Below are 60632 nucleotides of genomic sequence, written 5' to 3' on the forward strand. Positions count from 1 at the left end.
GTTCAGGTGTCCCTTAAAAAATAAAGAATTTTGATAGGTTGGGACACTTTGTACATTAAATTTATATTTTTATATATACATGATAAATTAACGATAATTATTTCAATCAAAATAATTTGATTGAAATTCATAAATAAATAAATAAATAAATAAATAAAAAAGAACTTAGAATGAATTCGCACTAAAAACATTAATCAAATATATGTTAATATCATTTATTATTTCAATCTGACAAATTCAACTATATTCCATTCAAATAATCCATGAAACTTGGTAAGGAAAGAAAAAAAAAAAAAATCCACGATCCACTATTATATTTAACATTTAACGATAAGTAAAAAAAAAAAAATCCACATTTCACCATCAAATATAATAAGAAGTCTTTCCTCATTTATTTTTTTTTTTTATTTACATATTTACATTTTGATCCTTTATTTATTGGAAATTTTTAAAATTGACTCCGTACTTATTGGAATCATATGTCGGAATTTCAAATTCACAGGTCGAAACATGTTGGGAGAGTTGATCATGTGTCCGAAAAATCCAACGCATGTTGATCAAGCGTCGGACACATGTTGAAGTGTTCGAGATGGCATAAAAGCTTTCGAAGAGTGTTGGTGCTTTTTAGGATGGACTTGACAATATTAATCACTATAGTGGTTGCCATGGGGGGTTGGTTTTTCCACTTTTAAATCCAATTTTTAGTTGATTCTTTTTTATTTTAATAAGATTCTATTCATGTGCACCGACAATGATTTGTACGGAATATGTTCATATGCAATATTCCGTAGGTGCTTAACTTATCCGAGGCCTCTTTTAGTCTAATAGTATTGCTTAGCATTGAAACTCCATTCTAAGCATACTTAGGTGATAAGGCTATTGTGATGGGTGAACTTCTAAAAATATGCTTCATTGCACGATAAAATCACAAGATTTAGTTTTATATGGATTAACTCTGAATGAGTTAAGCTAGGGTGTCAGAATAACGAGAAATGTGTGAAGAGTCCCAAAACTTATTGCATTGATATTAATTTAGTCATTAATTTTTCAACCTAATGCCTATTCAATCCTTTTGCCTAAGTTTAGCCCGATATTGCTGACGTAAATACCAGCCGACTTACGTGACACCACCGAATCGACATGGATAATTTTTAATAGTATTTTAATAAGTTTTTTTTTTTTTTCGATTTTTTTATTTTCTATTTATTTTCTTATTTTCCTTTTTCTTTCTTTTTGTTGGCCATCAGCCACAAGTGATAGCCTGGCTAGCCTCACCCAGGATAGATTTGGTGAGGTCACCTTGGCCTAGTGAGGTGAGGCGGACTCTATCCTATGCTAAGGCGACCTTGTCGGGCTTGCCCTTGCCTTGGTGAGGCTCAACAAGTCCAGGCTAGATTTGGCGAGGGCGATCTTTGCTCAGGCTTGGGCAAACTCGCCGATTGTCACCTTCACCCGGGTGATGCCCCGTGAGGGTTGGCCTTGCCCAGGCCAAAAATAGTGAGGCTAATCGTCACCCATAGGAAGGGGACCTCGCCTATGGTAGGAAGCACCGACACTCTTCAAGAGTTTCCGTGTCATGTTGGACATTTCGACACTTATTTGATACTCTCAAACACTCTCGAACACTCAAGTTAACACGTTTAAGAAAACCTGACATTTGATCAATTTTCTCGACACTCCCCGACATTTGAATTGGAATTCCAATACGTGCGAAGTTTCCGATATGCGACTAAAATACGTAAGGTCAATTTTAAAATTTTTCAATAAATGATGGATCAAAATGTATACATGTGAATATAAAAATAGTAAAAATAATAAATTAGGAAAGAAGAAAAACCTCGTCTTCTTTTCTTTTCTGACTTTACTTCCCATGATATACAACTTCAAGTTTTTTTTTTTTCTCTTTTCTTCGATATGTCTAACACACGAGTCCATAATGTAAATTGCTTGTCTTTTCTCCAAGTTTATGGGTAATTGGAATGAAGTTAAATTTGTCAAATTGAAACAATGAATAATTTTAATAAATAGTGAATTAATTTTTTAGTGTAAATTCATTCTAAGGGCTTTATTATTATTTATTTATTTGAGGATTTGAATCAAATTAATTTGATTGAAATAATCATAAAAATGATAATTTATTATATATAAAAATAGATATTTAATATATAACGTGTTTCAACGTGTCGAAATTTTCTATTTTTTGATAAATGACGTGTCAACATATTGTATCGCGTGTCGGTATTGATACTACTTAGATGGCGAGCCTAGCCTGGCCATGGCTAGTGGTTAGCAATCTTCAGTGGCCAGTGGCCAGTCACTGGCAAAAGGAAGAAGAAGAAAAGAAGAAAGTTAAAAATGGAAAAAAAATAAAAAATAAAAAATTATTAATAAAAGCTGTCAATGTCAATGCCAGCAATACAATGTAGGTTAACTGGCATTTATCTCAGCAATATTTGGCCAAAATTAACTGGAATGGCTAAAATGGTACTAGGTTAAAAGGTGTAGGATTAAATTGATATCATTAAAATGTTTATGATTATTTTGGCACAAATATAATAAGTCTAAGACTTTGTTGACACTTTTTCCTCATCGTGGCCACCCTGATTTTCATAAACACAATCATATCTATCTGCGCTAAACAATTATTTCGCATGGTATATATTAATCTATAATGTTGAAATCGGTGGTTATCAAACAAAAGGATCCGATAAATAAATTCTCATTATGTCTCATCTTTATCTTATCCTATCCTATTTGACCTAATAATTCAGGCCGCCAAGTATCACGCAAGAGTATATAACTAAAAAGTAGATGAAATACTACAAGCGTGCAAATGAAGAAAGGAAAAAAAAAAAAAAAAAAAGGAAGAAAAAAACCCACTTCGACACCTTTCTCAATAAGGAACATGGCCACATTGGCATTTCTCGTTAATTATATTTGACAAAATTAACTAACGGATTTGATTGCACTCATTTGACTAATTCTAGACTTTAATTTAAGTTTTTAAAATTTTAGAATTCAAATGTGCCTCCACAATAAGTTCTTGAAACTTCTAGTACAATTTCTCCCTTAAAAGAGAATTACTGAAAAAAATCCAAAACTAATGACAATTGTGCCAATTCAATCATCACTTCTTTTTTTTTTTTTTTGCTAATTAAATCCTCAACCACCAACTTTAATAATAAAAAAATAATTTGAAAAAATATTAAAGTATTAATAAAAATTGTCTATATCAATGTTGGTTGATGGTTGGTATCCACGTCAACGTTAATCCGTAAAAATTGATCAGATGAATTAAATTGATACAAATATAAAAGATTTATGATTCAAGTGACCAAAAAAAAAAGATTTATGACAGAATTAATATAATTACAATAAGTTTAGGATTTTTTTATAATTTTTCCTCTTAAAATATCAACAAAAGTCTGCTGCTTTACTGGATAAAAGGACTTTTAGCGGAAATTACATTTTTAATCCCTTGGAAATATTTCCCTTTTGGTCCTTGTCTTATTGGCCTGCGGACAATCAAAGTCATTCGGTCAAAAGTTGGGTTTGAATATTCCCGCAAATTATTGAATCCCAGACGTAGGAAACATTATCCTATAGTTTCATCCATTGTGCGTTCAGAAATATCTAGTATTAGTTTCCGTTTCAAATCAGTTCTCTTCCAGATTGCAGAACGCAGCCACACGAGCAATTTTCCTGCTTTGGAGTATCCAGTCGAGGAAGCGTTTTGACTTGTTGCATCAGAAGGGAGAGAATTCCGGAGGACAGCCGGAAGAAGTACGCAGATCAGATGTCGAGGTGATCTCTGTTTCTCTCTGTCTCTGTCTCTGTCTCTCTGCCTCTCCGCGATGAATTGGATATGACCACATCGATCAAAAGCTGCTACTTCTTGAGTTCTGAATCTATTTGTATAGGAAGCTCAAACAAGACCTGTTCAGCATCGACCGAAAGACTGGCCTTTGCGCCAAAAATAGGGAAGCTATTTTCCTATTTCCTTCAGAAGCTCCCTCATCGTCTGTTGGAAGAACAATTAATAGCCCTGTTACAGTCATGTAGGACCAAGAAACAACTTCATCAAATCCATGCCCAGGTTGTCTGTCATGGCCTTGAACGAAACCATTATGTCGCTCCCAAAATCATCACAACTTGTGCTCAGCTCAAGGAAATGGGACACGCCCATAAAGCCTTCGACCACATTCTCGACCCGAATGTTTCACTCTGGAACGCCATGTTCAGGGGTACTCTCAAAATGAATTGAACAGGGAGGTCGTTCGTTTGTTTAGTCAAATGAGAAGCATGGGCGTGATGCCTAATTGCTTCACTTTCCCTGTTGTGCTTAAATCCTGTGGCAAGATCAACGCTTTGACGGAAGGCCAGGAAGTGCATTGTTTTGTGATGAAGTCCGGTTTTAAAGACGACCCTTTTGTAGGTACCACCTTGATTGAAATGTACTCAACGGGGGGAAAAGCTGGTACTGCTTACAAGGCCTTTGGCGAGATGCTCAAGAGGAATGTCGTTGCATGGACCTCGATGATCCATGGGTACATCTCGTGTGGAAATGTAGGTTCAGCGAGGCATCTGTTCGACTTGGCTCCTGAACGTGACATAGTGTTGTGGAACACCATGATCTCCGGTTATATAAAAGCTGGGGACATGGCGGCCGCACAGGAGCTCTTCGATGCCATGCCCAATCGGGATGTGATGTCGTGGAACACTATGTTAAATGGTTATGCTAATAATGGTGATCTAGATGCTTGTGAAATGATGTTTGAAGAGATGCCTGAACGGTACATTTTCTCATGGAATGGCTTGATTGGAGGATATGCCCTCAATGGCAATTTCTTGCAAGTCTTGGCTACTTTCAAGAGAATGTTAATTGAAGGCACTGTGAGCCCAAACGATGCCACTCTAATGACTGTTTTGTCTGCGTGCGGTAGACTAGGAGCTCTTGATTTGGGTAAGTGGGTACATGTATATGCCAAGAGCCATGGATATGGCAGGAATACATATGTTGTCAATGCTTTGATTGACATGTATGCGAAATGCGGGACTGTAGAGAATGCCCTTTATGTGTTCGTCAATATGAGCACGAAGGACTTGATTTCTTGGAATACCGTAATAAATGGTTTGGCAATCCATGGCCGTGAGGCTGACGCCTTGAGTTTGTTCGAGCAGATGAAACGTGCTGGAGTAAAACCAGATGGAATCACGTTCATAGGCGTCTTGTGTGCCTGCACGCATATGGGAATGGTTGCAGATGGTTTCTCGCACTTCCAGTCCATGATCGATGATTACTCGCTTGTGCCTCGAATGGAGCATTATGGCTGCATGGTCGATTTGCTTGCTCGAGCTGGACTTTTGGTCCAGGCTGTTGAATTTGTGAACAAGATGCTCGTAAAAGCCGATGCTGTAATCTGGGCTACCTTGCTCGGAGCCTGCCGGCTACATAAAAATGTTGACTTGGCTGAAGTAGCCCTCCATCAGTTAAATGAACTTGAACCAGGAAATCCCACCAATTACATTACGCTTTCAAATATATACAGGGATGTCGGAAAGTGGAAGGATGTGGCAAGATTGAAAGCTGCAATGAAAGAAACCGGGCGTAGAAAACTTCCTGGATGTAGCTTGATTGAGGTCAATGATGATATTGTTGAGTTCTATTCCCTGGATGAGAGGCATCCTGATAGTGATGAATTATACGAAGCCTTAGACGGTTTAATAAAACTATCAAGGTCATCTGGGTATGAATCTGACTTAACTTCGTTTGAGCAGTGAACTTACAGAAGAAGACGTACCTCTTGAATATTAGAAATATATTTGGGAGATTCTGTATATTTCTCATGATTGATTTTGATGGATTGTAATTAACATTGTAATACTCCGTCACTTTAGCGAAGCCTGATCTGAGAAAGCCTATAGAATCTGTTCCATGATGAATGTATCAACAACAACCGCATCAGCTGCATTTTCTCCGTTTGTCCATAGCCTTCAGTTGCTGTTTCGGCTGCTTGTTTCATAGTGAAGAATACTACCACCAGACTTGCTCTCCTCAAATAAGCCATGCCGTGAAGTTTCATCACAAATGACCTCCGAATGCTGCCTCACACGACATCACGCACCGCCCCATCTTGGATCTGTCACACCCCGAAAACTACAGGGATAGGGGTGACACGACTGTTTTTCCACCCAAATGACGCAGCCTCTAACCAGCTGAATCCAACTCCCAAAAGTCTCTGTGAGCTATAGGTCACTAACTGAGGGACCTGAAAATATTGAGAAAGAGAGGGATGAGCAACAATAAGTTTAGCGAGTAACATATATTTCTTTTAAGTGGATTGAGTGGCCTGTATGTATAAAGCACCACCAGATATTCATAATCTAAGTCATTAATATACATATCAAATCAAATACGAGTTGTTCATTTCAACAGAGTTTTGTACAAGTAAGAAATACACATTTAAATCCATCATCATGTTTCAAATGTCAATGGTCAAATCTATTGATTAATATCTATGAAAAACTACACCAATGATCCATCCATTGATCCATCTCATAATCGACCAATTTTTTGTTCAATATCAAATTAAAGTCACAACATAACACCTTGTGACAAGGTGATCAAGATTCATTGCTTGACAAAGTCTTTACCTACAAAGCCGATAGTTCGATTTAGAAAGATATCCTAAATTTGGTATGCATACCCACTAGCCCTTCAATAGGCTCACAGTGATATTGAGTATCAAATTCATATTCTCCAATATCCAGAAATCTAATTCATAATCTGCATTTCATTTTCTTAAACCAATCATATAGCTTTTCGTAATTTAGTGAATCAAATAAAATATACTCTGTGAGACATTTTTCATAATGTTTCGAAATCCACTTCATAAGCCCTTGATGTTTTGAAAGGCTTCTCATAAAAAGTTTCTCAAATCATTATAGACTCATTCCAAAAACTAGTTCGCAAAGCCACACACACACGCACATTTTCATAATGTTTGAAATCCACTTCATAAGCCCTTGATGTTTTGAAAGGCTTCTCATAAAAAGTTTCTCAAATCATTATAGACTCATTCCAAAACTAGTTCGCAAAGCCACACACACACGCACATTTTCATAATGTTTCGAAATCCACTTCATAAGCCCTTGATGTTTTGAAAGGCTTCTCATAAAAAGTTTCTCAAATCATTATAGACTCATTCCAAAAACTAGTTCGCAAAAAGCCACACACACACACACATCATTTCACAATACTTTTCATAAAATCATTCTTAAATCATTCTCAAATATTAAAAGGTACTAATTGCCCAATCTATACTTTTATGCAACAAACATGTCTTAATTACTTGTGTGATACTTAAATCTTTATCTTTTTCAAGACATGAGTTTACAAATCTATAGAAGATATATAACACCACTCATCTGAATATGCCCTAAATCAAATAACAGAGTCCACTTGATCTAACAAACTCACATTCATAACGAGATAGCATCAAAATTAAGTAAAATGCTATCTCAACTACGGTTTGGTTAAACTAAGCTTAAACGCTAACAAAATAAGAAATCGTTCACCTGAAGCGATTACTCAAACTTAAACACTTACCCCCGAAACCCTAAAATCTCGCTCCAATAAAACTGTTATGTCAAAAATGATTTCCGTCAAAACCCATGACTCTATAATGTCATAATCCATCATTTCCACAAAAACTTGAAGTTTCATAACCCAAAAATTAGACTTCGTGGTTCAATTTCTACATAACTTCGAATTTTAGCTCTATTTTTGAAAACTACCTCGATTGGATGAATAAGAGGCACGAATACTTATGGGGCATTGTGATACATAATTGATCTGATTTGGTGGAGTCTATATGGTGAAAACTCCTCCTTTCTTCCTCCTTTCCCTCTCACTTTCTTTTTCTTTTCTCTCTTTCTTGGCTTGCTCTCCGTCTCGAACGCTCATTTTTCCTTTAAAGAGCTTCAGTCCTCTTTCCTTTATTTGTTGACTTTTCAACGTCTTTTGCTTCCTTTTTCTTTTCTTTTTTTCTATGAAAATGTGTCCCATCACCACCTCTTTGAGTCAAAGAGATATGGCTTGATATTACAGGATCCGTCAAACCCGACCCGACGCCTTTGAGTACTGATTTCAACACTTTTTGCTACTTCTTCTGGAAATCAAATGCTGCCTTGTCCTTCGACGAGTCACATTCCGGTGATTGCACCTCAATCAGCCACCGAACGTGCCTGTACACATGATTAGATCCACGCGGCAAAGTGCCTTCCACGTGATCAACTGCACCAGCAACGTGCAGTGACGTTCATTGTAGTAATGCCTAGACGGTCAATCCTCACCGGATTTTTAAACTCCTAGCCTGAGAAAGGAAAGCAGAACACAAGAAAGAGGAAAAAAAATACATGATAAGTACCAAAACTTAGCACAAAAGAATACTTAAGTATAAAAAATTAAAAAAGTGAGACACTTAAGTGCCATCTTCTACAAATTCCACTAAAAATCTTACGTGGTGATTTTTTTATTATTTTTCTCACCTAAATGGCTTGCTAGAGAGCCGAGCAAAGAAATGCAAAAATGACGTCGTTTTTATACGTATTCAAATTTTAATATAAAAATTAATCTATAAAAATAAAAAAAATAAAAATTATATATATATATATTAAAAGAGAGAGGAAGAAGACGGTTGAAGGCTGAGCCCTCGCCATTGCCGCTTTCCCATTGCCGCCAGGAAGGGTCAGCAAAGGTAGGGGGAGGATCAGTGAGGGTCGGGCGACGGCCCTTGGCCCAGCCAAGCGAGGGTTGCTGACCCTCACCAAATCTAAGGGAGGGCTGCGACCCTCACCCCAGATTTGGGCGAGCACTCGCAAGCCCTCGTCACCAGTCGGACGAGGCCGCCAACCCTAGCCAGGGCCCCACAACCTCGGCTAACGTTGCCCCCACCGTCGTCGGCCCTTCCCCGATGACCACGGAACGAGGGCTTAGCCCTCGTCGCGTGTCTCCTCTCTCCCAATCATTTTTCTTTTAATGTTTTAAATAAATTTAGTTTTAAATTTAATTTAATTAATTTTTATATTAATTATTTACCATGTTAGAGACAAAATTACGTCATTTTTGCATTTGTCTAGCTACGTTAGCGTGCAAAATCACATCATTTTGCACTTATTTCATTAGAAAAATCGCAACGTCAGCATTTTGATCGAATTTTATCGCTGTTGGCATTTAAGTGATCCATTTTGCTTCGATTTTGACAGTGTCAATCCGTGTCAAGTTTTCGCACTCTAGATATTTGGCACTCTATAAAAAGAGATTTCAAGCTCTCGAAAATTTAACCATTGATGTGGTTGGCTGAATTGGTTAAGACTTGCTCCATGGTGGTTTGAAGCCATCACGGGTTCTTAAGCCTCCAGATGCTTCTCGATCTTAGGATATTCTGGTCTGTCTGTAGAGTGAGTCCAGCTTTGTATACCGGGTTCAGGGACTGCTTCCGCTTTACTCCAGCTCATATTCAGTGATGTAATGATGCTGGATTCCATCGAGATGAACGGTAGCTACGGTCAAAGCCCCATGAACGAGTGACTCGAGAATGACCAAATAGAAGCCGGCGGGCCTCATTCCGATAAGGTAAGGGAGTGGTTGTGGGGCCGAGAGGCTTGAAACAAGAAGTTCGGGTCGGCAGTAGCTAGTTCGGGTCGGCAGTAGCTACAGACACTAAAAATGTATTTCCCCCGAACTTATGTATGTTATATTAGTAAATGAAATATGAACAAAAAGTTCCCGAATGGGTGGGAGTTGAGGTCTTTGATTATTATTTCTTGATAGTTTAATTAAGCTTCCATTTATTCAAAGAAAATTATTTTCGAGAAATTATTCTCTCATGTTCCAGTATTTGAATAACGAAAAACTATTTGATTAATGCAAAACATTTTTTATGAAGTAAAAATAAATTTAGATGGGAAAAATAATTCCCCTTTCTAATAAGAATGAAACCACCTGCCGTGAATCATCAAACAAAAAAGAATCTAACAATCATTTTCACGGATAATATTTCATATAGAGACAATTCCTGAAATTTTAGTCAAAATAAAAGTAAAAAGAAAAAATCACCAAAAATCTCAAACTTTGCCCAAAATGACAAATTTACCTCAATTTTTTTGTGATGTGACGTGACACATTTATCATCAAACTTTTTTTCGTGATACAAAAACTCGAACTTATATTCGTGTGACACATTTATCTTAAATTATAGGATATTTTGGTCTTTTTATTTTTATTTTTATTTTTCTTCTCTCTTCCTTCCACCTGCCATGGCGGAGGGAAGCAGTGTTTTTGTTTAGTGAGGGCTGCTCTCCTAGTGTCAGACGAGAAAAGAAAAAGAAAAAAAAAGACGAAAATGCCCGATGGAATAAATGTGTCACAGTTTGCAAAGTTGGAACAAAAAAAGATTTTGAGGTAAATTTATCATTTTGAACAAAATTTAGGATTTTTAGTGGTATTTTCCAAATAAAAAGGAAATCTCCCATTTCTTAGAAAAGCCTTTTTATTTCGAACTACGAGAGCAATCAATTTACTTGGAATCCCGCCCGCGATGCTGAAGAAGACAGTCATCCTCTTCCTCCAGCCTTGAGCTTCGATTCGGAATCAGTTCTCTTCCGGGTTGCCAAAACGCCGGCCGGACGAACGATTTTCCCTGCTCCGGAGCGGAAGAAGCGATTTGAATTGCTGCATCGAAAGGGAGAGAATACAGGAGGAGGGCAGCTAGGAGAAGGAGGAGAAGGACAGCGATTTTTCCGGCGACGAATTGAATCCTGCCGCATTCATCAAAAGCTGCTGCTCCTGTTCTGAATCTAGTCGCGCAAGGAAAGCTCGAACGAGACTCGTTTCTCATAACCCAAAAATAGCGAAATTACTTTCGGATTTTGCTCACAAGCTCCCTCAGCGTCTGTTGGAAGAACAGTTCATCGCCCTGCTGCAGTCATGTAGGACCAAGAAGCGGCTCCATCAAATCCACGCCCAGGTAGTCTGTCATGGCCTCGAAGGGAACCATTACGTCGCTCCGAAAATCGTCACGGCTTGTGCTCAGGTCAAGGAAATGGGGTATGCCCATCACGTGTTCGACCGAATTCTCGACCCGAATGTTGCTCTCTGGAACGCCATGCTCAGGGGGTGCTCCCAGAATGAATTGAACAGGGAGGTCGTTCTCTTGTTCCGTCGAATGAGGAGCGTGGGCGTGATGCCCAATTGCTTCACTTTCCCTGTCGTGCTCAAATCTTGCGGCAAGATTAATGCTTTGACGGAAGGCCGGGAAGTGCATTGTTTTGTGATCAAGTCTGGTTTTAAAGAAAATCCTTTTGTCGGCACCACCTTGATTGAAATGTACTCAAGTGGGGGAGAAGCTGGTCCTGCTTACAAGGCCTTTGGTGAGATGATTGAGAGGAATGTAGTTGCATGGACTTTGATGGTGAATGGGTACCTCTTGTGTGGAGATGTAGTTTCGGCAAGGCGTCTGTTTGACTTGGCTCCTGAACGTGACATAGTGTTATGGAACACCATGATCTCCGGTTATATTGAAAATGGGGACATGGTGGCTGCGCGGAGGCTTTTCGATGCCATGCCCAGTTGGGATGTTATGTCGTGGAACACTATGTTAAATGGTTATGCTAATAATGGAGATCTCGATGCTTGTGAAGTGATGTTTGATGAGATGCCTGAACGGAATATTTTCTCATGGAATGGCTTGATTGGAGGATATGCCCGTAGTGGTAATTTCTCGCAAGTCTTAGCCACTTTCAAGAGAATGTTGATTGAAGGCACTGTTAGCCCTAATGATGCCACTCTTGTGACTGTTTTGTCTGCGTGTGCTAGATTAGGAGCTCTTGATTTGGGTAAGTGGGTACATGTTTATGCTGAGGGCCATGGATATGGCGGGAATACATATGTTGTAAATGCTCTGATTGACATGTATGCAAAATGTGGGACTGTAAAGAATGCCCTTAATGTGTTCATCAATATGTGCGCGAAGGACTTGATTTCATGGAATACCATAATAAATGGTTTGGCAATCCATGGCTGTGGAGCTGATGCCTTGAGTTTGTTCCAGCAGATGAAATGTGCTGGAGTTAAACCAGATGGAATCACATTCATAGGCGTCTTGTGTGCCTGCACACATATGGGAATGGTGGCAGATGGTTTCTCATACTTTCAGTCCATGATTGATGATTACTCGCTAGTGCCTCAAAAGGAACATTATGGCTGTATGGTTGATTTGCTTGCTCGAGCTGGTCTTTTGGTCCAGGCTGTTGAGTTTGTGGATTCGATGCCCATAAAAGCCGATGCTGTAATCTGGGCTACTTTGCTTGGAGCCTGTCGGCTACATAAAAATGTTGACTTGGCTGAATTAGCCCTCCATCGGTTAAGTGAACTTGAACCTGGAAATCCTGCCAATTATGTTATGCTTTCAAATATATACGGGGACATTGGAAAGTGGAAGGATGTGGCAAGATTGAAAGCTGCAATGAAGGATAGTGGGCGTAGAAAACTTCCTGGATGTAGCTTGATTGAGGTCAATGATGATATTGTTGAGTTCTATTCCCTGGATGAGAGGCATCCTGATAGTGATGAAATATATGAAGCTTTGGACGGTTTGATAAAACTATCAAGGTCATCTGGGCATTCATCTGAGCTAACTGTGTTTGAGCAGTGAACTTATAGAAGAAGGGGCAAATCTAGACAAAGTCAATCAAAGTTACCGACTTGTATTAAGTCGCTTTCTTTTGTTGTGAGGTGTTTAATACAGGTATGATTATTTCGATTTTGGGGGAAGGAAGAGGGATCATCATGACATATACTTAAGAAAAAAATTTAGCGGTTACCTTCTCAGCCATTCATATTTGTTTTTTTTTTTTTTTCCTGTTGTAGAAAATCTTCAGAGGAATCGGTTTGTTCTTTTTTTAGGAGAAAAAGGTACAGGTCTCTAAGATACATACATACATACATATATATATATATATATATATATATATATATATAAATTTGAATTGATCCTTATAAATGTAAATGAAAATGTTGATGTGATTATAATTTTGCCATTAAATGTAGATTTTCTCAATCGACGAGGCTTTCAAAATCTTTTGACAAATAAAAAGCAGGTATACACAGAGGATCACGAGCGCCCACCTGTTGCGCTTAGTGTGGCGAAGACTGCCGTGTGGCAAGGGCTAGGCGATGTGTCGTCAGGGTTGTGCAACCTTGGCAGGTCCATCTCACCAAGGATTGCACAACCCCGGTGATCGCCTTTTTCGGGTTTGTAACGGGAAGTCTCTGTTTTTGTTTCTATTTATTGGGGCTTGAGTTTATTTTATTTTATGCTATTTTAACGCAATCAACACAAAAGACTTTATATTTAGTCTCGAATCTACCCCGAATTTGATGATTTTTCCATCTGCTACAATTCCGAATCTCGACTGCCTAATTCTTGATTTTGTTTGTAATACCCAATGGAGTCTCTCAAGTCTAGCAGGTGTCTCGTCCTAGTTTTGATGCGAATTAAGTCCATGCTCCCACCTTCAAGCTGTGGTGGTGATGATTTGCTGGTTTGGGGCAGCAATAACAATGTTTCATGCACTGTTAAAGAAGCTTATGAATCGATTTGATCGAGACATCATTTGCCCATTGATAGACTCTGGAGTTTAGTGTGGAAATGGATGGGCCACAAAGGATTAGAAGCTTCTTGCAGTTAGTTTCTCACCAATGCCTAATTATATTAGTGCGGATTCCTTTGCGCTTCTTGTCCGCAATCTTCTAAAACAATTTTAGACATGCTTAGGGATTGTAAGCATGCAAAGGCTATTTGGCAAAAGATTTTGCCAAGCTTAGGGGGCGGATTCTTTGCTCATGATCTGCACAAGTAGTTATTGGCAAACCTATTGGCTTTAACGACTCTGGTAAAAGAAGTTAACTGGCCACTAGTTTTTGGTGTAACTTGGGGCATTTTTGAAATTGGAGAAACGAGATAATTTCAAACGAACTTCTCTTCCTGGCGCACCTATGGACTTGATTTTGGGATATGTTAAGGACATATGACTAAGAACAGAATGTCTTCTTAAAGGAAGAAACGGGATATGTTTGTAGGTTTGACTGTCTCTCCTTTTGGTTGGATCAATCTCAATACAACAGAGCTCTAAAGATAACCTGGGATCAACTTTAGTAGGCGGTCTTCTTCATTATGAATTGGGCAATTGGCTTGTTCTGTGGAAGTGTGTTGTTTGCTCAAAGCAGAACTTTGGAGTATATACTTGAGACCATCTCATTGAACATTCACAAACTTATTGTGAAGGTGGACTCGCAAGCGGCTATTTTTCTTCTTCAAAAATCAACTCCCTCTCTCAATTTTGGTGACATTCTCCTTTCTTGGATTGGGAAAATGATGGAGTATTACCCAATAGGTCAAAATTGTATATACTTTGAGGTTAGGAAACTCGTGTGCAGATTGGCTAGCAAATTGAATACTAATAATCCGTCAAGAGGTTTATTTCCACTTGTTGATAGGAGATCAGACATAGTCAAGTTTTATTAGGAGAGTAATGATGTAAATTTAGGGTTTTGCCCTTATTTCTTACCCAAAAAAAAGGTTAACGATTTTTCTCTTATATAAATAGCTGCAAAAGAACATCCCAAGTACTCAAATTTGGCACAATGAGACATTTAAGTGCTAAAAGTTAGGAAAATGACACTTAAGTTCTACTTTCTTTTTGAAAAATGGGATGCTTAAGTGCCATATTTAGTGAATCTCTTCGAAAATCTTACGTGACAATTTTTTTTTATTAATTTTGCTCGCTTACGTAGCTTGCCGGAAGGCTGATTTAGCAAACAAACACAAAAATAATGTCGATTTGGCACAATTTGAATTTTAATATAAAAATTAATTAAACTAAATCAAATTTAAAACTATTTTTTTTTTTTTTAAAAAAAAGGAGGAAGATCATTAACAGCTGATGGGGGAGGGTCGGCCGGGGTGGGCAGCGGCCCTTGGCTTGGTCGGCGAGGGCTCACGGGTCCTCATCGCTAGTCATGGGGTTGTCGGCCCCGGCCGGGCTCGGCGACCCTTATTGACCTTCCCCCACCTTCCTAGTGACAGTGAGGTGGCGACGGTGGCGAGGATGACCCCTTAGCCATTGGCTACTGTTCATCTTCCTTTTTTATTTTTATTTTTACTTTTTTTAATTTGGTTTTAAGTTTAATTTAATTAATTTTTATGTTAATTATTTACTCGAGTCAATAGCAAAACGACATCGTTTTGGTACTTGTCTAGCCATGTCAATGTGCAAAATGACGTTCTTTGTTGCACTTGACTTGTCGAAAAATCAATATGTTAGTGTTTTGGCCAGATTTTCTCACCGCCGGTACTTAACCGATCCATTTTGCTCCAATTTTGACACTTAAATGTTACTTTCTTAATTTTTGGCTCTTATATAAATAGCTGCAAAAGAACATCCCAAGTACTCAAATTTGGCATAATGAGACATTCAAGTGCTAAAAGTTAGGAAAGTAACACTTAAGTGCTACTTTCTTTTTGAAAAATAGGATACTTAAGTGCCATATCTAGCGAATCTCTTCGAAAATCTTATGTGGCAATTTTTTATTAATTTTGCTCGCTTACATAGCTTGTCGGAAGGCTAATTTAGCAAACAAACACAAAAATAATGTCATTTTGGCACAATTTGAATTTTAATATAAAAATTAATTAAACTAAATTAAATTTAAAACTATTTTTTTTATTTATAAAAAAAAGGAGGAAGATCATTAGTAGTTGATGGGGGAGGGTCGGCCGGGGTGGGCAGTGGCCCTTGGCTTGGTTGGGCGAGGACTCATAGGTCCTCATCGCTAGTCGTGGGGTTGTCGGCCCCGGCCGGGGCTCGGCGACCCTTACCGACCTTCCCCCACCTTCCTAGTGACGGTGGGGTGGCGACGGTGGCGAGGGCTGACCCCTTAGCCGTTGGCTACTTGTTCATCTTCCTTTTTTTTTTTTTTTTTTTACTTTTTTTAATTTGGTTTTAAGTTTAATTTAATTAATTTTTATGTTAATTATTTACTCGAGTCAATAGCAAAATGACATCATTTTGGTACTTGTCTAGCCATGTCAATGTGCAAAATGACGTTCTTTGTTGCACTTAACTTGTCGAAAAATCAACACGTTAGTGTTTTGGCCAGATTTTCTCACTGTCGGTATTTAATTGATCCATTTTACTTCAATTTTGACACTTAAATGTCACTTTCTTAACTTTTGGCTCTTAAGTGTCTTCTCGTGCCAAGTTTTGGCACTCCAAGTGTCCTAGACTCAAAAATTTTGGAGTATATATGACGCCCACAGAACGTCATGGCTCATGTAGAACTATTAGTGCAATTATCTTATTCGTTTCACTTTTTCTTAAGCACACGGAAACGTAAGGGACTAAAATAGTCTTGGGGTGCACATGGACTTCTGTAAATGGGGCAACTTCAGGTGACAAGTTGGGTACATTGGGTAATTCAAAAGGTTAGTACTACTGAGTACTGACTACATTCGGTCATTAGTCGGTCATCCCATCCTCAACCTAGCTATACATGTGGTCACTAAACCGTGGCCCCTAGCTCCATCCAAAAATCTTCCAAGCTCCCCCAATTGCCCTCCTTCCTCCTTTCTACTCAGTGGGCGTGCCTTTGTTCCCCGGCCTATCGATGAACAGTGGGAGGAGATCCACCGTGTGCTCGTTGACACGGGTGTACACTCCAAAGCATCCAAACGTTACAAGCCTTGTCGAAGGCCCAATATCCACAACCAAACCAAATGTGATCCAGATAAAATTCGCATCAGGAAACTAGGGTTTATGAACTCGTCTTCTTGCCAAGCGAAATTGACCAGTACTCCATAACCAACTATAGGAGAGGTAGGTCGGATCGATATTCTATTGATATGAAAAGATGGAGTCAACAACTAGTAAGCCTAAGCCCAACAAGCAGAAGGTCTGTCGATTTATACTATATAAATCGATCACCATATTGATAAGGAAAGCCTTAGTATAAAGTATAGTAATCATCAACTTACCTTAGAACCTTTTCAAAATATCATAACATATCAATAAAAGTATTAGCTCAATTTAAGTGTACCAAGGTTATATTCAATAGGAATCTCCTGTTGCCATCATCATTTGGGGAACTCCGTTACCACCCAAGGATCTTGCACCCATCTAGCATTGCAAGGTCATCTAGGGGATGGTGTTAGACTCCCAGGCATTCGGAGGAACCCAATTATCTCTCCAAGCATCCAGACTACAACCTGGGGCATTGTCGTCCTAAGGACCAACGGTTTTCTTAGTGACACATCCACATCATGACGCAGTAATTCCATAATTCAATTTAAAAAGCACATGGATGTTACTACTATCTACGGACTCAAGCATGACTCTAATGAATCCTTAGTCATTTTTATCCTTTAGACTAATATAAACTCACCCGTGCCGATATTAAATGAATTGTAAGAAGAATCTCATATCCCAAGCTCTAAACTAGCCTTATAAGGCATTCCACATGCCTCTAGAAGTGGCAGCTGTTACTAGATAAAAGGGTTTTAAAAATTATGAAACTTTAATATAAGTATATAGGATCTAGAGGGACATTTTTCGTGAAGGACTCGAAGTCCGATTCAGCTCACATAATTCTTAATAATATTTGGAAACCGTGCCCAAAATAGTAAAAATTTCCAAAATGTGATAGAGTAGAAAGATAAAGATTTTGCAAGTTAACTGAGACCGAAAAATCATGGACATTTTATATGTGATAGCATAGGATATACTCTACAACTTTCATGAAGGAAATGTGTCAGAATTCTTGACCGAAAAATTTGTGGGAAATGGAAAGTAGCAAGAAGTCGGTGTCGTACCCCTAAAAACAGATTTGTCTGCGTGTGCTAGATTAGGAGCTCTTGTTTGGGTAAGTGGGTACATGTTTATGCCGAGGGCCATGGATATGGCGGGAATACATATGTTGTAAATGCTCTGATTGACATGTATGCAAAATGTGGGACTGTAAAGAATGCCCTTAATGTGTTCATCAATATTTGCGCAAAGGACTTGATTTCATGGAATACCATAATTAATGGTTTGGCAATCCATGGCTGTGGAGCTGATGCCTTGAGTTTGTTCCAGCAGATGAAACGTGCTGGAGTTAAACCAGATGGAATCACATTCATAGGCGTCTTGTGTGCCTGCACACATATGGGAATGGTGGCGGATGGTTTCTCATACTTTCAGTCCATGATTGATGATTACTTGCTAGTGCCTCAAAAGGAACATTATGGCTGTATGGTTGATTTGCTTGCTCGAGCTGGTCTTTTGGTCCAGGCTGTTGAGTTTGTGGATTTGATGCCCATAAAAGCCGATGCTGTAATCTGGGCTACGTTGCTTGGGGCCTGTCGGCTACATAAAAATGTTGACTTTGCCGAATTAGCCCTCCATCGGTTAAGTGAACTTGAACCTGGAAATCCTGCCAATTATGTTATGCTTTCAAATATATACGGGGACATCGGAAAGTGGAAGGATGTGACAAGATTGAAGCTGCAATGAAAGATACTGGGCGTAGAAAACTTCCTGTATGTAGCTTGATTGAGGTCAATGATGATATTGTTGAGTTCTATTCCCTGGATGAGAGGCATCCTGATAGTGATGAAATATATGAAGCTTTGGACGGTTTGATAAAACTATCGAGGTCATCTGGGCATTCATCTGAGCTAACTGTGTTTGAGCAGTGAACTTATAGAAGAAGGGGCAAATCTAGACAAAATCAAAGTTACCGACATGTATCAAGTCGCTTTCTTTTGTTGTGAGGCGTTTAATACAGGTATGATTATTTCGATTTTGGGGAAGGAAGAGGGATCATCATGACATATACTTAAGAAAAAATTTAGTGGTTACCTTCTCAGCCATTCATATTTGTTTCTTTTTTTTTTTTTTTCTTGTTGTAGACAATCTTCAGAGGAATCAGTTTGTTCTTTACTTAGGAGAAAAAGGTACCGATCTCGAAGATATATATCCTCTACGCTCAGTTGACCCAGTCAATCGGCGTGTTTACGTGAAAAAGGATTCAGCGAGACATTCATATAATGCGATCTTCAGCGTGAGCAACCGCATCTCACTTGAGCCCCTTCTGTCTGTGCTATGCGCACACCAAAGCTTTCCTGTTTCTAACCGTTCTTGTGCTTCTACTGTTCCCCTCAACTATTATGTCTGTTCTTTAAATGGATGCATACTTCCCTGGAGGTTCATCACTTTTCTCTTCTTCCTCATTTTGCTACCATCCTGTCACGTTCATCGTCACGTGAAAGAACTAGAGGAGAAAACCCAGCTCCTGTTCGCTTACTGAGGCCAACATGGGTAATGCAACCTGTAAATTATCAAGATCACATCATCATAAAATCAGTCAGGAATTAGTGTTTATGGGACTTTTCTGTTTCGACCTCCTTAACATCGACCTGCTTCGCTACCAGTTGTCTCCTGCCGTGTCTCTCTGCCTTTGACTGCCACGAACTCAAGTTGTCATAGAACTCGACCTTGAAAGAGATCAAGGGTGGAGGACGAGTCTCGATAAAAATCGTGGTGGTCCGGGGTTTGAAATCGACCTAGGAAAGCCTATGGGAGAGCTTCGAAACCCGTCACACGAAGTTGGAAACTTTGCAAGGAAACAAAGTTGGCCACGGAAACAAAGGTGGCCATGGGCCCGTGGCCGGTGGAGTGAAATCGACCTTGAATCCTGAAAATGGACTTTTTTAGCCGAAGTATGTAGCTGTAATCGATTTTTCCTTTCACTGAGCAAATATGTGGTCCACTACGTTTGCTCTTTCGGGTCCTCTACGCTCAGTTGACCCAGTCAATTGGCGCGTTTACGTGAATAAGGAGTCAACTCGACATTCATATAATGCGATCTTCAGCGTGAGCAACTGTATCTCACTTGAGCCCCTTCTGTCTATGCTACGCGCACACCAAAGCTTTCCTGTTTCTGATTGTTCCTGTGCTTCTATTGTTCCCCTCTAAAATTCCTGAAATGGGCGTCGAGAGCTCCATAAGTTCCAAGGTTTTGCTTCGCCATGTCATTGGCATTTTGACGATTATTTCTTTGGAAGACTGGGTTCCATCATTGAGCCTACAGTATGGAAACCACGAGCATGGCGAGTGTGAGGTCATAATAGGTTCTCTCTTTGGGAACTACACTGAACGATGTAGTCGTGATAAGCCACTGCTTGAACTACAACCTTTTGGGGAGTACCTTGTCGGTAATGAAAATTAATCTTTTGCGTCGATCTCAGAGTTAGAGAGAACGGGCAATGCTTGTTTTGATCCACCTGATGTTTCCACTTTTGAATTGCTCTCCTTCCTTAAATCCCATGAAGGGCCTTCATGCCTAGCATTTCTCCGTGATTGCCCTAGTTTCCCAATTGTTGGTGATGATCCACCTCCTGACTTCACTTGCCCCTCCAATGGCACCAATCGCTCTTACGTCGCTCTTATGGGTAGACATGAAGACCCACATCTAAATAAGTCAGGCTGCAAGATTCCTGTTATCGTACCTGTTGAATTAGCCAGAGATGATAGAGAGAAAATAAAAGAGGATGAGTACGCGGAGAAGTTGAAGCACGGGTTTAGATTGAAATGGGATTTAACCTCCTGGGAGAGCTGTGTTAAATGCAAAATAAGTGGAGGCAAATGCAGAAGACGTGATGGGCGTTTCCTGTGCAGAGGTAATACTTTTCGATTAATTCCCTGTAATAGCAACAATAGTTGAGATTCTCCCACGTGTTTTTCGGTGAATTTCCTCGCCATTCTCTCCAAACTTGATAAGGACTTCAACGGGAGAGGAAGAACTTTTTGACTTCCCTTGGTTTTCTATTCTCACTTTTTTCCTCATCCTGGCTTCATTCACCATGCCATTAATTTATGTCTCTTTTGGACAATCCTTTTGTAGTTTTAGTAGTTAGATGGCAACGTCATTTTCTTCCTCGCAGTAGTCACTTCTGTGAATCTTAACCCAGCATTAATCAAGTGCACAACTCAGTAAATAGCGAATTTTTAAGAGTGTCACTGTTTGCATTAGCCAGTTCAATACATAAGCCAGGGGAAAATGTGAAGTGAAAAGCTTTATGCACGTGTGTTTGCTCATGCATGTTTTGCATCAGCTTAAAGTTGTGGTTAACACCGTTGCTTAAAGCATCATCTATGCATGTAATCATATCATATATGTCATTCATAATAAGCCAGGTTTCCTTAGACTTCCAGAGGAAAGACTTTAACCAAAACCCCCATCAACAACTTATGAGCTAGATATACATAATAATCATTATGAAAGATTCTTTTAAAATTCCAGCGGCTGAATTGACCTGAATTATTATGGTTGATAATTATGTCCTTTTTTCCTTTGGCCAGAGTGATATGCCTCCGTTGTTTGTTTGTTTGCTTGTGGATTGTATCACAATTGATGCTGAACTTTATGAAGACCTAGCTGATATACACTCTTGTGGAATCGTTAGAATTTGGTGCATAAATTGAACATTGTGGTTTTTTCTGACAACCATACAAATTTTTTTATAAATCACATGGTCAAATTATAATATCCAAGAGGGAATTCACTAGTGAGAACATTGTAATGACAAGATCGGCATATATGCCTTGACCTCTCATGTGAATTCACCTCTCTCTATTTCCTTTAAATTCTCCGAATGTCCTGTAATTTTTTAGAAACAGCTAAATAAAACGTGTACTGACGTCATGAGAGAATAGTAGAATTTAAATTAAACCTTTCAACAGAAATGTAAATGAAAAATGCTGATGTGATTATTATTTTGCTATTAAATGTAGATTTTGTCATTACCCGGGGCTTCTCTAAAAACTTCTGACAAATAGAAAACAGAATTAACATTTCTAAAACACGATATGTCAAAAATTAGAAAGAAAAAGTGAAAGAGCGGACTAGCGGCTGACGGTGGTCATTGAATGGCAGTGCAGTAGCATTAGTGTTGCTGCCTGGGTGGCACTGCCATCGCTGACTGCATTTGATAGGACACTCATGGAGAAAACATAAATTGTTACAAATAAACAGATATACAAACTCAGAGGGTGGCGAGCTCCCACCGCTTACGCTTGGTGTGGCGATACCTATTGTTTTCCATTCTCTAGGTGATGGTCGCCAGGATCGTGCAGCCTTTGCCTGGTTTGTCTCACCAGGGATTGCGCACCTTGGAGATCGATCTTTTGGGGTTCACGGCTGTTCGTCTTTATCTGTCTCTCTCTCCATTAGGGCTTGAGGTTTTGTTTTTTCTTAATATTTTAACCCAATCGACACAAAAGAAAATTCATGATACCACAAAAGAATATGTGGCAGTCTCCGACAGCATTTCATATGCATATTAACATATGAACATGTTGTCAGAGATTTCTATGGCCAGAAAAAAAAGAAGTTTTAAAGATCATTATTGCTTATTTTCTGAAAATACAGGGATGACGGCTGCCTTCGTTCCAATAGAGAAAGGAAACATCATATAATAAAATTCTAAACGACATGAGAGACGAAAATCAAGATTTTATTTGTTCGGAGTCCTTGGGCTGTGACTGTTGTGATGGCTACGTAATTTCTATCAGGGTCTCTGTGCCAATATCCTTCTGTATATCGTCCTGTAAGTCTTGGAATCTGTACCGATAATGTGATAGAATAGTAAACCTCTTCACTCGTTTGTCTTCTACCTAATCGGAACGAGAAGACTTCACTTTTTAAGTCAATCGCCAGCCATGAACTCAAGTCATATCACTCGAACTTCAAAGGGATCAAGGGTCGAAGACGAATCTCAGTGAAATCGTTGTGGCTCTGAGGCCACGTTTGCTCTTTCGGGTCCTCCACGCCCGGTTGACCCAGTCAGGTGACGTGTTTTAGTGAAAAAGATTCAACGACAAATTCGTATAATGCGATGTTCTGTTTGAGCCACTGAAGCCCCCTGTGTCTGCTACATACATGCCCCCAAAAGCTCTCCTGTTTCTGACTGTTCGTGCGTTTCTATTGTTCCCTCTAAAATTCCTCAAATGGGTGTCGAGTGCTCCATAAGTTCCAAGGTTTTGCTTCGCCTTGTCATTAGCATTTTGACGATTATTTTTTTGGAAGACTCTGTTGCATCAGTGAACTCGAAATATTCCTGCGAGCCTGCAAAGTGCGGTGTCCCTTCTGGAACGACACTAACCCATGTTGTCCTGATGAGCCGCTGTTACTAGAACCTTTCCGGGAGGACCTTGGCGATTATGATCATCAATCTCATGCGTTGGTCTCAGAGTTCGCAAAAATGGGCAATGCCTGTTTTGCTCCACCTAAACATTCTTCTAGATGGCCCCGGGCATTTGATCCTGATGAGCATTCATACCTAGCATTTCTCCGTAATTGCAGCAGCTTCCCAAATGTTGATTCTCCATATCCTTACTCAACTTGCCCCTCTCCTGGCGCCAACTGCTCTTATGTCGCTCTTATGGATAGACCAGAACACCCACGTCTTAATCTGTCAGCGTGCGAGAGTCCCGTTACTCTACCTGTTAAATTAGCCAGAACGGATGGGGAGAATGTAGAAAATGTTGACTACGAGGAGAAGTGGAAGCACGGGATTAGACTGAAATGGATTTAACCTCCTGGGAGAGTTGTGCTAATTGCCAAAAAGTTGGAGGCAAATGCAGGGGACACAATGCAAGTTTTCTGTGCAGAGATAACACTTTCCGATTAATTACCTGTAATAGCGATAGCTTAAATTCTACCATGTGTTTTTCAGTGAATTTCCTCGCCATGCTTCCAAACTTGATAAGGACTTCAAAGGTAGAGGAAGAACCTTTTGGCTTCCCTTGGTTATCTATTCTCAGTTCCCTTTTCCGACATCTCGATCTACTTGTGTCATTAAAGAAATTTGGTATGAGAAGAACTCATTCAAAGCGGTGGATGAAGCATCGCTCAATGTCGAATGCCCCTTGCCCAGTCTTAATTACTCGTTTGACCGCTTACTTGTTACTTTTGGTCCGAGCCAGGCTGATCTCTGCATCTTCCACAACTGCAACGAGTCATTTTCTATCAATTCTACAATATCTGGGGCTGAGCGTGGTCCTGGTAGAGGGAACAATTCTTTTGCTGCGATAGCTAGTAAGTGCGATTACTTGAACTGGAATAGAGCGTCGTGCCAATACTTGGTGGCCGCCCTGGTTCAGATACGAAATTGGAAGGTGAATCAAAGTGTTGAGTACCTGAAGTTATTGGAAAACAGTTTCACACTGAACTGGACGGGATACGACTGCATGAGATGCCGAAGAAGTGGGGTGGTGCGGCTGTGAAAATAGTAGGAGTGTGTGCTATCGCCCCGATCGAACACATCTCGAACACTCTAGCGATGGTAAGGTGCCGCAAACTATTCTTCGGCTTTCACATTGACCTCCTTGACATTGACCTCCTTCACTATTCTTAGTCAGGAATTAGTTGTTTATGGGACTTTTCTGTTTCGACCTCCTTAACATTGACCTCCTTCACCACCAGTTGCACCTGCCGTGTCTCTCCGCCTTTGACTGTCACGATCTTAAGTTCTCATAGTACTCGACCTTCAAAGAGATCAAGGGTGGAGGACGAGTCTCGGTAAAAATCGTCGTGGCTCTTGGGGTTTGAAATGGAAATCTTCGAAACCCCGTCAAAGTTGGAAACTTTGTAAGGAAATAAAGGTGCCCACGGAAACAAAGGGGGCCATGGGCCCGTGGCCGATGGGGTGAAATCGATCGCGAGTCCCGAAATGGACGTTTTTTAGGCGAAGTATCGACAGTCGTAATCGATTTTTCCTCTCACTGAGCAAGTATGTGGTCCCCTACGTTTGCTCTTTCGGGTACTCTACGCTCAGTTGACCCAGTCAATTGGCGCGTTAACGTGAAAAAGGATTCAACGAGACATTCAACGAGACATTCATATAAATGCGGTCTTCAGTTTGAGCAACCGTGTCTCACTCGAGCCCCTTCTGTCTCTTCTGTACGCGCCCGATAGCTTTCCTCTTTCCGACTGTTCTCGTGCTTCTATTGTTCCCTCTAAAATTTCTGAAATGGGTGTGGAGAGCTCCATAGGTTCCAAGGTTTTGCTTCGCCATGTCATCAGCATTTTGACGATTATTTCTTTGGAAGGCTGGGTTCCATTAGTGAGCTTGACATATGGATCCTGCGAGTCTGACGTGTGCGGTAACGTCATGATCGGTTATCCTTTCGGGAACGACTCTCAACCATGTTGTCCTCAAGACCAACTGTTGAAACTAAATTTTCTGGAAGGACACTATTTTTTATGATGATCAATCTCTTGGGTTGATCTCAGAGTTTGGGACAACGGGCAATGCTTGTTTTGTTCCACCTGGAAAGTCTACCCACCAGCCCAGCGCATCTGATGCTGATGATCCCGGCAGTGAAGTGCTCTCCTTTCTTAAATCCAATCGCGGGCGTTTCCACCTAGCATTTCTCCATGATTGCAACGGCTCCCAAATGGTGATTATTCACATCTTAACTTGACCTGCCTTTCGCCGGGGCCAACCACTTATGTCGCTCTTAAAGGTAGACCAGACGACCTTCATCTTAGTCGGTTAGCGTGCGAGAGTCATGTTATTGTACCTGCTGAATTAGCCGGAGACGATTGGGAGAAAATAGAAAATGATGGATCAGCCAAGGAGGAGTTGAAGCACGGGTTTAGACTGCAATGGAATTTAACCTTATGGGAGAGTTGTGTTAAATGCAAAATTAGTGGAGGCAAATGCGGGGAACTGGATGGAGGTTTTCTGTGCAAATGTTCTGATAAAGCTTCTCTGAGTACTTGCAAAAGAGGTAATATTTTTCGATTAATTCCCTGTACTAGCAACCGTTTAAAATCTCCCATGTGTTTTTCGGTGAATGTCATCGCCATGCTCTCCATGCTTGATAAGGACTTCAAAGGAAGAGGAAGAACTGTTTGGTTTCCCTCGGTTTTCTATTCTCAGTTCCTTTTTCCCACCTCGGCTTCATTCAACAAGCCATTACTTTTTTTTTATTTTTTTCTTTTGGACATTCTTTTGTAGATCTAGGGTTGTTTTGGGGAAAATTTTATTTATGAAAAATAAATTCCGATGGAAATCATTTTTAAGAAAAATATATTTTACTCTTTTTTTCAGAATAAAGAATTCATTTTTTTAAATATGCATATTCTTTTTACCAAAAATGGTTTGACTAATCATTTTCAACAAACCAAATATAGTTTGCGTAGTCGCTTTTGTAGTTTTAGTAGTTAGATGGATTCATAGCAATGTCCAAAAGAAAATACTATTTGCTTAGCTAGTTCCAATGTGAGATACGGCGATGCGTTGAGGATCATAGATGATTAGTGAATTTACGATAAATTGGACAAAGAGGAAAATATAAAGTGAAGAGCTTTCTGCATGTGTGTTTGCTCATGCACGTTTTGCATAATACTCTCCATTGAGCTTAGTTATGCAATCTCCATAAGGTATGTGACGTTAGGGAATATCCCTTTGTTCCTAAGATGTATTGTATTAAGTGATATTCAGTTGATCGGTAAGAATTTATGTCAGATCAAGAAAGCCAAAGAGATTTATACATCATATATGCATCTCATCATATCATGATATGACAGTCATAATAAGTCAGGTTTCCTTAGACTTCCAGAGGGAAGACTTTAACCAAAACCTCCATCAACAACTTCTGAGCTAGATACATATAAACATCATCATGAAATGATCTTTCCTAATCTTTTTTTCTTTCCTTTTGTTTGTTTATTTTCGCTTTTGAAATTCAAACCTAGACCACTTGCTGAAATGAACTAAATTGTTATGATCAATAGTTATGTCCTTTTTTCCTTTGGCCAGAGTGATATGTCTCTATTGATTGTTTGTTTGCTTGTGGATCAAATCACATTCCATGCTGAACTATATGAAAACGTCACTGATATACATGCCTGTGGAATGGCAGGACTTTCATGCATATTTTGAACCTTATGGTTTTGTCCGGTGACTTTACAAACCTTTTATATATGACATGGTTAAATTATAATATTTAAGAGGGAATTCACTAGTGAGAATATTGTACCTTTTAGATGGCATATATGTCTTGACCTCTTAGGTGATTTCACCTCTCTCTCTTTCCTTCACATTCTTCGACTGTCTTGTAATTTCTTAGAAACAACTAAAAGAAGGCATTCCAACATCATGAGAGAATAGTAGAATTCGTCTTCTGGCTATACAGAACCAGAAGAGAAGACTTCACTTTTCAAGTCAATTGCCAGCCTTCAATACCAAAAACATGAAGTGTTGGCTGACCAATTGAATTTTGTGGACTCCCCACTTAAATATGGTGTGTTAAAGTAATAAGACCTTTCAATCACATAAACATGAGATCAATCGATAAATGTAGCATACCCGAATCAAAGGAAGCCATTATTGATCCAATATGAGAGAATATGTATTCTTGTGAGTATGAATCTTCACCATTCTGTCTTGAGTCTTGACGATAATTCCATCCTCCGGCAATCTCTAAGTTATCAATACACACAAAATCAAGATGTAGCATCATCTTACTGATCATGCCGCCTCTCCCTCCACTCAGAGCCTCATATTATGACTCCTGTTTGCAGCCTTATCGGCAAAGCTTTAGATCTGTGTGATGAACAAGCACTGACAAAACTGCAGCATCCCCAGAACCTTTGGTGGCCACAACATCACCTTCCCATTCTCTGTCCTAGACCAACAACCCTCTTATTGCGGCTTCCCTGGCTTCGAATTAGCTTGCATCGACAACAGTCTGATCCTTAACCTCTCAGGCGATGACTTGTCGTCCGCGATATCTTTTACCGGAAGTAGTCGCTCCGCATCTCCAACACCGCTTTCTCGAATAATTTGACCTTCTCTTCTACGCCTGTTCTCAAGAACTTGACCCTTCTATGGACTCATTTCCAAATTAGTCCGAACATAGCCGCCACTCTCTCTCCTTTACAACAGCAACATCTCTCTCCATGCAGATTACCTTCTTGGGACAATTATTACTTGTACTAGAAAAGAAGGCCAGGACAGTGTTGTTTGGGCAATATAGGGAGATGACGAAGATGGGGAAGTGGTGAAAGCGTCAAGAAAGTGCGAGTCGGTGGTAAAGGCGCTGGTGATGGCGGAGTGGAGAGGGTGGAGGGGAGAGATAGAGGAGGCGTTGAGGCGTCATGCTGAATTGGACAGCACCCAATTGCAGCGCGTGCGAGGAGAGTGGTGTGGCAAATGTGGAATCAATCAGGAGCGCTTCAGGTGTTGCTGTCCTGTCCGGGCTTTCGTTTGGGTTTGTGCTCCTGGTGGGCTTATTAATTCTTCACCCTGTGTCTGAGCATAATACTCTCTTCTCTTTATGAAACGTTGATTAACATCATCGGATTGTGCGGGTCGAGTCGAGTGCACTTACCTTTCTGCCTTGGATGTGCTACGAGTTAGTTCTGAATCATAAATATTCAGGGGCTTTACGATCTCACTGCACAGCAGAGCTTTCTTGAGGGTCAGAACAGCACAGCATCTGTCCGTTTGTCGAAATATTCTGTCGTTGCATGAGAGTATCTCTCGTTGGTTGATTAGGGAAAAATCTCTTAAGGATCCATGGTCTGTTGAACCTTAACTCCTGTGCGAACCAAGGTACCTTGAGCCATACGGCACCGATATTGGATTTACTCATTCTACCATTTCCTTGCCTTATTTCCTCTTCCTTGTTTAACTGTATACTATCATCTTAATCCTTGTCCTCTTTGTATTTTGTCAATGCATTCGTCAAAGTCAATGTTCTAATTCAATCCCTAAATTTATTTTATTTTCCCTCTTAACTTGATTCTTTAGCACGAGTATCAAACTAGTCATTTTAAAGACATGAAATAAGAGTGACTGTGATGAGTGTGGATCAAATTATGATCCATGTAGCTTTCGATCTTACATGCATAACATCCTCTCCGACTGTGTTGAAAAAGCATTCCTGCTGTTGTAAAATGCATTCCTACTGGTTTCATCATAGTTTTGACGGGGAGAGTCTCTCTGACAAGGATTTGTGTCCTTTGTAACAGCGCAACATGGCGATTTGGTGATGAAAGTCGCAATAGGTACTCCATTAAACCTACATTTGTCTCATATAGAAATTCACTGCTTGGAAACCTTGATAAAATTTTGCTTTTCTATCATTAGGACCTTAGACTAGTAGAATGATGGACTGAAATTGTTGCACACGAATCTTTTGCTTTTCTCTAATCAGCTGCATCAGGAGTTGGCATTGCAATTGTCATTCTTGTAGTCTATTCCTTGAGGGAGAAACCCTGATAAGGAAACATATGGCTATGATGATGGGAAAGAGAGAACATTCTGTGGCCGCACAGCAAATTGAGGGGCTAAGCTCTTTGAGGAGATATACCTACAAAGATATCAAGAGGATGACCAATTCTTTCCAGGAAAAATTGGGTCAAGGAGGTTATGGTTATGTGTACAAAGGCAAGCTTCAAGACGGTCAACTTGTGGCCGTGAAGCTTCTAAAGAATTTGAAAGGCAACGGGGAAGAGTTTATCAATGAAGTTGCAAGCATAATCTGGACTTCTCATGTCAATATTGTTAGCCTTCTGGGCTTTTGCTTTGAGGGGAGCAAAAGAGCTTTAGTTTATGAGTTCATGCCCAATGGATCATTGGAAAAGTTCATATTCAAAAGCAATGCTTCAAAGTCAAATCGACAATTGAGTTGGGAGACATTGCACAACATCTCCTTAGGCATAGCACAAGGGCTAGCATACTTGCATCGAGGTTGTAGCGCTAGGATCTTGCATTTTGATATAAAGCCTCACAACATTCTTCTCGATCGAAATTATTGTCCGAAGATTTCTGACTTTGGTCTTGCCAAAATATGTCCAAGAGAAGAGAGTATCGTGTCGATGTTGGGTGCACGCGGCACTGTAGGCTACATTGCTCCTGAATTGGTGATAGGGAACATTGGAGGGGTTTCTCACAAATCAGATGTCTATAGTTACGGCATGATGATTTTGGAAATGGTCGGAGGGAGAAAAAACGTTGAAGTTGGGGTGGACCGTACAAGCGAAATATATTTTCCTCATTGGATTCATCAACGCCTTGAGCTTCAAGAAGAACTCAGGTTGCGTGGTATCACAAATGAGGAAGACGAAGGAATTGCAAAGAAGATGATCATAATCAGCTTATGGTGCATTCAGATTGATCCGAGAAATCGACCACCGATGACTCAAGTGGTGGAGATGTTAAAAGGAAGTGTTGAGACCTTGCAAATTCCCCCCAAACCAACCTTGTCATCCCCCTTGTCATCCCCCTCATCGAGATCCCCCATAGCAACTACAGATGATAGTTTATTGCTGCAATTTGATGTCACGACAACATCAGTATAAATTATTACGATATACTTATTTTAAGAATTTTTTTTCTTGGGTGCTTTCGTTCACAAAAGATCAAATCTTAATTGTTTTTCCGATTGTTAGATTGTAATTCCTACAATTCATTGTTGACACCCTAATTTTGCCGACCATTCAAGTGTCCATTTTTTGCAAAAATATAAAAACACAAAAGAGAGAGAGAGAGAAAAGCAAAAGTTTAATTAAAAAATGAGCAAAAAATGAGGTGGAGCGGGCCGGCATGTCCGGCCCACTCTTTTAATAAATTTTCGGTCAGCCCTTCTTTCTTCTGGCCCATCTTTCCTTATTCCTTTAAGTCTTCGATTTGAGCCCACATCAGAACCTAACAAAAGAAGGCCCAGCTCATCACCCATCTTCTCTCCTCTGCACACGCGCGCGGGCCCAGCAGAGGGAAGGGGAACGTGTGAGTTACGCCGCCGCCGTGACGACGCAAGCAGAAGGGGTAATCCAGCTATCGTCAGAGGAGAGGTGGGCGAATGGGCGAGAGGCATAACAGAAAAGATGCGCGGGCGTTCGAGGGCGTGAGAGGAGCTGGCCGTGTTTGGGGGAGAAGGTAGAAGGCGCTCGGATTTTTCGCAAGGGGCTGGTTTTGGAGAGGCTGGAGAGTTTTCTCCACAAAAACCAGACCTCCTTTTGCTAGACCGAGAGAGCGAGCAGTTATATTTCTATGGTACATCTATGATGAGATGCAATTAAGATGCACCGCCTTGTCTCAACGTGATGTGAGGGAAGTTATCTTTTAGGGAAATTATATAAATCACTTCTGAAGATAATCGTTATAACGGTTAGCAACGTTCTAAAAAATTGCTATCTCTCTTATTCTCCTCTCTCCATCAAAGAACAAAAGGCAACTACATTACTACTTTAAGAAGACAATTGGCATTAACATTGTCGAATGTGAATACTTTTCTCATGATTTTATTCAAACGAAGTCGTATCGTCCGTTGTTCGCTCGTGATTCAATGTAAGTTTTTGGGTAATTTGTTTATTGCACATCAAAGAGATTAGTCGTTTCTTCCACCGACTCTTCTTTTTGGCTTCTCTTGGTTTTCTATTCTTAGTTCCTTTTTCCCACCTCGGCTTCATTCACCAAGCCATTCCTTTTTTATTTATACTTCTTTCGGACATTCTTTTGTAGTTTTAGAATTTGTTTTGAGGAAAATTTTAGCATGAAGAAACATGCATTCTCGAGAAATCATTTTCAACTTTTTAGATGGGCGAAATTCTTTTGTAGTTTTAAGACAAGATTGCTCTCAATCATTCACTTGCAATTTAAAGTGATGGTCCAATTTCTTTCTTCCTTTTCTTGTTTTTATTTCACTTCCATTTAGAATCTAGTTGCCATAATTAAGCATTTCACATATCTTGTTTTGGTCTATTATGGGTATCCTATATATATTGAAGGAATTATGTTTTCATTTTTATTTCTAGATTTTAATTTTGTAGAAATAAAATTTGACCAAAAGAAATCTTTTAAGAAAATATATATCAAGTCTCTTTAATTAAAACATCAAAGAATTTGTTATTTTTTTTCTTTACTATTAGCCAAATACTTTTACACAAAGCACATGAGACGTTATAAGAGTATATAGGAATACACTAAAATTATCAATGTAAAAAAGTTATACATAATGAGGCATCTTGATATTTTTAACATAAACACTTCATGTATGCTATTAATTTTTATCAATCCAAAATGATGAGATTTCATTGACATTTGAAAAAAATTATTTTGTGCAATTTTTTAATAATAAAATTTCATCTTTTAAATTTCACGTTGGAAAGTATAACTGTGATTTCATTTTGGAAATCCTTTAAATGATTTTTTTTCCAATCCTATCATCCCATTTGATGTATCTGTACATAAAAGACAACCGATAAGAAATGGATTGATTATGATATGCACAACAAAAGTGTAAAATTATAAAAAAAAATCATTAGGTTAAAAATTATCTATCTTAATTTTTTGAAGATTTTCTTTGATAATGTATCCATGAGTTTGCTCGATAACGAAAAAAATAATTAGGTTTCCCGAAAATTTTATTTTCAACAAAACTAATTTATACCGAAATAAAATTCATCAATAAAAAAGAAAACATAGTGCTGCAAAAACAAAACATGTGAAATTGTTAATTTTGGCAATTAGATCCTACATAGAAATAGAAAAAAATAAGAAAAGAATTTGTGGCACTAGTTTAAATTACAATAGATGCTTTGGGGGCAATTTTGTCTTTTTGTCAAAATTTGGGTGGATTTAATCATATAATGGATCGAATAGCGCCGCCCTTTTAGATTATGGAATTATTTTTCTAACTTTAAGCATGCGTATTTTCTTTAGTCATGAATGGTTTGACTAATCATTTTTAGCAAAACCAAACATATTCTACAGTCACTTTTATAGTTTTAGTAGTTAGGTGAATTCATAGCAATGTCCAAAAGAAAATATTGTGTGCTTAGCCAGTTCCAATGTGAGATGTGGCAATGCGTTGAGGTTTATAGATGATTATTGAATTTACAATACATAGGACAAGGAGGAAAATGTAAAGTGAAAAGCTTTTTGCGCGTATGTTTGCTCATGCTTGTTTTGCATCAGCTTCAAGTTGCAGTTAACACTGTCACATAAAACACTCCATTGAGCTTAGTTTGACAATCTCTAAAAGGTAGGTAACATTAGGGTATATCCATTTGTTCTGAAGATGTATTATGTTAAGTGATATTCAGTTGATCAGTATAAATTTATGTCAGATCAAGGAAGCCATAAGAGATTTGTATATCGTATATGCATGTCATCATATCATGATATGACGTTCATAATAAGCCAGGTTTCCTTAGACTTCCAGAGGAAAGACTTTAACCAAAACCTTTGTCAACAACTTCTGAGCTAGATATACATAAAAATCATTATGAAAGGTTCTTTAAAAATTCCAATCTAGACCAGTTGTTGAACTGAACTGAATTGTTATGGTTGATAATTATGTCCTTTTTTCCCTTGGCCAGAGTGATATGTCTATATTGTTTGTTTGTTTGCTTGTGGATCTTATCACATTTGATGCAGAACTTTATGAAAACGTTTCTGATATACATTCCCGTGGAATCGTTGGACTTTTTGTGCACAATTTGAACTTTATGGTGTTGTTTGATGACTATGCAAAGTTTTTATATATCAAATCGTCAAAGTATAATATCCAAGAGGGAATTCACTAGTGAGAATATTGTACTAACAGACCATTTGAAGGGCATATACGCCTCGACCTCTTAGGTGAATTCACCTCTCTCTCTCTCTCTTCCCTTCACATTCTTTGACTATCCTGTAATTTATTAGAAACCGCTAAAAGAACGTGTACCGACATCATGAGAGAATAGTAAAATTCGAATTGGTCCTTTCAATTAAAATGTAAACGAAATGCTGACGTGATTATTATTTTGCCATTAAATGTAGACTTTGTCATTACACGGGGCTTTTTTAAAAATTTTGACATATAGAAAACAGAATTAACATTTCTAAAAACACAGTATGGCAAAAAAAAATAAAAAAAAAAAGTGAAAAAGTGGACTGGCGGCTGATGGTGGTCATTGAACGGCGGTGCAATAGCGCTAGCATTGCTACTATGCTACCTGAGTGGCACTGCCGTCGCTAATTGCATTTGAGAGAATACACGCTCAAAGAAGGTCGCAAGCCCCACCACTCGCGCTCGTTGTGACGACGACGACTGTTTTTCCAATCTCTAGGCAACGCGTCGCTAAGGTCGTGCAACCTTGGCCAGGTCTGTCTCACCAACGATTGCGCACCCTGGAGATCCATTTTTTGGGGGGTTCACGGTTGTCTCTCTCTCTCTCTCCATTAGGGCTTGAGGTTTTGTCATTTTTTAATATTCTTATCCAATTGACACAAAAGAAAATTCATGATATCACAAAAGAAAATGTGGCAGTCTCCGACAGCATTTCATATGCATATTTAACATATGAACATGTTGTTAGAGATCCAAATGGCCAGGAAAAAAATAAAAGTTTTAAGGATCGTGATTGCTTATTTTCTAAAAATACGGGGACGATGGCTGCCTTCGTTCCGATAGAGAAAGGAAACGTCATATAATAAAATTGTAAACGAAGTGAGAAATGAAAATCAAGATTTGATTTGTTCAGAACCCTTGGGCTGTGACTGTTCGATGGCTAAGTAATTGCTATCAAGGTCTCTGTGCCAATATCCTTCTCTGTGTTGTCCTGTAATTCTTGGTGTCACACCCCAAAACCATCATGAATGGGGATGACACGGCCATCCTTCCACCCGAAGGACGCAGTCTCAAAGCTCCCAAAATCCAATTCCTAAAAGTCCCTTCGTCGATATCGCTCTTGTACTACTTATCGTTAGCTGAGGAACCTAAAAAATATTGGAAAAATAGAAGGTGAGCAACCATAACTCACTGAGTAGTGCATCTCTTCTAAGTAGATCGAGCACTCACTATGCATATTTATAAACCAAACCACAACTCTTTTAACTTAAATCCATAATATAACAAACATAAAATAAGAGAATAAGTCACATATGCTTTAACATAGCAGCAAAAATATTCATTTCACAATAATATCATAACAAACATCAATGGACCAATCCATTGATCAATCTCATTAATTCACACCAATGGTCCATTCCATTGGTTAATCTCATCAATGGTTTAATGAAATCATACATTGATGGTCTATTCCAACAACTAATCTCAAATCACACGTCGATGGTCCATTACATCGACTAAATTCAAATCACATGTCAATGGTCCACTCCATTGACCAAACTCATATCGCATGTCAATAATCCACTCAATTGACCAATCTGTTGCTCAATATTAAATCATGGTCACGACACAATGTCTAGTGACAAGGCGACCAAGATTCCCCATTTTGGCAAAATCTTCACCTATTATTAGCTAGTGGCTCGGCCCATAATGATATCCTAGACTAGTATGTGCATACCCACCAGCCGTGGTAAGCCCTTCATTTGGTGTTTTAGATGTTGGGGTGGTGGGTCCTCCGCTAGCGATTTATTGAACATCAACACCAATCTACAACAATCTCTACAATTCACAAAGCCAAATCCATAAATCATTTCATATGTCACAATACATTTCATAAATCAACCACATAACCTTTTGTAACTCAATTCATTCGCCACAATTATTTTTCATAAAATATTTCTTAAATCATTTTAGAATTCATCTCATAAACCGGTTTTACAAATCGAATCAAATCAAATGCATGTCAAAAAGCTTATCACAAATCGATATCTATATAACATTCCATATACCATCTCAAAGTCAAGCTTTTCGTAAAAAAATTTCACACACCCAAAACATGTAATATTTCTCAACTTCATTCATCAAACAGAATATATATTTTCACCAAAAAGTTCTCACACTACTTTCAAATACCAAAACGTAGTAAATGCCCAATTCAAATTTTATGCAACAGACACGCTTATTCATAACTCATAAAATATCAAATCTTTATCATTTTAAAGACATGAGCTTATAGATTCTTAGAAGAGATAGCACCACTTACATGGAAAGTCGAAAATCAACCTATGTGGTTACTCGAGCTCAATGCACTCGTATTCCTATCAATTAATCAAAAAAGATATCAAAACCAAGTAATATGCTACTCTCCAACTAACGACTCGACTAAATTATGCTTATTCATTGATAAAACGACACCTACATGCTAATAAACCACATATCCAAAGCGATTATTTAAGCCGTCCGTAACGGGAAACTTGAGCGCGAAACTTGGTCACATTATAACTTTCTCCACCAAACCTCGTTTCAAGCATACATCAATGGAAAGCCATTCCAACATATTACAAGAACCCCAATTTAGCCAACTTGAAATCAAGCCGAAAATCAACAATGGTCGCGCATTGTTCATCACGCGTGATAAACTTCAAAATTTTATTTCGGGTAAATTGTAAGCTCAAATCACAATCCATAAAATCCTACAGCTCCATAATATCCTAAACTATAATTTCTATAAAAATACGAGGCTCAATGACTCAAAAATTATACTTCACCGCTCGATTTTTCCAAAATTCTGAATTCCAAGCCCTAAGTCCAAACTTACTCTGATTGAATGAACGGGGGGCACGAGTGCTTACCGGGCATTGCATTACGTGGTTAAGGTGGATTGGCGAGGTTCTCATGGTAAGAATGCATGAAACCCTCTTTTCTTCCGTTCCTTCTTCTCCTTCTCCTTTCTTTCTCATCCTTCCTTTCCCTTACACGAGCTCTCTGGTCTCCCTTTCTCTCTCTCCTTCTTTTCCCTTTCTCTTTCCCTTTTATTTCCTCCTTTTTCTTTTTCTTTCTTTCTTTTCTTTTCTTTCCTTCTCTCTCTTCTTCTTTTTCTTCCTCTCTCCCGAAGACTCGGCCTCTCCCCCTCATTCTTCTTCTCTTCTTTTCTTCTTCTTTTGACCGTTCAACCTTCTCTCTCTTTTTTTTTTTTTTTTTGACTGGGTCAAAACCCATATTTTACGCTTGGAATCTGTACAGATAATGTGATAGAATAGTAAACCTCTTCACTCGTTTGTCTTCTGCCTGATCGGAACCAACAGTGACAAGAGAAGACTTCACTTTTTAAGTCAATCGCCAGCCATGAACTCAAATCATAGTCCTCGACCTTCTCAGTGAAATCGTCGTGGCTCTGAGGTGCGTTTGCTCTTTCGGGTCCTCTACGCTCAGTTGACCCAGTCAATTGGCGCGTTTACGTGAAAAAAGGATTCAACGAGACATTCATATAATGCGATCTTCAGTTTGAGCAACCGTATCTCACTCGAGCCCCTTCTATCTCTTCTATACGCCATCAAAGCTTTCCTCTTTCCGACTGTTCTTGTGCTTCTATTTCCCCTCTAAAATTCCTGAAATGGGTGTCGATAGCTCCATAAGTTCCAAGGTTTTGCTTCGCCTTGTCATTGGCATTTTGACGATTCTTTCTTTGGAAGACTGGGTTGCATCAGCGAGCTTGAATGATGAATCCTGCAAGGGCAGTGAGTGCGGTGACGTCATGAAGGGTCACATCTGGAGCGACACTAAACCGTGTACTAATCCAAGTTTTGAAAACGAGTGTCGTGATAAGCCACTGCTCAATCTACGACCTTTTGGAGAGGACGTTGTCAGTTATGAGGACAATTCTTTAAGGTTGAGCTCAGAGTTAGAGAGATCAGGCAATGCTTGTTTTGCTCTCACACTGCCCAGCCAATTTCAAACTCCTGTTTCCAGCTTTGAACCGCCCTCATCTCTTGGATTCAATTGGGAGCCTTTACACCTAGCATTTCTCCATAATTGCAGCAGCTTCCTAAAATTTTTAAATCCTCACTCGACCTGCCCCTCTGATGGTGCCAACCATTCTTATGTCGCTCTTATGATAGGTAGAGAAGAAGACCTACATCTTGATCTGTCGGTGTGCAAGAGTCATGTTATTGTACCTATTAAATTAGCCAGAGAGGAAAGCGAGGAAATAGAAAATGATGACCCCGAGGAAAACTTGAAGCACGGGTTTAGACTGAATTGGAATGTAACGTCCTGGGAGAGTTGTGTCAAATGCAAAGAAAGTGGAGGCAATTGCGGCGGATCGGATGGGCAATTCCGGTGCTTATCTTCTAGTAAAGATTATCCCCCTCCTCACGAAAGAGGTAATACTTTTCGGTTAATTCCCCGTAATAGCAACCGTTCAAATTCTCGCATGTGTTTTTCGGCGAATGTCCTCGCCACGCTCTCCAAATTTGATAAGGACTTCGAAGGAAGAGGAAGAGCTTTTTGGCTTCCCTCCGTTTTCTATTCTCAGTTCCTTTTTCCCACCTCGGCTTCATTCACCAAGCCATTACTTTTTCTTTTTTTTATTTATATTTCTTTTGGACATTCTTTTGTAGATCTAGGGTGTGTTTGTTTTGGGGTTTATGATAAAGAAAGATGAAATCATTTTCACGGAAAAGTGTATTTTACCCTTTTCAGAATAGAGAATTCATTTTTTTAAGTATAATGAAATTTGACTAATCATTTTCAGCAAATTATACATAGTTTGCGCAGTCGCTTTTGTAGTTTTAGTATGTAGATGGATTCATAGCAATTTTCAAAAGAAAATACTATTTGCTTAGCCAGTTCCAATGTGAGATACAGTGATGCGTTGAGGATCATAGATGATTAGTGAATTTCCGATAAGTTGGACAAAGAGGAAAATATAAAGTGAAGAGCTTTCTGCACGTGTGTTTGCTCATGCATGTTTTGCATAATACTCTCCATTGAGCTTAGTTCTGCAATCTCCATAAGGTATGTGATGTTAGGGAATATCCCTTTGTTCCTAAGATGTATTCTATTGAGTGATATTCAATTGATCGTTAAGAATTTATGTCAGATCAAGAAAGCCAAAGAGATTTATATATTGTATAAGCATCTCATCATATCATGATATGGCATTCATAATAAGTCAGGTTTCCTTAGACTTTTAGAGGGAAGACTTTAACCAAAACCTCCATCAACAACTTCTAAGCTAGATACATATAAACATCATCATGAAATGATCTTCCCTAATCTTCCTTTCTTTCCTTTTGTTTGTTTATTTTCACTTTTAAAATTCCAACCTAGACCACTTGCTGAAATGAACTAAATTGTTATGATCAATAGTTATGTCCTTTTTCCTTTGACCAGAGTGATATGTCTCTATTGATTGTTTGTTTGCTTGTGGATCAAATCACATTCCATGCTGAACTATATGAAAACGTCGCTGATATACATGCCTGTGGAATGGCTGGACTTTCATGCATATTTTGAACCTTATGGTTTTACCTGGTGACTTTACAAACCTTTTATATATCACATGGTCCAATTTTAATATTTAAGAGGGAATTCACTAGTGAGAATATTGTCTTGACAGACCTTTTAGAGGGCATATATGTCTCAATCTCTGAGGTGAATTCACCTCTCTCTCTTTCCCTTTGGCCATCACATTCCATGCTGAACTATATGAAAACGTCGCGGATATACATGCCTGTGGAATGGCTGGACTTTCATGCATATTTTGAACCTTATGGTTTTACCTAGTGACTTTACAAACCTTTTATATATCACATGGTCCAATTTTAATATTTAAGAGGGAATTCACTAGTGAGAATATTGTACTGACAGACCTTTTAGAGGGCATATATGTCTCAATCTCTGAGGTGAATTCACCTCTCTCTCTTTCTCCTTTGGCCAGAGTAATATGTCTCTGTTGATTGTTAGTTTGCTTGTGGATCAAATCACATTCCATGCTGAACTATATGAAAACGTCGCGGATATACATGCCTGTGGAATGGCTGGACTTTCATGCATATTTTGAACCTTATGGTTTTGTTTGGTGACTTTACAAACCTTATATATATAAAAGAGGGAATTCACTAGTGAGAATATTTTACTAACAGACATTTTAGAGGGCATATATGTCTCAATCTCTTAGGTGAATTCACCTCTCTCTCTTTCTCTTTCCTTCACATTCTTCGACTGTCCTATAATTTCTTAGAAACAACTAAAAGAAGGCTTTCCAACATCACGAGAGAATAGTAGAATTTGTCTTCTGGCTATACAGAACCAGAAGAGAAGACTTCACTTTTCAAATCAATTGCCAGCTGACCAATTGAATTTTGTGGACTCCCCACTTAAATATGGTGTGTTATAGTAATAGGATCTTTCAATCACATAAACATGAGATCAATCAAAAAATATAGCATACCCGAATCAAAAGAAGTCATTATTGATCCAATATGAGAGAATATGTATTCTTGTGGATATAAATCTTCACCACTCTGTCTCGATGATAATTCCATCCTCCAGCAATCTCTGAGTTACTAACACGCACAAATTCAAGAGGTAGCTTACTGATCATGCCGCCTCTCCCTCCACTCAGAACCTCATATTAATACTCCTGCCTGCAGCCTGATCGGCAAAGCTTTCGGTCTGTGTGATGAACAAGCACTTCCAAAACTGCAGCATCCGCAGAACCTGTGGTGGCCACAACATCACCTTCCCATTCTCTGTCGTTGACCAACAACCCTCTTACTGCGGCTTCCCTGGCTTCGAATTGGCTTGCATCGATAGCAGTCTGATCCTTAACCTCTCAGGCGATGACTTGTCATCCGCAATATCTTTTACCAGAAGCAGTCTCTCCGCATCTCCAACACTGCTTTCTCGAATAATTCAACCTTCTCTTGCACGCCTGTTCTCAAAAACTTGACCCTTCTATCGACTCATTTCCAAATTGGTCCGCACATAACCGCTACTCTCTCTCTCCTCTAAAACAGCAACATCTCTTCTTGGGTCAATAATTACTTGTACATGAAAAGAAGGCCAGGACAGTGTTGTTTTGACAATATATGGAGATGATGAAAATGGGAAGTGGTGGAGGCGTCAACAAAGTGCAAGTCGCTGGCAAAGGTGCCATTGGCGGCGGAGTGGAGAGGGCAGAGGGGAAAGATAGAGGACGTATTGAGGTGTCATGCTGAATTGGACAGAACCCAAGTGCAGCGCGTGCGAGGAGACTGGTGGCGAATGCGGAATCAATCACGAGCGCTTCAGGTGTTGCTGTCCTGTCAGGGCTTTTGTTTGGCTTTGTGTCCCTGGTGGGCTTATTTCATCTTCACTCTGTCTGAGCATAATACTCTCCTCTTTATGAAACGTTGATTAAAATCATTGGATTATCCGGGTCGAGTCGAGTGCACTTACCTTTCTGCCTAGAATGTGCTACGAGTTACCTCTGAATAACAAATATTCAGGGGCTCGACAATCTCACCGCGCAGCAGAGTTTTCTCGAGGGCGGAACAACAGAGTGTCTGTCCATTTGTCGAAATTTTTGTCGTTGCTCTGAGGGTATCTTTCCTTTGTTGATTAGGGAAAAATCTCTTGAGGATCCCTGGTCTGTTGAACCTTAACTCATGTAGGAACCAAGGTACCTTGAGCCATACGGCACCAAGGTTGGATTTATTCATTTAATCATTTCCTTGGCATATGTCTTCTTTCTTGTTTAACTGTATACTATCATCTTAATCCTTGTCCTCTTTGTATTTTGTCAATGTATTCGTCAAAGTCACTGTTCTAATTCAATCCCTAAATTTATTTTATCTTCCCTCCTAACTTAATTCTTTAGCACAAGTATCAAACTAGTCATTTTAAAGACAGAGATAAGAATGATTGTGATGACTGTGAATCAAATTATGATCCCTGTAGCTTTCGATCTTACATGCATAACATCCTTTCCGACTGTGTTGAAAGCATTCCTGCTGTTGTAAAATGCATTCCTACTGGTTTCATCATAGTTTGGACTGGGAGAGTTCTCTGACAAGGATGTGTTCTTTGTAACAGCGCAACATGGTGATTTGGTGATGAAAGTCGCAGGTACTCCATTAAACCTGCATTTTGTCTCATATAGAAAATTCACTGCTCGGAAACCTTGATAAAGTTTTGTTTTTCCATCATTAGGACCTTAGATTAGTAATATGATGGACTGAAATTGTTGCCCGCGAATCTTTTGGCTTTCTCTGATCAGCTGCATCGGGATTCGGGATTGCAATTGTCATTCTTGTAGTCTATTCCTTGAGGGAGAAACCGCTGATAAGGAAACATATGGCTATGATGATGGGAAAGAGAGAACATTCTGTGGTCGAACAGAAAATTGAGGAACTAATCTCTTCGAGGAGATATATCTACAAAGATATCAAGAGGATGACCAATTCTTTCCAAGAAAAGTTGGGTCAAGGAGGTTATGGTTATGTGTACAAAGGCAAGCTTCGAGATGGTCAACTTGTGGCCGTGAAGCTTCTAAAGAATTTGAAAGGCGACGGGGGAGAGTTTATCAATGAAGTTGCAAGCATAAGCAAGACTTCTCATGTCAATGTTGTCAGCCTTCTAGGCTTTTGCTTTGAAGGAAGCAAAACAGCTTTAGTTTATGAGTTCATGACCAATGGGTCACTGGAAAAGTTCATATTCAAAAGCAATATTTCAGAGGCAAATCAGCAATTAAGTTGGGAAACATTATACAACATCTCCCTAGGCATAGCACAAGGGCTAGAGTATCTGCATCGAGGGTGTAATGCTAGAATCTTGCATTTCGATATAAAGCCTCACAACATTCTTCTCGACCAGAATTATTGTCCAAAGATTTCTGACTTTGGTCTTGCCAAAATATGTCCTAGAGAAGAGAGCACCGTGTCGATGTTGGGTGCGCGTGGCACTGCAGGCTACATTGCTCCGGAATTGGTCATAAGAGGCATCGGAGGGGTTTCTCATAAATCGGATGTCTATAGTTATGGCATGATGGTTATGGAAATGGTCAGTGGGAGAAAAAACATTGTAGTCGAGGTGGACCATACTAGCGAAATATATTTTCCTCATTGGATTCATCAACGCCTTGGACTTCAGGAAGAACTTGGTTTGCGTGGTATCATGAATCGGGAAGACGAAGGAATTGCGAAGAAGATGATCATAATCAGTTTGTGGTGCATACAGATTGATCCGAGAGATCGACCAGCAATGACTCAAGCCGTGGAGATGCTAAAAGGAAGTGTCGAGGCCTTGCCAATCCCCCCCAAGCCAACCTTGTCATCCCCCTCGTCAAGATTCCCCGTAGCAACTACAGACAACAGTTCGCTGCTGCAATTTGGTGCTACTTCAACAACTGTATGAATTTGTCTGAGATACTTTCCTCGAGAATTTCCTTCCTTTGTTTACACCGCTGGTAATTTCATTGAGAATGAATGGACTGACACAATAGAATGCTTCCATTCACAATACATTAATCTGAATCGGTTTTGTAATCCACTTGACGATCAAAAGAGAATGGTAAGAACTGGTCATTGTTCGATCGTATTCCTATACTTCATTCTCTGATCAGCCTTGCAATTCAATCAAGATTATCATTGTCACGATTGGCAAGAACACTTAGGTCAGTTGTCAATGTATTGAACAGCCAATTCTAGGACCACTAACAAGTTTAAGAAATCAGAACGTACAGGAGGCCATGGATTCAGCCATCATTCTTCACTTTGCTGATCTATTATGAGTCTTCCTGGGTCAATTGCCCGTGTTTTAAATTCTGATGGAACCAAGTAACCAGATATGCTTGTAATGAACTCAAGAGACTCGTCGAATTGGCGGGTGTTACATGTACAAATTATATGATGATGATAGTCTTAGTCCGAGTTACCATGCATATCCAGGCTATGATGAGCTCAACTGTGATGGATATAACCTGACCCTGTCCCCGGTGTCCAAGGAATATCAGGTGATCCACATGAATAGGGAGCACGTAGATCCTTGAGGTCGCATGGACGGACGGATGATCAGAAAAGATACCTCTTCCAACATATTCTGCGACCACATTTGACTTCAGTCCCTCGAACTACACTCCCAGTGACCTCAATTCCACGTTATTCCAGGAATGCGACTCATCGATCCCTCGACTTTATTTCTTCTCTTGTCCCGCCTCTCGAGATGGCGACTTTGCATACCCAGTATGCTAGAACTGCAGTTTCAGCGTCCTGTCCTGATTTCGAAACTCTAGTTCTACTACGTCCTTTGGAGGGCCGTGACTATGATGCTGGTATTAGGGATGTCGGGAACAAAGGCTTGGAGATCACCTAGTTTGTTTTTAGGACAACGGCTTTTAAGATTCCCCTTGTCTTTTAGGACTCATGACTTACTGCTGAAGCAAATCTATCGTATATTAGCGACCCCTTCCTCTTCTCAAGTACAAAACCTTAGATTAAACTAGATTTATGTTATAAGAAATAAAGCAAAAACCAAACTAAAATTCTTAAAAGGTGAGTTTATATCAATTTACGGCCAAATTAAAACAAATCAAATGAGATGGCTAGTTATTTTTCTAATTAATGTGAAGTAATATGTCTGATTAATGTTAAGGGAAGGAGGGGATGGAGCCTTCGGAGATGCGGCTCAACCCCAAAGCTCCATTCAACAACTAAACTTTCTTATCCATCGTGCCCGATCTACTGCACTGTAGGAAGCACTCTTTTACTGGTTTCATCACGACTTCATTTGGAACGTTCATTTAATAAGGCTTTGTATCCTAGCGGCAAAACTTAGGGCTTGCTGTTCGAAAATATTGTTTTGTTTTTGCAGCAATAGCTGCATCAGGAGCTAGCATTGGGATCGCCCTCATTGTTAAGCATTTCTTTAGGAAGACACATGAAAATTAAAATGCTGTTTAGGGCTTTGATGAAGCAGAGGTGGGCAGTGAATGTTTCGATGGCAAAATGAAAATTTATTAATTGGCGAGGGATGCTGTATCTTTTGTTTTACAAACAAACCTCCAATAGATACACCTACAAAACATCAAGAGGATAACGGAATCTTTCAAAGAAAAGCTAGCCAGGGAGGCCAAAGGCCATGGCTGCATGTACAAAGGCAAGCTCCTAGTCAACTTGTGGCAATGAAGCTTCTAAAGGGGCAGAAAGGGGATGCGGAAGCATTTTTTGATGAAGTTGCGAGCATGAGCAAGACTACTCATGGCAATGTTGTCAGACTCTTGGGATTTCGTTTTGAAGGAATCGAAACAGCTTTGGTTTATGTGTTCATGCCCAATGGATCCCTCAAAAAGTTTATATTCGGTGAGAGTAACACTTCGGAGGTAGAACTGTAGTTTAGTTTGCATGCAACATACAAATTTCTTTCAAATATACTCACAAGCTAGGGTACTTGCATTAAGGCTACAACATGAGGATCTTGCACTTCGGCATATAGTGTCACACCATTATCTGAAATGGAAACTATTGTCCCAAGGTTTCTGACTTGTGACCTTGCCAAAATATGCCCAAAAGAAGAGAGCATTGTGTGGATGTTGGGTGTGCAGTGCACAAGGAGACATGTTGCTTCAGAGTTGATCATAAGGAACATTGGAGAGTTTCTTAGAAATTGGATGTCTATAGTTGTTGCATGATAGTTTTGGATGTTTATAGTTGTATGATAGTTTCTTAGAAATTGGATGTCTATAGTTGTTTAATTTAATCATTTTTCTGATTGTTAGATTGTAATTCTTACACAACATTGTTGACATCCTAATTTTGCCGACTGTTCAAGTATCCATTTTTTGCAAAAATATAAAAATACAAAAAAGAAAAAAAAAGAGAGATAGCAAAAGTTTAATTAAAAAAATGAGCAAAAAATGAGGTGGAGCGGGCCGGCATGTCCGGCCCACTCTTTTAATAAATTTTCGGTGAGCCCCTTCTTTCTTCTGGCCCATCTTTCCTTATTCCTTTAAGTCTTCGATTTGAGCCCACATCGGAACCTAACAAAAGAAGGCCCAGCTCATCACCCATCTTCTCTCCTCTGCACACGCGCGCGGGGCCAGCAGAGGGAAGGGGAACGTGTGAGTGACGCCACCGCTGTGACGACGCAAGCAAAAGGAATCATCCAGCTATCGTCAGAGGAGAGGTGGGCGAATGGGCGAGAGGCATAACGGAAAAGATGCGCGGGCGTTCGAGGGCGTGAGCAAGGCGCGAGAGGAGTTGGCTGTGTTTGGGGGAGAAGGTAGAAGGCGCTCGGATTTTTCGCTGGGGTTGGTTTTGGAGAGGCTGGAGAGTTTTTTCCACAAAAACTAGTCCTCCTTTTGCTAGACCGACAGAGTGAGCAGGAAGAGAGAGCGAGTAGTTATATTTTTATGGTACGTTTGTGATGGAGTGCAATTAAGACTCACCGTCTTGTTTTGATATGAAAAATGGAGAAACGTGTCTATTGAAAGGGTGCAGGGGAAGTTATTTTTTAGGGAAATTATATAAATAACTTCTAAAGATAATCGTTGGTAGAAAGAACATTCTATGTCTCTTAATCTCCTCTCTCCATCAAAGAATAAAAGGCAATTACATTACCATTTGAGAAGATAATCGACATTAACGCTGTAGAACGTGAATACTTTCTTAGTAATTGTATTTGGACCATCGTGAAATTGTATTGTCCCTCGTTCGCTTGTGATTCAACGTAAGTTCCTAAGTAATTCATTTATTGCGCATCGAAGAGATTAGTTGTTTGTTTCGCAAACTCTTCTTTGTGGCTTCCCTTGGTTTTCTATTCTTAGTTCCTTTTTCCCACCTCGGCTTCATTCACGAAGCCGGCTTCATTCACCAAGCCATTCCTTTTTTATTTATATTTCTTTCGGACATTCTTTTGTAGTTTTAGGATTTGTTCTGGGAAAAATTTTACGATGAAGAAAAATGCATTATCGAGAAATCATTTTCAACTTTCTAGATGGGCGACATTCTTTTGTACTTTTAAGACAAGATTGTTCTCAATCATTCACTTGCAATTTAAAGTGATGGTGCAATTTCTTTTTTCCTTTTTTTTTTACTTCCATTTAGAATCTATTTGCCATAATTAAGCATTTCAATTATTTTGTTTTGGTCTATTATGGGTATCCTATATATATTGAAGGAATTATTTTTTCGTTTTTAATTTTAGATTTTAATTCTGTAGAAATAAAATTTGTCGAAAAGAAATTTTTTAAGAAAATATATATCAAGTCTCTTTAATTAAAACATAAAAGAATTAGTTTTTTTTTTTTTTTTTGCTTTACTATTAACCAGATACTTTTACACAAAGCACATGAGATGTTATAAGAGTATATAAGAATACACTAATATTATCAATGTGAAAAAAGATAAATAATGAGGCATCTTGATATTTTTAACGTAAACACTTCATGTATGCTATGAATTTTTGTCAATCCAAAATGATGAGATTTCATTGACATTTGAAAAAAATATTTTGTGCAATTTTTTAAATAATAAAATTTCATCTTTTAAAGTTTCACGTTGGAAATTATTTTCCCGTTTGATGTATCTGTACATAAAAGACAACCGATAAGAAGTGGATTGATTATGATATGCACAACAAAAGTGTAAAATTATAAAATAAAATAAAAGTCATTGGGTTAAAAATTATCTATCTAAATTCTTTTAAAGATTTTTCTTGATAATCTATCCATAAGTTTGTTCGATAACGAAAAAAAATTAGGTTTCCTGAAAATTTTCTTTTTAACAAAACTAATTTCTTTGGGGAAAAAAATAATCTGTCAATAAAAAGAAAACATAGTGCTGCAAAAACAAAACATGTGAAATTGTTAATTTTGGCAATTAGATCTTACATAGAAATAGAAAAAAACTAAGAAAAGAATTTGTGGCACTAGTTTAAATTACAATAAATGCTTTTGGGGCAATTTTGTCTTTTTGTCAAAATTTGGGTAGATTTAATCATATAATGGGTCAAAACAGCGTCGCCCTCTTAAATTAGTGTCACGACCTAATTTTTCGGTGCACCACCTAAAACTAGGTTAATGGACTACTAAATTTTTAAACTTAGCTCGGGCTCTCCCAAGCCCATACCAATTAGCGACTTAAGTCTAAATTTTTAAATATTCGCCACTAATCAGTTTATGGTAGGTCGATTAGACACCTAAGTAAAATAAAGGGAGAATTATTTTACTCCTACGAACCATAATCAGTTTATGGTAGGTCGATTAGATACCTAAGTAAAATAAAAGGGAGAATTATTTTACTCCTACGAACCATAATCAGTTTATGGTAGGTCGATTAGACACCTAAGTAAAATAAATGGAGAATTATTTTACTCCTATGAACCAGAGACTAAGGGTACGGGGACTTGGTTACATTAGATTTCTCTAATGCCCTTTCGGTACCATTTCTTTTAATTTTTCAAAATATTTTTGCAAGCAACTGATTTATTTTAACTTAAATTACTATCATGCAAATGTGGTGACCACACGGGTGCTCATCCATTATTAAAACATTAAAATAAAATTAATAAATAAATTGCATCACACAAAGCAAGCAATCATTTTTTTTTTTTTTTTTTTGGATTTTCTTAAAAATTAGAATTCTTTTATAAAAATGAATTTTTAAACTAAATGACTTAATCCTATTAATATGCAAATTCTAATTAAATGGGCCTATTATGCAAACTAGTTATTATGCACCTCGTGACCTAACTTCACTAATGACCAAATTTTGATTAAATGATCCTATTATGCAAACTCGTTAACATGCACCTAGTATTTTTGTATTTTTTTTTTATTGAAATTTAGAATTCATGAAAACCTTAATTTATCTATCTAAAAAATGATAATTTTCTAATTTATTTTAGGGATTAATTTGACTTAGACCCTATCCTATCTTAGAAAACTATTTTTTTGGGAAAATGAGATAATTAGAATATGCAAATATTATCTAAAACCCTAAAAAAATATTTAGGTTCAATCCTAACTTATTCCTAAAAATGCAATCCTAAGAAAATTCAATTTACTAAACCTACATGTATGATTTACTAAACCTATATGCTCATGCAGAATTTTGATTTTTGATTTCCTTATTTTTAGTTTTTTAAAAGATAAGTAATTATTTAATAAATATTAAATCTAAACTATCAACAAAATAAAGGATTAAAATAATAATAATAATAACCTGTTGTCTCACATGTCAAATTAACGATTATCCTAACCCTGATTATCACAACAAAGAGATCAAAATAATTAAAATCTGATCCGAAGTCTTACGAGATCAAATTAATAATTATAGTGATTTAACAATTTAAATTTTACCAAAAAAGCCCAAAATTAATATAATTAAAAAATAATCCGATGTCTCTCGGATTAAATTAATAATTGCAATAATTCCGGACAAAATCCTAACGAGATAATGTCTACAAACTGCACAAATATTAACATTCAATATTACAATTCAAATAATTAAACTAAAAGAATGCTATCAAATAAAATAAATGGAAAAATAAGATAAAAATAAAGACAGTAAAATAAACTAAACTAAAAAAAGGTGAAAGTAAAAATATATATTAAAAAAAAAAACTACCTAAGGGAAGGTAAACCAACGTCAACGGGGAAGCGGATCGTAGGCAGAGGCGGTGCGGAGGCGCGGCGTCGGCGAGGTCAGGAGCGGCGGCAGTGCGGGGTTGGTGATGCCGGGGCTCACCGGTGCGGCACGGCAATGAGGGCGCGGCGGTGGTGCGGGTTGCTGCGGGTCACAGGTTGCTGCGCGGCGACGCTCGCGGGTGCTGGTGCACGGAGGGAGCGAGCGAGATGCTGAGGCGGTGGCGAGCAACGGGCCGGACTCGGCCCGACGGGTGGGTCGCAGTTGCGGGCGCGGCGGCGTCGGGCTCCGAGCGGTGCGGAGGCGTTGCTGGTACTCAGGCGGGACAGAAGCGGAGGTCCTGCTGGTACTCGAGCAGGTGACGCGAAGGCAGGGCTGCTGCTGCGTCGGATGCGGCTTTGAAATGCAGGGCAACGGTGTCCGAAGCAGGGTGGCGGAGGCACGAACAGAGGTGCTGGATCGCGGCTGCAACAGTGTCAAACCGGCGGAGCTGCGGTGAGAGCAGGCGAGGTGCGGATCAAGTGGCGAGGAAGAGGCAAAGAAGAAGAACAAAGAACCTTGCTTTTTTTTTTTTTTTTTTTTTTACCTCTGTCATGTTGGGGTTTCATGAATCATGTATAAGAAATATTAATATAAAGAACGCAACGGAAACAAAGATATCTTTTACACATGATTCTCCTAAGGCGTTATTCGTGCGTTTTAATCAAAAAATCTAAACATAAAAGGGAGTTAAACGAATTACCTCTCGAAGCGCTTTGAACGAGTCGGTTCGGATGTTCTACAATTCGAGTCCCACAAGCGTCGGACCTCTAGTTCAGACACACCAACAACGAACGTCGAACGGAAGAGAGAACCTTCGGATATTCTCCACTTCGATCGTGCTAGCAATCACGTGGAAACAAACCGTCGTATCCTTGATGTATAATAGTCACGACCCGAACGCGATAACGTTCTTCTTTCTTGCGTCTCAAAGACACAAGAACACGCACAGAATTTGCTCTCTCTTTTCAGAAAAAGAAATTACTCTCGTATGTCTCTAAAACACAAGAAGCACGCCCACACTTTTCTCTGTTTTTCAACAGCTCTTTTTACTCTCGTCCCTCAAAGGTTTTTATAGAAAAAACCGACCAGCAACGGTTGCTAATCGATGGACGATCAGCAACCGTTGCTGATCGTCCATAGTAGACGAACCGCTCATGCACGATCTTGGCATGATGGTCAGCGGTTGCTGACCATCAATGCTACGTGCATAATGGTCAGCAACTGCTAACCATTACGCTTTGTGCATGTGCACGAATTCGTGCACATGCATGAAGCTTTACTTTTTTTTTAATTATTTATTAATAAGTTAATTTAGGGCATACTACTAACAATCTCCCACTTGCACTAAAGCCAACTTATTTGGTATGTTAACACATATCCACTTTGGGCATGCGTGTGCATCATATGCAAGTAGGCTCGTGACTATAATACAAATTAAATTAAATCTCATTTAATTTAATTTCAAATCGACTCAATTCGATTGCAGTAATTGCAAACACATTTGCAATAATATTTCTCTCTTGTTCCACGTCATCCTAGTTGTTTATGGTGTGTGACATCCCTAAGTTCATCACTAAGCTGGTAGTAAGATTTGTACTAACACATTAGTACTTCCAAAAGAATTAATTGTCCCGATTAATCTTTTAGGTCCTACAAGCCACGATTGACATCTAGCAATATATCATGGCTACCCAGATAGTGTGAATGATTTAAGAACATAATGAACCCGTCAGCTTTGGCTACAGTGTAATTCAATCCCTCTGTCTTACTATGTCCCGATCAAACAAAGACCATGGAATATTTGTCAAGTCATTAATTCGATCATATGCACAAATCTAATTGACATGCATTTTATTCGAGACATAAACAATTTATTCTCGGTTACAACCCCGGCCGAGGATTTCAATGCAGTGTCACAATTAGATCGCATAGGACATCATAATCATACCTTGCATATAACAAGGAGACAGATTCCATATTGCGCACACGTGTAACTTCATATATGAACAAACTATGACCATCAAGTATAAAGACAGATCGACGACCCGGCATTATGTGCACCCGTGAACCATAGTTGTTCGATACACAAGTTAACACTGTGCCTCAGGTCTAAGGATTATTTACACAAGACCAAAGCATGAACAATTAGACATTGACCACACTAAAAGCTTCAATGTCGCTAATCATTCCATATGCGTCACGTTCAATGAATTTGTCTAATACAAACACCTATGTTCTAACTCAGGCATCATAATACCCAATGACATGTGACTCATCATTCCCTTAAGTATCCAATACTTAATGGCGAAGAAGAACACACCGGTCTCAACAGGATTATTAATATCCACTTAATAATCCATCGACCGGAACAATTTAAAGATTCAGTCTAACTATGAACCCGTCACATATATTCTTGACGTCTCAAGAATAGGTCTAGTTGCAACTGATCTTATGGAATCCTTCATCAATATAAAATAATTGGACAAATGAATGAATACGTCATTGCCATTAATAATAATAATGAAAGTACAACTGAAATCCCTAATATGTAACTATTACATAGCAACTTTAGGGCATACATTTAACAATTTCTCACTTGCACTAAAGCCAACTTGTCTGGTACCTCAAACCCATTTTGTCAATATGCCTTTCAAAAAAAGATTGAGGTAAGGCCTTAGTGAAGGGATCTGCCACGTTTTCTGCTAAGGCAATTTTCTGCAAGGCGATATCACCTCTCCCAACAATTTCTCTGATGAGATGGAAGCGTCTCTCAATGTGCTTGGACTTAAGTGAGACCTTGGTTCCTTAGCTTGAGCTATCGCCCATTGTTGTCACAAAACAATGTGATCGGTTGCTCAATTGAAGGAACGACTCCAAGTTCAGAAATAAACTTCTTCATCCAAGCGGCTTCCTTTGCTTTAGCTTCGAAGCAGCTACATACTCGCCTCGGTGGTGGAATCGGCGGTTATGCTTTGTTTGGAACTTTTCCAACTAACCGCACCACCATTGAATGTAAAGACAAACCTGCACGTAGACTTATAATCATTAGGATTCGATTGAAAATCGGAATCAGTATAAGCTGCAACTTTAAATTCTCCTTCTCCATATATCAAGAATAAATCTTTAGTCCTTCGCAAGTACTTAAGAATATTCTTGACTGCTATCCAGTGCTCTTCTCCTGGATCAGACTGATATCTGCTAGTAATACTTACAGCATGCGCAATATCAGGTCTAGTACATAGCATAGCAAACATTATGCTTCCAATAGCGGATGCATATGGTATCTTTGCCATCCGCTCTCTTTCTTGAGGAGTGTTGGGACACATCTCTTTAGAAAGTCGGATCCCTTGCCTAAAAGGCAATAATCCTCTCTTGGAACATTGCATGTTAAACCGTGTTAACACTTTGTCTATGTACGTAGATTGTGAGAGGCCAATCAATCGTCTTGATCTATCTCTATAGATCTTGATACCTAAAATGTAGGTTGCCTCTCCTAAATCTTTCATGGAGAATTTCTGTGACAAGAATAGTTTTATCGATGATATCATTGGTACATCATTTCCAATCAAAAGTATATCATCAACATACAAAACTAGAAATGCAATTGCACTCCCACTGATCTTCTTATATACACAAGGTTCATCCGGATTTTTGATGAAGCCAAACGATTTGACTACGTCATCAAAACGGATGTTCCAACTTGGAGGCTTGTTTGAGTCCATAAATGGATCTCTTAAGCTTACACACCTTCTGTTTTTCACTATTGGATTCAAAACCCTGTGGCTGTTCCATGTAGATGTCCTCATCGAGAAAACCATTTAGAAAAGCCGTTTTGACATCCATCTGAAATATCTCATAATCAAGGTGTGCAGCTATAGCCAACATAATCCGAATGGATTTTAGCATGGTCACAGGTGAGAAAGTTTCGTCATAATCAATTCCTTCTTTTTGACGATATCCTTTCGCCACCAGCCGTGCTGTAAATTCCAATTTGACCTTCAATATTCATCTTCCTCTTGAAGATCCATTTACAGCCAATTGGTACAATACCATCGAGCGAGGTCGTGTCAAGGTCCAAACCTCATTGGAATACATTGAATCCATTTCGGATTTCATGGCCTCTAGCCATTTACTCGAATCGATGTCCAACATCGCCTCCTCATAGGTTTTAGGATCACCGGGTTGATCACTATCATTCACAATGAATAATTGTTCGATATGATCAATCGAGTGTCTATAACGAGCAGGTGGGCGAGACATTCTCGCACTTCTCCTAAGAGGTTGTGTATCAGAAGCTCCCACTAAATCAGAGATTGGTATCTGAACTCGGTTGTTTGATACTTCATCATTTTCTTCTTGTAAGACTATTTTCCGCCCAGCACCACTTTCTTGGACGAACTGATTCTCCAAAAAAGAAGCGTGCTTGCATACCAAAATTCTTTGGTTTGAATGAAAATAGAAATAATATCCAAGAGTTTCCTTTGGATATCCAATGAAGCGACCTCATTCAGATCTTGCCTCCAATTTTTCCATTTTCAGTATTTTCACGAAAGCTAGACAACCCCAAATCTTAATATGATTAAGACTAGGTTTCCTACTATGCCATATCTCATAGGGCGTAGTTGGAACAGACGGCACTCTATTCAGTATATATACAGTTGTCTCAAGGGCATATCCCCAAAGGGATATTGGCAAATCGGTGTAACTCATCATAGATCGTACCATATCTAATAAAGTACGATTTCTTCGTTCGATACACCATTATGTTCTGGAGTTCCGGTGGAGGTGTCCATTGTGATAAAATGCCATTCTCTTTAAGATAGTCCAGGAATTCAGTACTAAGGTATTCACCTCCTCGATCCGATCGAAGAGCCTTAATACATTTTCCTTTCCGTTTCTCAACTTCAGCCTTGAATTCCTTGAACTTTTCAAAGGATTCAGATTTATACTTCATGAGGTATAAATAACCATACCGTGACTGATCATCGGTGAAGGTAATGAAGTAATAATAACCACCTCTAGCAATTTCATTAATTGGTCCACATACATCTGTATGTATTAATTCTAATATGTCAGCAGCTCGCGCACTTTGTCCCACAAAAGGCTCTTTGGTCATTTTTCCTAGAAGACATGCCTCACAAGTCGAGTATGACTCAAAATTTGAAGGATCAATGTATCCATCATTACTCAACTTGTTAATTATGTCTTCTCCAATATGACCTAATCGGAGATGCCAAACATACTTTTTATTTGGACCGTCTCTAGGGCGTTTATTAGTTATGGCATTTATATCAATTCTATTTTGCTTATTGACATTGGTAATCGCATTACCAGACATTGTAATGGTATAAAGATTGTTGGTTAATAAGCTAGAACCAACACATATTCTATTATGATAAATAGAACATACATCATCAGCAAAAGAAAATTCATAATTCTCTTTACCCAAACGAGGTATAGAGATGATGTTCCTAACAGCATTCTTATAATGCAAATAGTTCTTTAAAAACATTACATGTCCAGAAGGCAAACATAAATGAAAAGTCCCCATAGCTAATGCAGCAACTCTTGCTCCATTAGCAAACGTCGAGACAATCTCATTTCGCCTTAGCATCCTCGTTATTTCAGATTCTGCAAAGACATACAAATATGTGAAGTTGTAGCAGAATCTAGAACCCATGAGCTGGATTCAACACTAACCATAAGATTGGTTTCAATAAGCATAGACACCATACCTTCATAAGGTCAGTTCTTGGGCTTGACCTTCAAGCTTGTGAGGTACCTCTTACAGTTCCTTCTCCAGTGCCCTTTGACACCACAGTAATGACATTTCCCTTTATCAATCGTGGGTTTTGGTTGCACAACAGGTTTGGCAGGCCTCTTCCATTTATTCTTCTTTAAAACAGTCTTACCCTTTGAAGAAGAAGCCTTAGCCATAGCCACTACATTTGGCCTCGTGTTATGCATTTCCTTCTCATAAACTACCAGCATGCTATGTAACTTAGCAAGAGTTTTCTCCATCTTATGCATGTGGAAGTTTTGGACAAAACCAGAGAAGGAATCGGGTAAAGATTAGAGGATCAAATCCACAGCTAACTCATTGTCCATAACGAGATTCAGCCTAGCCAATTCTTCAATGTGCCGATCATTTTCAAAGCATGATCATTAAGATGATCCTTCAGCCATCCTCATACGGTACAATGCCTTAGATATCTCATATCTAGAGGTTCGACCATTCTCATCAAAGTATTCCTTTAAGTGCAAAATGATCGACCCAAAGATCTTCCATAGATTCATACTTCTTCCGTAATTCATTGTTCATTGAAGCAAGCATATATGACCTAACTTTTAAGTCATCATCACGCCACTTATCATAAGTGACACGCTCCTCTTGGGTCCCACCCTCGGAAAGGAGGTTGGCATCTTTTCATCAAGCACATACCCAATTTTTCTGAATTGAGAACAATTCTCAAATTCCTCACCCGGTCAGTGAAATTGGGTCCCAGTCAAACAATTCTTGTCAAGTATAGAAGCGAGTGGGTTTGTGGTCACCATTTTCAGAGTAATAATATATCTGTTGTAGAAAATAAATTGTTAGCCGTTGTATCTTTCAAAGTAACTATTTCATTTTGGCCTTTAAATGAAATAGATCCTCCCACTAAATTTATATTCGAATCCCATACTCCTTAATATGAGAAGCGGTAATCTTTGTTGGGTAAAGATTACTAGTGGGGATTGGAGTCCCACTAGCCCAAAGTTCACCTCACCTAACAGTTATTGGAAATCATTTGGCTCCAACCCACAGCATCATATGCATAATGGAGTGGTCCAATATTATAAATGGTAATTAACCCATATGTATCCATAACCGGTTAATAAACCACTATAATATTGGATCAAACCACGACGATGGAAGGCCACAAGTCCGAAACCCGTTTCGACTTAATATTCTTTGTAAGGAGATTTGGGTCGTTATTAACGGTCTCACTTTGCACATTAACCGGTTTAACATGCACGATACCATAAACACAATAAATAAATAGATATCACATAATATCTATCCTATGTGGTGATCATGGAATTATGGTTCAATGGGTCTCGAGCCAAAGAGACCCATTTAGCCATTTTAATGTTTTAATAATATGGACCTGCTCTTCACTTTTTCTTCAATCTTTGAACTCTTCAAAGACCGGGCCCAAAGAGCTCACCGGTTTAATGGCTCCTCCAATGGCTCCTCCTCTCTTGTAGTATTTACATCAACAATTGAAATACTAAACTATACTAAAATTACATATCAAGAAAAATTAAAGTAAAATAAAAGGAAGGACGCAGCCTCCATTTAATAATTACATCCCCAAAAGAATACACTGTAATCATCATACATTCATCCATACAACAATCACAACAATTAGGGATTTTCCATGATCACCACCCTTCCTTACGAGCCATAAATTCAAAATTTAAAGCTCTGGAAGGCATGCATAAAATTCTACATATCATTTGCAAAATATAAACATCAAGTATAACAAGTTACGGATTTTTGATTCAAAATTGATTTAGTTCTAATTTTTGCTTTGTTGATTAAATTTATCACATAAATCAATCAACTTCTATAGGCCACATAAGAGCAAGAGAACCAATTCTCTTAACAAAAGTAAATTGGCCATTAGAATGCAAAAATATATTTGAACTATAAATCAATTAAACGCACGAAAACGCCTAAGGTTGGCTCGATACCCTTTGTTGGGGTTTCATGAATCATGTATAAGAAATATTAATATAAAGAACGCAGCGGAAACAAATATATCTTTTACACATGATTCTCCTAAGGCATTGTTCGTGCGTTTTAATCAAAAAATCTAAACATAAAAGGGAGTTAAACGAATTACCTCTCGAAGCGCGCTTTGAACGAGTCGGTTCAGATGTTCTACAATTCGAGTCCCACAAGCGTCGGACCTCTAGTTCAGACACACCAACAACGAACGTCGAACGGAAGAGAGAACCTTTGGATATTCTCCACTTCGATCGTGCTAGCAATCACGTGGAAACAAATCGTCGTATCCTTGATGTATAATAGTCACGACCCGAACGTGATAACGTTCTTCTTTCTTGCGTCTCAAAGACACAAGAACACGCACAGAATTTGCTCTCTCTTTTCAGAAAAGAAATTACTCTCGTATGTTTCTAAAACACAAGAAGCACGCCCACACTTTTCTCTGTTTTTCAACAGCTCTTTTTTACTCTCGTCCCTCAAAGGTTTTTATAGAAAAAACCGACCAGCAACGGTTGCTAATCGATGGACGATCAGCAACCGTTGCTGATCGTCCATAGTAGACGATCGTGCATGAGCAACCGCTCATGCACGATCTTGGCATGATGGTCAGCGGTTGCTGACCATCAATGCTACGTGCATAATGGTCAGCAACCGCTAACCATTACGCTTCAGTGCATGTGCACGAATTCGTGCACATGCATGAAGCTTTACTTTTTTTTTTTTTAATTATTTATTAATAAGTTAATTTAGGGCATACTACTAACATGTCAACCGCACATCCTTTCTGCTGTTGTTGACTTCTTTTCCTCTGCACTTGTCAGGAAAAGAGAAGAAAAGACTCCCTTTTTTTTTTTTGGACTCTTTCTTGCACAGATTTTTCGCTCGTATTTCTCTCTTGAATTTTTTTCGGTCTCCCCTCCCTCACACTTTTCTCTGCACTTTTTTTGCACGAACTCTTTTCACGATTTTTTCAACTCTCGCTCCTGAAATTTTTCGAATTCGCCTTTTTTCGAATACTGTGCAGGTCAACTTCTTTTTATAGTGGTTCCGATCGGCCGCTTTTTATGGAAAATTTTAAGCTTTCATCTTCTGTTGTATTAAATCATGGATGCAAATAAGAGCATGATTTCACAATCAGCTCAATTTTGCACCGATTCCTTCCATTTTATCAAAATCCTTGCCATTTGTTCGCCCGATCTTTCAATTGTTTATACATTTATCAAAATCTGAATACTCATCAGAATTTCAAACTTCCATGCATAATCAATCAAATCAATTTTTCCCATTTTTATTTTTTCTTTTCAAAATGCAATTTTATTTTTCCAAAATTAGGTGTCAACAATTAGGAATTTTTTCCTAAGTTTAAGCATGCATATATTACTTTAGTCATGAATGGTTTGACTAATCATTTTTAGCAAAACCAAACATATTTTGCACAGTCGCTTTTTAGTTTTAGTAGTTAGGTGAATTCATAGCAATGTCCAAAAGAAAATATTTTGTGCTTAGCAAATTCCAATGTGAGGTGTAACAATGTGTTGAGGATTATAGATGATTACTGAATTTATGATAAATAGGATAGGGAGGAAAATGTAAAGTGAAAAGCTTTTTGCGCGTATGTTCACTCATGCTTGTTTTGCATCAGCTTCAAGTTGCAATTAACACTAAGCTTAGTTCTACAATTTCTAAAAGGTATGTAACATTAGGGTATATCCATTTGTTCAGAAGATGTATTATGTTAAGTGATATTTACTTGATCGGTATACATTTATGTCAGATCAAGGAAGCCATAAGAGATTTGTACATCGTATATGCATGTCATCATATCATGATATGACATTCATAATAAGTCAAGTTTCCTTAGATTTCCTGAGGGAAGACTTTAACCAAAACCTTTATCAACAACTTTTGAGCTAGATATACATAAAAATCATTATGAAAGGTTCTTTAAAAATTCCAATTTATACTAGTTGCTGAACTGAACTGAACTGAATTGTTATGGTTGATAATTATGTCCTTTTTTTCCCTTGGCCAGAGTGATATGTCTATATTGTTTGTTTGCTTGTGAATCTTATCACATTTGATGCAGAACTTCATGATAACATTGCTGATATACATTCCCGGGGAGTCGTTGGACTTTCGTGCATAATTTGAACTTTATGCTGTTGTTTGATGACTATGCAAAGTTTTTATATATCAAATCGTCAAAGTATAATATCCAAGAGGGAATTCACTAGTGAGAATATTGTACTAATAGACCATTTGAAGGGCATATATGCCTCAACCTCTTAGGTGAACTCACCTCTCTCTCTCTCTCTCTCTCTCTCTCTCTCTCTCTCTCTCTCTCGCCCCCTTTACATTCTTTGACTATCCTGTGATTTATTAGAAACCGCTAAACGAATGTGTACCAACATCATGTGAGAATAGTAAAAATCAAATTGGTCCTTTAAGAGTGGACTAGTGGCTGACGGTGGTCATTGAACGGCAATGCAATAGCATTAGCATTGCTACCTGGGTGGCACTGAACGGCATTGCAATAGCATTAGCATTGCTACCTGGGTGGCACTGCCGTTCGCTGATTGCATTTGAGAGAGTACACACTCAAAGAAGGTCACAAGCCCCCACCATTTGCACTCATTGTGATGACGACGACTGTTTTTCCATTCTATAGGCAGTGCGTCGCTAAGGGGAAAAGTGCCAAAAAAGTCCTAAACATTTTTTTTTTTTTGATTTATTTAAACCTTTTTTTTTTTTGCTGCCGGTTTAATCCTAAACATTTTTACATTGTGCTAATTCAGTCGTTTCCGGCTAATTTTGGCCGGATTTTATTGACTGGACGCCGATCGGTTGACGTGGTCTAATTAACGCCGACGTGGACAACTTTTAATAATATTTTAATATTTTGAATTTTTTTCTTTTTCTTTTTTTTTTTTTTTCTTTTTTTCTCCTCTTCTTCCTCCAGCCGGTCGTCGGACCTCGCCGATTGACCGGGGCGACGACCGATGAGGTCGACCTCAACCTTGCCGGCCACCTCACCAATGGCCGTGAGGGCGGCCTCACGCTAGGCGGTGAGGCTCATCCTTGCTGGATTTGGTGAGGTCGAGCCTCGCCCATGGCACTAGATTCGACGAGGCAAGCCTCGCTCGCCCGGCGCGAGGCCGCCCTCATGGCCACTGGCAAGGTGGCCGGCGAGGTCGAGGTTGACCTTGCCGATTGTTGCCTCTAGCCAATCGCGAGGTCCGCGACCAACTAGAGAAAGAAAAGGAGAAAAAAAATTAAAAAATTTTAGAAATTTAAAAAAATTCAAAAATATTAAAATATTGTTAAATGTTGTCCATGTTAGCGCCGATCGATCCACGTTAGGCGGTTGGCGTCCAGTCAGCAAAATCCGGCCAAAATTG

At 38.9% G+C, this 60632-nt stretch overlaps 4 protein-coding genes and 1 pseudogene across 4 annotated transcripts; all 5 read left to right on the plus strand.

The window, feature by feature from the left end:
• Positions 1-3683: 3683 nt before the first annotated feature.
• LOC104453770 (pentatricopeptide repeat-containing protein At3g29230) lies at positions 3684-5955 on the plus strand. Its single transcript, XM_039316192.1, is given in 2 exon segments — positions 3684-4238; positions 4241-5955. Coding segments are annotated over 2 exon segments (1914 nt in total). The 5' UTR covers positions 3684-3865; the 3' UTR covers positions 5782-5955.
• A 4821-nt stretch (positions 5956-10776) lies between these two features.
• Positions 10777-12884, plus strand: LOC104453771 (pentatricopeptide repeat-containing protein At3g29230). Its single transcript, XM_039315102.1, has one exon. The coding sequence runs from the start codon at positions 11106-11108 to the stop codon at positions 12714-12716; it is 1611 nt and encodes a 536-aa protein (XP_039171036.1). The 5' UTR covers positions 10777-11105; the 3' UTR covers positions 12717-12884.
• A 4088-nt stretch (positions 12885-16972) lies between these two features.
• Positions 16973-18814, plus strand: LOC120294507 (annotated as a pseudogene).
• A 6803-nt stretch (positions 18815-25617) lies between these two features.
• LOC104455673 (PR5-like receptor kinase) lies at positions 25618-30478 on the plus strand. Its single transcript, XM_039314629.1, has 3 exons — positions 25618-25896; positions 29147-29182; positions 29332-30478. The coding sequence occupies exon 3, from the start codon at positions 29408-29410 to the stop codon at positions 30476-30478; it is 1071 nt and encodes a 356-aa protein (XP_039170563.1). The 5' UTR covers positions 25618-25896; positions 29147-29182; positions 29332-29407.
• Positions 30479-40790: 10312 nt separating this feature from the next.
• Positions 40791-43324, plus strand: LOC104455701 (rust resistance kinase Lr10-like). The gene is made up of 3 exons (XM_039316174.1): positions 40791-41132; positions 41872-41904; positions 42056-43324. The coding sequence occupies exons 1-3, from the start codon at positions 41009-41011 to the stop codon at positions 43189-43191; spliced, it is 1293 nt and encodes a 430-aa protein (XP_039172108.1). The 5' UTR covers positions 40791-41008; the 3' UTR covers positions 43192-43324.
• Positions 43325-60632: the final 17308 nt, after the last annotated feature.

Source organism: Eucalyptus grandis, chromosome 6, assembly GCF_016545825.1.
Source record: "Eucalyptus grandis isolate ANBG69807.140 chromosome 6, ASM1654582v1, whole genome shotgun sequence".
NCBI classification, from domain to species: Eukaryota; Viridiplantae; Streptophyta; class Magnoliopsida; order Myrtales; family Myrtaceae; genus Eucalyptus; species Eucalyptus grandis.

Bases quoted from the DNA above. Each gene is read 5' to 3' on its own strand.
- LOC104453771 (XM_039315102.1), top strand. From the start codon at position 11,106: ATGGGGTATGCCCATCACGTGTTCGACCGAATTCTCGACCCGAATGTT.
- LOC104455673 (XM_039314629.1), top strand. From the start codon at position 29,408: ATGGCTATGATGATGGGAAAGAGAGAACATTCTGTGGCCGCACAGCAA.
- LOC104455701 (XM_039316174.1), top strand. From the start codon at position 41,009: ATGCTGAATTGGACAGAACCCAAGTGCAGCGCGTGCGAGGAGACTGGT. The intron at 41,133-41,871 runs GTGGGCTTATTT...TCTTTGTAACAG, and splicing joins TGTTTGGCTTTGTGTCCCTG to CGCAACATGGTGATTTGGTG. The intron at 41,905-42,055 runs GTACTCCATTAA...TTCTCTGATCAG, and splicing joins TTTGGTGATGAAAGTCGCAG to CTGCATCGGGATTCGGGATT.